The sequence below is a fragment of the Peromyscus eremicus genome, unplaced genomic scaffold (assembly GCF_949786415.1).
Source record: "Peromyscus eremicus unplaced genomic scaffold, PerEre_H2_v1 PerEre#2#unplaced_112, whole genome shotgun sequence".
In the NCBI taxonomy this organism is placed as follows: domain Eukaryota; kingdom Metazoa; phylum Chordata; class Mammalia; order Rodentia; family Cricetidae; genus Peromyscus; species Peromyscus eremicus.
In genome coordinates, this window is record NW_026734351.1 from 246,234 (window position 1) to 318,322 (window position 72,089).

The window sequence follows — 72,089 nt, forward strand, 5'->3', positions numbered from 1 at the left end:
ATATGAATACATAACAATAATCCCAGCACTTGGAAGGTGGGGGCAGAAGAATCAGAAGCTCAAGGCTACCTTGGACACAAAATGAGATTGGAATTAACTTGTGTCTAGAATTTTGTCTCCAGAACGTAAGAATCAGCAATTAGAAGTGTAGGAAGACCTCACAGATGGTAGCAGTCAGTCAGGCATTGGTCATGCCAGTGAGCTCAGCAAGTGTGGAGCTGAGACTGGAGAATTACCATGAGTGAGGCCATTCTCCATCTTCATGAATCCTGTTGGGTGGGCCTGCAAGAAGGGATAGATCAGGGTGGAGTTGGAGGATGGGAAGAATACAGTCAAAGCATAATGAACAAAATGCTAAAAAAAAAACAGGTATTTTTTATAAAAAGAAAAAAAATACCACTTTCTCACACACAAAATGAAGATCCATTGGCCAGAAGAAGAGTGACATTTGTACACAGACTTTAAAACAATTCTCTGTCCTCTGTAAAGCATGCAACCATCAAAAAAAAAAAAAAAAGAGGCAGGTTTCAGGTGGAAATTCAAGCCATTGCCAGCACAGAGAAAAGCCTTGCTGTGATTTCCCACAGGGGACTGAACAAGGGAGAACTGAACAGAAGAACCTTGCCGAGATGTCCCTCAGGGAACAGAGTAAGAGGGAGCTGAAAAAGTAACACTTATTGCTGGAGCCTGAGAAGATTGCTAAATTTCTTTTTTTTTTTACTTTATAATTTAATTTAATTTTACATATCAGCCACGGATTCCCCTGTCCTTCCCCCTCCCACCCCCACCCTGCCTTCCCCCCAGCTCACCCAGCATTCCCATCTCCTCCAGGGCAAAGGCTCCCCGGGGAATTCAGCTCAACCTGGTAGATTCAGTCCAAGGAGGTCCAGCCCCCTCTTCCCAGGCTGAACAAAGTATCCCTGCATAAGCCCCAGGTTCCAAACAGCCACCTCATGCACTAAGGATAGGTCCTGGTCCCACTGCATTGATGCCTCCCAAACAGTTCAAGCTAATCAACTGTCTAACTTATCCAGAGGGCCTGATCCAGTTGGAGGTGGGGTATCCCAGATACCTCAAGCTGTTTAGGACAGCTCTAATGACTGGGGCTGTGATGAGACAATTCAGTCCTCGAGGGTGAGGTATCCCAGATATCTTGAGCTGATTAGGGCAGCTCTGACACCTGGGGCTACAATGAGACAGCTCAGTCCTGGAGGGTGAGGTATCCCAGATACCTCAAGCTGATTAGGACAGCTCAGCCCTGGAGGTATCCTGAATACCTTGAGCTGTTTAGGACAGCTCTGACAACTGGAACTGCTATGAGACAGCTCAGACCTGGCAGGAAAGGTATTCCAATTGCTCAGGAGAGTCAGGCCTGGAACTGCTTGGGTAACTCAGTAGGGAAGGGTATCCTGACTGTTTAGGAGTCAGGCTATAGCTTGTGTGGTGGGGAATGGTCTCCTCACAGGATATAGAAATCCTGCTTCTCTCCTGGAGAGCCACTACAGCCACACGTCAGAGCTTCAGAACACCTGGTATTGACAAAGAAGCCAAAACTCTACAATGGAAAAGAGAAAACATCTTCAACAAATGGTACTGGCATAACTTGGTGTCAACATGTAGAAGATTGCAAATAGATCCATATCTGTCACCATGCACAAAATTCATGTGCAAGTGGATCAAAGACCTCAATATAAATCCAGGTACACTGAAATTGATAGAAGAGAAATTAAGTAGTCTTGGCTGCATTGGCACAGGAGACCACTTCTTACATATAATGCCAGTAGCAGAGACACTGACAGCAACAATTAATAAATGGGACCTCCTGAAACTGAGAAGATTTTGTAAGGAAAAGACACAGTTAATAAGACCAAATGACAGCCTACTGAATTGGAAAAGATCTTCACCATCCCCACATCTGTCAGAAAGCTGACCTCCAAAATACATAATGATTTCAAGAAACTAGACATCAAAATATTGAACAATCCAATTAAAAAATGGGCCACAGAGCTAAACAAAATTCTCAATAGAAGAATCTCAAATGGTCAAAAGACACTGAAGGAATTGCTCAACATTCTTAGTTATCAGGGAAATGGAAGTCAAAACGAATCTGAGATACTGTCTTACACCTATCAGAATGGCTATGATCAAAAATACTGAGGACAGCTTATGTTGGAGAGGATGCAGAGCAAGAGGAACACTCCTCCACTGTTGGTGGGAATGCAAATTTATACAGCCACTTTGGAAAACAATATGGTGGTTTCTCAGAAAATTGGGCATCAATGTACCTCAAGACCTAGCTGTACTACTCTTGGGCATATACCAAAGGAATACTCAATCATACCACAAGGACACATATTCAGCGATGTTCATAGTAGCATTATTCATTATAGTCAGAACCTGGAGACAATTTGGATGCCCCTGAACTGAAGAATGGATTAAGAAGATATGGCACATATACATAAAGGAGTACTACTCAGCAGTAAAAAAACAATGACTTTATGAAATTTGTAGGCAAATGGACGGAACTAGAAAATATGATCCTGAGTGAGGTAACCCAGATTTAGAAGGATAAACATAGTATTTCTTCACTCATAAGTTGATACTGAATATAAAGCAAAGGATAACCAGATTACAACCCAGAGCTCCAGAGAAGCTAGCTAACCAGGAGAACCCTAAGAGGGACATATGTATTGCCCTAGGAAGGAGAAATAGATTAGATCATCATGAGTACAGTGAGGGTGAGGGGAACAATGGACTGTAGGGGATGGAATTTGACAACATAAGGAAATGGGATGATAGAACTGGAACAGGGACAGAGTGGGAGAGCAAGTAAAGAGATACTATGATTGAGGGTGACATTAATGGAACAGAGAGAAAGAGGGTGCTTGGGACATTTCCAGGAATCTACAAGAACTATCCTACCTTAGACTACTAGCAATAGTGGAGACAGTGCCTGAACTGACCTACTTTGGTAATTAGATTGTTGAATACTCTGTCATCATAGAGCCTCCATCCAGTAATTGATGGAAGCAGATGCAGAGATCCATAACCAAGCATCAGGTCAAGCTCCTGGAGTCCAGTTGAAGAGAGAATAGGGATTCTATCAGCAAGGGGCATCAAGATCATGATGGGGAAACATACAGAGACAACTAAACCAAACTAGTGGGAACCCATGAACTCTGGAGCCATAGCTGTGAAGCCTCCATAGGACTGGACTAGGACCTTGACATAGGCAATGCAGTTGTTTAGCTTGACCTGTTTTAAGGACCCCCTGGCAGTGATATTAGAATCCATCCCTGGTATATGAATGGACTTTTTGGAGTCCAGTATCTATGGTGTGACACACTACACACCCTTGGTTTAGGGGGAGGGGCTTGGACCTACCTCAACTGAGTGTACCAGCCTCTGCTGACTCTACATGGGAGTCCTTGCCTTGGAGGAGGTGAGAATAGGGAGAGGGTTGGGATGGGAAGGCTGGGGGCACAGGAGGAGGGAGGAGAGGGGCATCTGTTGTTGGTATGTTAAATGAACAGAAAATTTCTTAATAATACAAAAGAAAGAAATTTGTGTTTCATAAAGTCAATATTCATGGACTACCCTAAGAACAGTAGATCTTAAAATGGGCTGGGTATCACATTCATTTTCAGTCATACCTAACTAACCCTATCCGTTATTTGGAGGAGACTTACTTACTGAAGTTGGATCTCAGATCACATCCAACAAGAATGAAGTCTCAATTACAAATCAGGCGGAACAGCTGATCCAAATTCTCACCCTTGAGCTTGAGGATGAGCATAGTTTACACCAGGAGCTGTTACCTGTCATTCAGGACATGACCACATTGCTAGAAGTGTATCTATATACATTCAAAGAGCCTGGGAGAGTGGGTTGGCAAAACATCAATCCCCAGTGCTAACTGAGATCATGATCAGTGCCACCCCTACCCAGCTGTGACACTATCCCATGTCCCAGGAGGCAAAGGAGGGAATCACCACTCACCTCAGGCACCTCATGGAACTAGGAACTATGGTTCCTTGCTGGTCAGCCTGGAATACACCCCTGCTCTCCATTACAAAGACAAACACAAATGATTACCAGCCTCTGCAGGATCTTAGGGAGGTCAATCACAGGGTTATGGAAATTCACCATACTGTCCCAAATCCATACACTCTTTTGATGTTATCTCTTCTTACATGGGCCTGGTATATGGTATTGGATCTTAAAGATGTTTCCTTTTGCCTGCTGTTAACCCCAAAGAGCCAGTCCTTGTTTGCCTTTGAATGGCATGACCCTGAAAAGAAATACAATAGATACCTGACTTGGTCCAGGCTGCACCAAGGGTTCAAGAACTCCTCAATCATCTTTGAGAAGGCCCTACATGAGGATGTCAGTGAGTACCAGAGGGGACATTCACAGGTCACTCTCCTGAAGTATGTGGACAATCTCCTGATAGCAGCTGACACTGAAGAAGATTGTAAGGTAAGCACTAGTAATTTGCTTACTGCCTTGGGGATCCTGGGGTATCAGTGAAAAAGACCCAGATCTGCCAAGCTAAAGTGCCTTATCTGGGATATGTCCTCAAAGGGGATCAGCATTGGGTCTCTGAAGCCCACAAAGAAACTGTGCTCAAAATACCTGACCCCAATAACAGGATAGAGCTTAGAGAACTCCTTAGGTCATCTACTTTCTGCCACCTCTGGGTCCCATTTTGCTGAAATGGCTAAGTCACTATATGAGGCAACAAAAGAAAGCAGGCCCTTGTGGTGATATTTTATGTGTATGTTAATAAGTAAAGTTTTCCTGGAGATCAGAAGAAATAGCAAGCCATTTTAAGTAAGCACAAAAGTCAGGCAGTGTTGGCACATGCCCTTAATCTGATCACTTGGCAGGCAGGGTCTCTGTTTGTTCAAGGCCATACTAGGTCACAGAGCCAAGCATAGTGACACATACCTTTAATCCCAGAACCAAACATAGAGACCTGGGGGTCTGTACAGACAGGTAGTGACAAGGAAGTGAGGAAGCTAGGCTAAGAGCCAGTGAGAGAGCAGAAGAGCAAGGCACTAAAAGCCTAGGTAGACAGAAAGTCATGGCATTTTGGAAGCTGCAGAGCCCGTGAGGTAAGGTTGCATGGTGGCCCTCACTACTTCCCTGATCTCTAAGGCTTTCTCCCCTATATTTGGCTCCATGTTTTTTATTTAATAAGACTGCTTAGTAATTTGGCTATATTTGGCATCTAACTGTGGGACAGGAATTGATAAAAAAGCCACTTGGCTGTGGCTTTGTGCGCCCCAGTTCAGCTGGAGCATGCTGACAGAGCTGTACTCAGCTGGAGCTGCAAGGGGCCATATGCAACTGCAAGTGGCCAGACTGCTCCTGGCTCAGGCCCAGTATGGCTCAAGACTGAGCACATGGCCAGACTTTCCTTAGCTTTTAGCTTTTTTTTTCTTTTGGTAGGCAGTAGGCTCTCTCTCTCTCTCTCTCTCTCCCTCTTTCTCTCCCTACTTTCCCCCTCCCTGCCTCCTTCCCTTCGTTCCTCCCTCCCACTCTCTCTGGACTCCCATCTCAGACTGATACCACACTAGATAGCTGCTTTGAAATACCCTCAAATATTTACTGTTCTATGCAGACTTGCTAAGTCAATTACGATATCTTAAAAGGAGAAACTAGTTAAAAGAGATTTTTTCCCGCATTTAAAAGTGGGAAACATTTTTACAATGGAAAGAAATTGGTCTTTGTTTGATAACACCTTAGGCAGTCTAAAAATGGGACAATTAAATGAGAGGATAATTAATGTTGATGGGTTGTATGTAACATCAATTATGAATATTATTTGTTTAATTAGTATTAAAAATGTTGGTCAATCTAAGTGCCAAGGTAAAAGCATTAGAAAAACCTGATAAAAATGAATCATAGAGAACTTCAGGCCCAGACAGAAAAATTCAAAGGTGAAACTAACTAAGGATTGACATTAGAAAAACTAGTTAAAATGACTTAGAGAGAAATTCTGAGCCAGGCAGAAGAATTTAAAGGTGAAATTATTTTGGGACTGAATTATATGGTTATAGAGAGACAGCCGGTTTTCGAACAACCAAACTTAATCTATCCAGTAACCTTACAGAAACTACCTGCTCAAGGATGTGTACAAGCTAACTGGATTCCAGTGGAAATGTTAGATTTAAGGAGATTTAAGGAAAATAGAGTATCATATGGCATGCATTCTCTATTTTAAAGCAAATGTTAAATGCATGGTCAACTTGTAATAGGGTTATTCCTAAGGACTGGAAAGAATTGGTAACAGCTGTCCTGGAATCTGGAGCACAATTACAGTGGTGAACATGGCTAAAGGAGGAGGCTAAGACAATAGAAAACCAATGTAGAATGAGAGGTGTGCAAATTTCACAGGATCAGCTTCTTGGAGAAGGTGAATACTCTGATATACAAAGACAATGTTTATATGATAACAAACCATAATTTTATGCTGCATTGCAGCCATGAATGCATGGGACAGAATTGAGGAAGCAGGAAAAGAAAACCTGACTCATTCACAAAAGATATACAGGGCCCCAGAGAATCCATCATGAATTTCTTACAAAGGCTGTCTTCAGCAGTAAATAGAACGATACCAAATTAAGAAATTAGATAGATAATAATGGTATCTTGGGCTTTTGAGAAATATGAATGCAGCATGCAAAAGAATAATCAGGCTGCTAAAGGCAAGATCAGCACTCTTGGCGGATTGTGTCACAGACACAATTATTGTTGATTCTCATGACCATGATGATATGTGGATAGGAGAAGTAATTTCAAAAGCTTTGAGGAAAAATGTCAGACCATTTGGGTGTGGTAAACAGGGTCATTTGAAAATGGAGTGTAAACAGGGCATTCCTAGAAAGAATGTTTATTCAAAGAACAATGGCAACAAAATGCCCCTCCCTTCTGTATCATTCAGAGGGTGTGGTAAGGATAAACATTGGACCAACGAATATAGATCAACAAGAGACAAACAAGGCATTCCTTTGCCTCTTTCTTTGGGAACTCCCAGAGGGCCCTCATGTAGGCCCCCACAGCAAATTCAGTTCAGACATTTCCTGCCACCATAGAAGAAACTCCTTCTATGAGCAATTAAATAAACAAATGCCTATTGGAATAAACCAGCATGCTCAGCGTGATAGAACAGTTATAGCAGAGAGAACAGGAAGAAACTATAAGGTTAATTTTTTGGCAAACTTCTATGAATGAACATTGACCAAAATTAAAAATATGAATAAATGACATTTTTGGAAGGTTTAGTAGACACAGGTGTGGATGTGACAATAATTGCATCAGAATTTTGGCATTCAAATTGCCCTCTTCTGGTGGTAAATGTTAAGCTGTTAGGGATTGGAACATTATCTCAAGTGGATCAAAATGCAAGATGGCTCAAATATACAAGTCAAGAAGGACAGAGAGGAAAATTAAAGCCATTTGTGTCCAATATAGCTATGAACTTATGGGGCCATGGTCTATTACAACAATGGAATACTCAGATTCCAACCTCAGAATCAAATCATAAACTAACACATATTTCTGAGAGAAGTATTCGGAGGTATTATTCTAAAGAATGTTCACCAGCCATGCAGATTGTTCGAGAACAGGGCACAACAACTGCTGATATTTCAAATACACCAACAGCTTTTCCTTTAAAATGGTTAACAGACAAGCCTGTATGGGTTCAGCAATGGCCTTTAAAAACAGAGAAACTCCAGGCTTTTGAAGACCTGCTACAAGAGCAGTTAAATGCTCAGCATATTGAAGAATCAACCAGCCCTTGGAATTCTCCTGTATTTGTTATTAGAAAGAAATCTGGTAAATGAAAAATGGTAACAGACCTTGGAGCAATTAACAAAGTAATTCAGTCAATGGGTTCTTTTCAATCTTGAATGCCTTTGCATACTCTGCTACTTAAAGAATGGCCTCTTATAGTTATCAATTCAAATAACTGTTTCTTATCAATATCCTTACAAGAAAAAGACAGAGCAAGATTTGCCTTCACAGTGTCTATTTATAATAATTCACAACTGGTTAAGAGATATCAGTGGAGGCTTCACTCACAGGGAATGTTGAATAGCCCAACCCTGTGTCAATACTGTGTTAACAGCTATTGGAATTAATACACAAACAATTTCCTAAATCTATAATTTACCATTATATGGACAATATTTTACTAGCTGATTCAAATACAGATACTTTAGAAAGAATGTTTGAAAAAGTAAAGAAAATTTTGCCTTACAGGAGATTACAAATTGCTCCTGAAAAGATACAAAGAGGAGATTCTATTAATTATTTAGGATACAAAATAGATCTACAAAAAATTAGACCTCAAAAGGTGGAAATTAGGAGGGATCGATTATGGACTCTTAATGGCTTTCAAAGATTATTTGGAAATGTTTCCCATCTATGAACTGTGGGGGTAAAAAATGATGAAATGAGTAGTGTGTTCAAAACGTTAGAAGGTGAAAAGGTCTTAAATAGTCCAAGAGAATTATCAGCTGCTGAGAAAGAATTGGCCTTGTTGGAAAAGAAAGTACAGAAAGAAAATGTGCATCATGTGGAGCCAAAACTTGATTGCATTTTGGTTATTTTACCCTCTAAGCATTATCCTATAGAAATTTTAATGCAGACAGAAGATATTCTATGGGAATAGATATTTATACAAAATAAATGGAGGAAAAAATTAAAAAAAAAATATGTGAAAAAGTCCCGTGTAGCTAGAGTTTTCCTGCCTGGCCCACACTCAGGACAAATCTCTCTCACCTGCCAGTCCCACAGCAGCTCAGACCTGAACAAGTAAACATAGACTTATATTGGTTACAAACTGTATGGCCGTGGCAGGCTTCTTGCTAACTGTTCTTACAGCTTAAATTAATCCATTTCTATAAATCTATACCTTGTCACCTGGCTTGTGGCTTACAGGCATCTTCACATGCTGTTTGTCATTGTGGTGGCTGGCAGTGTCTCTCTGACTCAGCCTTCCACTTCCCAGCTTTATTCTCCTCCTTGTCCTGCCTATTCTTCCTGCCTGGCCACTGGCCAATCAGTGATTTATTTTTTGACCAATCAGCAACACACTTGACATACAGACCATCCCACAGCAGACCTGATTGATTTTAAAAGAAAAATTGAGACTTTGTCAATTAGCAGGAACAGACCCAGCAGAAATTTCATACTTTTAACTAAGGAAGACATTGAAAAATTATGGACAGAAAGTGAACCTTGGCAAAGAGCTTGCAGTAATTTTTTGGGCGAGATTAACAGCAAATATTCCAAAAGCAATAAAATTGAACTTTTTAGAAAGCGTGATGATTGTATTTTGCCTTACATTGTACTGGAAACAACCATATATGGAGCTCATATATTTTATACAGATGCAAGCAAACAAGGATAGGTACGTTACAAGTCAGAAAATTTAAATAAAGTGATTCAAAGTCCTTATAATTCAGTTCAAAAATCATAATTGTATGCTATTCTGTTGGTATTAATAAATTTTTCGGAACCTCACAACATAGTTACTGACTCTCAGTATGCTAAAACAGTGGCATTACATATTGAGACTGCAGAAATTATCTATGATGAGTCAGAATTAACTTCACTATTTTATTCAGCTACAAGAAATAAACAGGAGTAGGAAGCATCCCTTGTATATAACTCACATCTGATCCCATACAGGTCTGCCAGGCCCTCTAGCACAAGGTAATGACAAGATTTTTAAATTATTGATAGAAAATGTGCTGGAGGTCCCAGAATTTCATAAAAAGCATCATGTTAATAGTAAAGGTTTAAAAAAGGATTTTTCTATAACCTGGCAATAAGCCAAGGAAATTGTCCTACTTGTTCTTTATACAATCAGATTCCACTATGAGCAGGATGTAACCCAAAGGGTACTCAGAGGAATGAAATCTGGCAGATGGATGTGTTTTACTTTGCAGAATTTGGAAAATTGAAATATTTATGCCACACTATTGATACTTATTCAGGATTTTAATACGCAACTGTTTTGGGTTCTTAAAAATCTAATTCTGTAATCATGCATTTGCTAGACGTTATGGCCATCCTGGGTACACCTGCACAAATTAAAACTGACAATACTTCAGCATATGTCTCTGGTAATATGAAACAGTTTTTTGCTTATTATAATATAAAGCATATTACAGCTCTACCACATATTCCTACAGGCCAAGAAGTTATAGAAAGATCAAATTGAACTCTAAAGGATATGCTAAATAAACAGAAAGGGGTAACATCACTCCCCAAATAGATTAAATAATGCTCTATTGTGGTGGTATTTTACTTGTACTGAAATGTGATTTTAATTGTATGTTAATAAATAAAGTTGCCTGGGGGTCAGAGTTTTAGAGCCATAGCAAATGCGTGGCGGTGGTGGCGCACACCTTTAAGGACCTGGAGGGCGGTACATACAGGCAATGACAAGGCAGTCACGTGTTTAGGTTTACAACCAATGAGAAGGCAGAACAGCTAGACTATAAAAAGGCATACACACAGGAAGTAGGCCCCTTTTTTCGGAGAGCTCTCTTGGCTGAAGCAGGATAGCTGAAGCAGGAAGGGTAAGGCTCTTAGTTCTGACCTCTTGGCTTTCTTCTCTGAATCGGCTCTGTGTTTCTTATTTAATAAGACGGTTGGTTACATCTACACTCTATTAACTTTGAATTTTCTCAGTGCTAATGAGAAAGGAACAACAGCTGAAGAGATATATTGGATAATAGAAAAACTACAGAATTAAATTAACCTATATACTTTAAATATGTGCTGACATCAGAATGGAAACCAGGACATACATTACATTGGGGATGAGGTTTTGCTTTTGTTTCTACAGTGGAAGATAAGCTGTGGATACCATCAAAATTGACAAAGGTAGGACTTGAACAAGAGAAACCTCTTAATTAAAAGAGATGATAGTTCATCAACAAGCATGACCATTCATTCAATTTTACACCAACTTATACCACTAACAAATGCTTTTCTTTCAATCAGATATAACTTGCCAAAATGGAACCTTTCCAAAGATAACCTTAGGGAAGGGTTTTTGTCATTGTCTTTCAGGAAAATGAAGATAAAGAATCTGAAGAACACTGGACAAATGAGGCATCTGAAGAAAAGGGGCAAATCATCTAAAAAAAATGTCCCAAGAAAAAGAATAAATTTGCCTATTGGTATATCACATATAAAATTTCATAAGTCTTCCTAAATGTTTGCTCTTCTCTACAGACACTTAACACAAATAGTCTTTTTGTACTCCCAGTTCAATTAAAAATTAAGCTGGCTTTAGTGTTGGAAAGTGGCTCTCTCCTGCTGTAAACCCAAGAATGTTCTTAAAAGGAAAATCCAGAAATCTCTGTATCATATCAGAAGAAAGAACCATATTCTGATATGGGACAGAAGAAAATGAAAAAGTTAAGGGACGATTCTATTGCCATTAATCCCAATTTTTTGGTTCTATTTTGATTCTTTAAACTTCTCTTAAGGTATGAATTTTATATCAAATTTTATAAGATTAAAATATATATTTTAAACTTTTGTTATGATATTAATGGTCATATAGAGTGCTAACTAATTCTAGAAAAAAGGCTTCATTTACTTCCCTATACATGTTTTTGTGTTCAAGTCTCTATCAGTTTTCTGCAGGCAATCATGACAAGGCCTAACAGTGAATTTGAAGTCTCCAGAAAGATAATGTGGCCCCACAACAATGATTTCACATGGACAATCATAATACCATTAAGCTGACAAACATCACCCAAAAATCACCTTAAGAATACAAAACTGCTAAGAACAATTTCAAGATGGCTAGCTGAGATGATCCATCCTCACAGACTACTCAAACAAGGATGTGAGATAAGCCCTGAACTTTGGCATTATGCAGAGAGTGAACAATAAATTATATAGCTACCTCTCCCGGAACTTGACAATTTACCCCAAAATTTTCTTTTCAGAGTCACCTAAAGATGCCTTCACCCACAAACAGCATGAAGTAATTTTAAGTACACAATGCCCACATTCCCAAGAGGTGGGGTAGGGTCGGTGTTTTGTTTTTTTTTTTCAATAGGTTTCATGTTTGGGATATTTGTCATTGTTTAGGATGGTTGGTTACAAGTTGTTGTTGTTAATAGTCAGGAAAAGGGATAAACAAAGGATATTTGATTTAATTTCTTGTTTGAAAACAAAAGGTAAAAGAGGTTATAGGGAGACAGAGCCTGCCAGCACTCAACTGGACTAAGAGGTGAGTCTTTGTCCTCATACCCGGACACCTCATCCCCTAGCCTTTGGGCCCAGGGGCACAACCCTGTGCCCCTACACCACCACCCATTGCAGTCCCAGTTTCAGGCCAGTTGGTAGGCATACCTCCTGCAGATAGATCAGACTACCACCATCCTCCATCAGACCCTGTAACCCAAGCCCCACCTACCCCAAACCCCACCCACCCTCAGAGACTGCAACTGTTCCCTGAAACAGAGTCTGCCAGCACCTAACTGGACTAAGAGATAAGTCTTTATCCTCATACTTGAACAATCCAGCCCCTAGGCTTTGGGCCCAGGGGCATAACCCCTGGATATGAAAAAAAGATCCATTCATTTGCTGCATACACATACAAGAAACATACCTCAACTTCAAAGACAGACACTACCTCAGAATAAAAGGCTGAGAAAAGACTTTCCAATCAAGTAGTTTATAGAAGCAAGCTGGTTTAGCTATCCTAATATCTAATAAAATAGACTTCAAACTAAATTCAATCCAAAGAGATCAGGAAGGACATTACATATTTATCACAGGGAAAATCTGACAAGATGAAGTCTCAATTCTGAATATTTATGCACCAAATACAAGGGCACCTGTATTCTTAAAAGAAACATTACTAAAGCTTAAATCACACATCAATTCCCATACACTAGTAGTGGGAGACTTCAACACCCTACTCTTACCAACGGACAGGTCTGCCAGCCAGAAACTTAACAGATAAACTAGGGAACTAATGGACATTATGATGATATCTACAGAATATCCCACCCTAACACAAAAGAATATATGTTCTTTCCAGCACCCCTTAGAACCTTCTCCAAAATCAACCACATGCTTTGTCACAAAGCAAATCTGAACAGATACAAAAAAAAAAAACTGAAATAACCTCCTGTATCTTATCAGACCACCACTAATTAAAGTTAGATTTCAACAACAACAAAAATTACAGAAAGCCTACAATCTCATGGAAACTGAATAATGTTCAAAGGAATCATCAATGGGTCAAGGAAGAAATAAAGTAAGAAATTAAAGATTTCCTAGAATTCAATGAAAACAAATGTACAATATACCCAAATTTATGGTACATCGTGAAAGCAGTGCTAAGGGGAAAATTCATAGCTCTAAATGCCCACATAAAGAAGTGGGAGAAATCTCACACTAGTGACTTAGTAGCACAACTGAAAGCTCTAGAACAAGAAGAAGCAAACTCACCCAGGAGAAACAGATACCAGGATATAATCAAACAGAGGGCTGAAATCAATAAAATAGAAACAAATAGAACAATACAAAGAATCAATGAAACAAAGAGTTGTATTTTGAGAAAATCAACAAGATAGACAAATAAACCAAATTTATCCAAATAAACCCAAAACCACAGAGAGTATATCCAAATTAACAAAATCAGAAATGAAAATGGAGACATAACAACAGACAGTGAGGAAATCCAGAGAATCAATCAGCAGGTCATACTTTGAAAACCTGTACTCCACAAAATTGGAAAATCTGAAAGAAATGGATGATTTTCTGGATAGGTACCCCATACCAAAGTTAAATCAAGAGCAGATAAACTGTTTAAATAGACCAATAAACCCTAAGAAATAGAAACAGTCATTATAAGTCTCCCAACCAAAAAAAAAGGCCAGGAACAGATGGTTTCAGCACATAATTCTACTGGATTTTCAAATAAGAGCTAATACCAATACTCTTCAAATTGTTCCACACAATAGAAGCAGAAGGAACATTACCAAATTCTTTTTTTGAGGCTACAGTTACTCTGGTATCCAAACCACACAAAGATGCAACAAAGAAAGAGAATTAGAGACTAATCCCCCTCATGAACATTGATACAAAAATTCTCAATAAAATACTGGCTAACCGAATCTAGGAACACCTCCAAAATATCCTCTGTGACCAATTAAGCTTCATCCCAGGTATGTAAGGATGGTTCAGCATAGGAAAGTCTGTCAATTCAATACACCATATAAACAAACTTAAAAGAAAAAAAAAACTCATGATCATCTCATTGGATGCTGAAAAATCCTTTGTCAAAATCCAATATAACTTCATGATAAAGGTTCTAGAGAGATCAGGAATACAAGGAATATGCCTAAACATAATAAAGCAAGTGAACATCCAACATCACATTAAATGGAGAGAAACTCAAAGCTATTCCACTAAAATCAGGAACTAGTCAAGGCTGTCCACTCTCCCTATACTTATTCAACATAGTACTTGAAGTTCTATCTAGTGCAATAAGACAACCAAAGGAGATCAAGGGGATACAAATTGGAAAGCAAGAAGTCAAACTTTCACTATTTGCAGATGATATGAGAGTGTACATAAGTGACCCCAAAAATTCAACCAGGAAACTCCTACAACTGATAAACTCCTTCAGTAAGGTGGCAGGATACAAGATTAACTCAAATAAATCAGTAGCCCTCCAATATACAAATGATAAATGGGATGAGAAAGAAATCAGAGATACATCACCCTTTACAACAGCCACAAATAACATAAATTACCTTGGGGTAACTCTAACTAAGCAAGTGAAAGACCTGTATGATAAGAACTTTAAGTCTCTGAAGAATGAAATAACAGAAGATATCAGAAAATGGAAAGATCTCCCATGCTCATGGATAGTAGGATTAACATAGTAAAAATGGCAATCTTACCAAAAGCAATCTAGAGATTCAATGCAATCCCCATCAAAATCCCAACACAATTCTTCACAGACTTGGAAAGAACAATACTTAACTTTATATGGAAAAACAAAAAACCTAGATAGCCAAAAGAATCCTGTATAATAAAGCAACCTCTGGAGGCATCATGATCCCTGACCTCAAGCTCTACTATAGAGCTATAGGAATAAAAACAGCTTGGTACTGGCACAGAAACTGACACGTGCACCAAAGGAATTGAATTAAAGACCCTGACATTAATCCACACACCTATGATCATTTGATTTTTGACAAAGAAGCCAAAAGTGTACCATGGAAAAAAAGGAAGCATCTTCCATAAATGGTGCTAGCATAACTGGATGTCAACATGGAGAAGATTGCAAATAGATCCATATTTGTTGCCATGCACAAAACTCAGTCTGGTGGATCAAAGACCTCAACATAAATTCAGTTACACTTAACTTGATAGAAGAGAATGCAGGAAGTAGTCTGGAGCCATTGGCACAGAAGATTACTTCCTAAATATAACACCAGGAGCACAGACACTGAAAGCAACAATTAATAAATGGGACCTCTTGAAACTGAGAAGCTCTTGTAGAGCAAAGGACTTGGTCAATAAGACAAAACAACAGCCTACAGAATTTGAAAAAAACTTCACCAACCCCATATCTGACAGAGGGCTGATCTCCAAAATATACAAAGAATTCAAAAAGCTAGACTTCAAAATACTGAACAATCCAATTAAAAAATGGTCTACAGAGCTTAACAGAGAATTCTCAACAGAAGAATCTCAAATGGCTGAAAGACATTTAAGGAAGTGCTCAACATACTTCATCATCAGGGAAATGCAAATCAAAATGACTCTGAGATACTATCTTACACCTGTCAGAATGCCTAAGATCAAAAACAGTGAAGACAGCTTATGTTGGAGAGGATGTTCAGCAAGGAGAACACTCCTCTATTGTTGGAGGGAATGCAAACTTGTACAGCCGCTCTGGAAATCAGTACGGCGATTTCTCAGAAAATTGGGAATAAGTATTCCTCAAGACCCAGCTATACCACTCTTGGGCATATACCCAGGGAATGCTCAATCTCACCTCAAGGGCACATGCTCAACTATGTTCATATCAGCATTATTCATAGTAGCCAGAACCTGGAAACAACCTATATGTCCCTCAACTGAAGGATAGATAAAGAAAATGTGGCACATGTACACAATGGAGTGCTACTCCTCAGTAAAAAACAATAATATCATGAAATTTGCAGGGAAATGGATATAACTACAAAATATCATCCTGAGTGTGGTAACCCAGACTCAGAAGTACGAACATAGTATGTACTCATTCATAAGTAGATACTAGATGTGAGGGAAGGAATGGCCAGACTGCAACTCAAGGCTCTGGAGAGGCTAGCTGACAGGGAGGGACCCTGAGAGGGACACGGGGATTGCCCAGAGAAGTAGCAGTGGATGGGATCTGTGTGAGTGGGCTGGGGGTAAAAAATAGGGGGTGAGAACATAGGGAAATGAGAGGGTCGGACTGGAGTGGAGATAGAGTGGAAGATCAGGGAATGAGATACCAGGATAGATGAAGACATCATGGGAATGGGAATAGGCAGGGTGCTGGGGAAGCTCTCAGAAATCCACAGGGATGACCCCACCTTGCACTCCTGACAGTGATCGAGGGGGTGCCTGGACTGGTCTACTTTGGTGACTGGTCTAGCGAATAACCTAACTGTCATCATAGAGCCTTTATCCAGTGACTGATGGAGGCACATGCAGTGATCCACAGCCAGTTGCCAGGCTAAGCTCTGGGAATCCAGTCAATGGGAGAGAGGAGGGATTCTGCAGTTGGGGAACATCAAGATCATGATGGGAAGATGTGACTGGCCACATTGTTGGAGACCCATGATCTGTGGACTACTGGCTATGGAGTCCCCATGAGACTGGACTAGGCCTTCTGGATATGAGAGACAGTTGTTTAGCCCTAACTGTTTGGGGGACACCCAGTCAGTGGATCAGGATCCATCCCTGGTGCATGGGCAAGCTTTTGGGAACCCGGTGCCTGTGATGTGGCACGTTGCTCAGCCTTGGTGTGGCAGTGAGGGGCTTTGACCTGCCTCAGCTGGGCTCTGCTGACTCCCCATGGGAGACCTTGATTTGGAGGATGTGGCGATGGGGGTTGGCTTGGGAGGGAGGGATGAGGGATCGGGGAGGGAGGAGGGAGGAGGTGGGATCTGTGGGTGGTATGTAGGGTGAGTAGAAAATTTCTTAATAAAAAAAAGGAATTCAGCTACAGGCCATTTCAATGGACTGAGGCTGAGGAAAATGGTTTCAATAAGATAAATAAAGGCTCTCTTCTTGGCACATGCACTGAGATTGCCAGATATCACCAAAAGCCTTGGCTAATCAGGACCTTACTCAAATTCTAGGACCTTGGAGCATGCCAGTAGTGGCTTACCTGTCCAAGAGACTCAACCCATAGTAGCAGGGTGGCCTCCATGCCTAAGGATCATTGCAGCCACTGCACTGTTGGTGAATTATGCCAACAAGTTAACCATTGAGGGGGTGCTCATTTTAAATCTTTGGCCATAGCACAAGTTCAAACAAATAGCTGAAAAATGCCTGGCCTGCCAACTCACCAAAGCAGAAAATCAACCCCAAAATCCTGGAACCAGACTCAGAGACACTAAACCTGGTTCCCACCGGCAGATTGACTTCACTGATGTAAAACCTGGAAAATATGGCAACAATTATATTTTGGTATTTATAGATACATTCTCTGATGTGTAAGGCCTTTCCCACAAGACATGAGACTGCTCTGATGATTGCCAAAAAGCTACTTGAGGACATCAATCTGAAGTATGGTATCCCTACCCTCTTAAGTTAGACAACGGACCAGTTTTCATCTGCAGTTCAGGTCAGGTTGAGTACAAAAACAGGACCCTAAAACATACCCTTACCAAATTAACCATGGAAATTGGCAATGACTGGGTGGCTCTCCTCCCGTTTGTCTTCTACAGGGTTCTTAACTCACCTTATAGTTTGTGGCTAACTCTCTTTGAAATCCTGTTTGGGAGGCCCCAAATGCAGGAAAAAGCTCAGATTTTAAAAAGCTCAGATTTAGGCAAAATAGGAGGGGGCCTCCCAAACAGGATTTCAAAGTGAGTTAGCACAAGGCACCACACCACAGGCACTGGATTCCCAAAAGCCTGCCAATGCACCAGGGATGGATCCCGATACCCTTGCCTGGGTGCTCCCCAAACAGTTCGAGCCAAACAACCATCTTCCATACCAGAGGGCCTTGTCCAGTCCCATGGGGGCTTCATAGCTACTAGTCTACAGTTCATGGGCCTCCAATAGTGTGGCCTGTCATCTCTGTAATTCTTCCCATCATGATCTTGACGTCCCCCGCCTCCAGAATCCTTCCTCTCTCTCATCAATTGGATTCCCAGAGCTCAGCCTGGCACCTGGTCTACCACCCTGATCTCGTCTAATCTTGGAAGCTAAGGAGGGTCAGGCCTGGTTAGTACTTGGATGGCAGACCCTATGTCTTTATTTATGAGAGCCACAGCCTTGGTACAATGGGAAGGGGCTTGGACCTGCCTAGGCTCAGTGTGATGGGCTCTGCTGCCTCCACATGGGAGACCTTGATTTGGGGAATGTGAGTATGTGGAACGGCTTGGGAGGGAGTGCTGGGAGATGGGAGGAGAGTGGAGGTGGCACCTGTGGGTGGTATGTAGAGTGAGTAGAAAATTTCTTAATAAAGAAAAATGGAAAAAAATACAATATTATTTAAATAAAAAGACATAGGGTCCCACCTGAGGGCCATTTATGAGACAGCTCTGTCACCCATGCCATATGGGTTTTGGCCAGGAGACTGGGTCTTCCTGCAGAGACATTATAGGGAGACCCTTGAGCTGTGATGGAAGGGGCCACACACTGTGATCCTGACAACTCCAACAGCCCTAAAGTTAGACAGCATTGCCACCTGAATTCATCACACCCATGTGAGGCCAGCCAATCCAGAGACAGCGGGAGCCACAGAACCATCACAGGAAAGAGACTCCTCAGGCTGGAGATTCTAGCATCAAGATAATCCACTGAAGCTGCCAACTTCCATCATGAAGATCCTGGGTTTTGCTGGCACTGATATCCTTTGCCACTCTGTTTCCCGTTAATCCACAACAACCTGGAGAATTCACTTGGACTGTCACTGACACACCCTATGGAGAAATTCTCAAACAAGAATCAGCTATGGCTCCACCTGGGACCTGGTTCCCACCTCTAGAATTTGAGGTGCAGGATTTATTTCTGTCCCACCAAGACTGGGGCCAACTGAGAGAGTAGATTTTATGTCTGCCTGGACACAAGACTGAAAAGTCCTGGCTTCAACAATGTGGGGAACCAAGTCTTACTTCTATTCCCCTTGAAAATGTGTGAGTATGGAATCTATCTGAAGGAAACAGCCATCATGAGATGATTTGATCACAGTCCAATGGAGTCTATATGACAGTGGTTGCAGATTCAATGCAATATAAGGTGAATATAAGGATAGAATTTAATGAGAGGGGAAAACAAAATCAGACAGAGGAATGGACCACTGGTAAGATCTGGGGTATCCACATCTATGATGGCCCTGGACCTTATCTGGGACTGATCACAGGGCCCCTCTTCACCATTAGATTAGAGTTTCAGACAACCCTTCTCCCTGTGGCAATAGGATACAGTCCAGTCCTGGTACCACAGGAGGGTCCTGCCACTAGACTCCTTGGAGGGGTCCAGACACCAGTAATCCACTTTGGAACCACCTCTCAGGGTCAAGATTCTTCATACAGTCAACATCATTTATGGAACTTGGTTTATAAAAACCTTCCAGGTGATAAATGCCTCTAAATCTGACTTGAGTAAGAATGCTGACTTTGTCTAAATACACATCCCCTTATTATACCGGTGTTGCAATAACTGGTGATTACATCTCAGTCTCCCCAGCATCCTGCCCTTGGGGAAAACAGGGTAAGATTTTATTACAGCAGGTGAAGCTTATGAGAATATGTGTGGTGTCCATTGGAAAGCAAGCCTCAGCAGATTTATGTTACCAGACCATCACCATATAAAACAACACTCTCTATTTAGCCTCTGTTGGATGGTGGGCTTGCACTTCCAGGATCACACCCTGAATCCATGGGGCAGTCCTTAACACAGGACGATGTTTTTGTGTGATGGTCCAATTATTCCCCAACATGAAATACTATAAAGTGGTCCAAATGGAACTGGCCATATCTAATATTCCTGCCAGGGAAAAGCAGGTCATTGGAGAAACAGCTGTTTTACTCTCTTTCCTGGTAGGACTGGGCATAGCCAGGGCAATGGGAGTGGGTTTTTTTTTTTAAGATCTTAAAAACATAGAATAAGCTAGGCGGTAGTGGTGCATGCCTTTAATCCCAGCACTTGGGAGGGAGAGCCAGGTGAATCTCTGTAAGTTTGAGGCCAGAACGGTCTACAGAGCAAGATCCAGGATAGGCTCCAAACCTACACAGAGAAACCCTGTCTCGAAAAAAAACAAAATCAACAAAAACAAAATAACATAGAATAGTGTGTACTCAAATTAGAAACTTTCTTATATTCTCTGGCTGAAGTTGCTTTGCAAAAGTGAAGAGGTCTGGACGTCCTCTTCATGCAACAAGAAGGCCTGTGTGTTGCTCTGGGGGAAGAATGATGTTTCTATGTCAATCATTCTGGGGTAATTAGAGAGTCAATGGTCTTTTTGAGAAAACAAATTAATGATAGAGATCAGAACATCTGTGTGGAAGCTGGATGGTATGAGTATTTGTTCATTTGGTCCCCCTGGTTAACCACCCTGGTGTCTGCCTTATCAAGACCTTTAGTGATCTTGCTCCTTTTGCTTACACTTGGCCCTTGCCTTATTAATAGAGTAATTGCCTTCATTCAAGAACAGATTAATTGCATTCAGTTAATGATCTTAGGTCCCAATACCATCCCCTTGAACTGCTGAACAAGCAGGACCTATGATACTTGTGAAGAGAAAATGTTAATGCTGCCTATCCATGAGCATGGGAGATCTTTCTATATTCTGACATCATCTTCAATTTCTTTTTTCAGGGACTTAAATTCCTTGTCATATAGGTCCTTCACTTGCTTAGTTAGAGTTACCCCAAGGTATTTTATATCATTTGTGGCTATTGTAAAGGGTGATGTATCTCTGAGAAGAGTTAATACCAATACTCTTTAAATTGTTCCACACAACAGAAACAGAAGGAACATTACCAACCTCCTTCTATGAGGCTACAATTACCCTGTTGCAACAAAAGATGCAACAAAGAAATAAATCTACAGACCGATCTCCCTCATGAACATTGATGCAAAAATACTCAATAAAATACTGGCAAACAGACTCCAAGAACACATCAAAACAATTATCCACTATGATCAAGTAGGCTTCATCCCAGGGATGGTGGTTCAACATACAAAAGTCCGTCAATGTAATACACCATATAAACAAACTGAAAGAAGAAAAAAACCACATGAACATCTCATTGGATGCTGAAAAGGCATTTGACAAAATCCAACACCCCTTCATTATAAAGGATCTGGAGAGATCAGGAATACATGGAACATACCTAAACATAATAAAGGCAATTTACAGCAAACCAATAGCCAATATCACATTAAATGAAGAGCAACCCAAAGCGATTCCACTAAAATCAGGAACAAGGCAAGGCTGTCCACTCTCCCCATACTTTTTCAATATAGTACTTGAAGTTCTAGCCAGAGCAATAAGACAACATAGGGAGATTAAGGGGATACAAATTGGAAAGGAAGTCAAGCTTTCGCTATTTGCAGATGACATGGTAGTATACATGAGTGACCCCAAAAATTCAACCAAGGAACTAATACAGCTTATAAACACCTTCAGCAACATATCAGGATACAAGGTCAACTCAAAAAAATCAGTAGCCTTCCTATATACAATTGACAAACAGGTTGAGAAGGAAATTAGAATGAGCACTTTAAAAACGCCATTAACTCAGACATCTAGAGAAAGAAAGAATAATCCCTGTAATGATAAAGAGAGAAACAGACATCAGAAATATGCTGACAGACCACTGACAACTTGATCTGTGGAATGGCCATTATCCTCCACTCATCGGGAAGGTTAGCTGGCTGATGATATGATTAACAGCAGGCATTAAGCTGTTAACCTGCTGTCTTTTCAGATTGGTGGCTCCCTCAACAGTGCAAAATGAAAGATTCTTTTTCAGTGCCTGCTCGTAGTCATTCATGTTCAGAGGCCACATATGTTACATGTATTGTCAACATAGATGGGATGGCTTTAAGACTCTATACTAGCATATTAACAAAGAACTCTGACTGTCACCACGGCTGGTGATTCTTGGGTGGGGGCTTTGTGCTCTGGGATGGGAAGGTCCTGAAAAGATGCCTAGTGATTTCACTCAGAGACATTCCTTATACTGAGGTTTTTCATAGATCTTTCATGGAAGAAATTGCTGCATTTTATTGTTCTGCTCCATGATTACAGCTTGATTGGCCAATGTTTTAACAATATTTGATTTATATTTTAATGCATGGATGTATAACAATACATGTGTGAATGCCTGTTTATGTGTGTATATTTTTAAATATTTATATATATATAATTGATTATATTTTATACACTACTCAAGATTTTGACAAAAAGAACAGAAATATATAAAAGAATATGAGTAGAAAAATAATCAGATGATTCCCCTTCAAAATTTCAGTTTGAGGAAATAATGGAAAGTAACACTACAGAATACATCTTATAACAACAGAGTATCATTTTGAATTCCTTTCTAACAAATTGTTATCATCTGACACCAAGTTGTGGTGGTTTGAAAGAAAATGGTCCCGCATATCACAGATTCTATGGACTCCTCCAGAAAACACTTAGACCGTATCACTACTTTCCACAAGACAGCATGGCACAAGATCCATGACCTTTTAAAATAACAATGAACATTTTGAAATAAATAAGAAAATAATACTCTTAACAATAGATTAAACTATACTGGGACCAGTCCTGAAAAAGGAAGTGAAATTAATTACAGTAAATATTTAAGACTTAAAGGAAGCACCTAAAATGAACAACATGAACTGGGATGACACTCTCCAGCAATACACTCTTCCCTGATTGACAAATATAATATTATGAATATGATTAAATAAGCACAGAAAATCCATAGTAAAATTTTGTCAAAATTCTAATTTCATTTCTTATTTTAAAAAGATGTTTCAAGTTTATTTTACTTTTATTTTTGAGTGTTTTACTTGCATGGTTATCTGTGTACCTCATGTATTTTGAGTGCCTGTTGAAGCCAGGAGAGATTATTGGATTCCCTGGAACTGCAGTTACAGATGGTTGAGAGTGACATATGGGTGACAAGAATGGAATCTGTGTTCTCTGGAAGAATGACAAGTACTCTTAACAACTGATCTACATTGTGCTTCTCCCATATTATGGTCTTCTTATAAGTGAGAAGATTTTCCACAAAATCAATGGAATATTTACTTCTCACAGGCCTAATATCTTGTTTCTTCACCCATCACAATTAAGACTTGTTTCTTAGATAGGTTTCTATTGCTATGAAGATACAATATGACTTCAGCAACTCCTATAAAGGAATATATTTAATGGGTGGTTAGTTTACACTTCAGAGGGTTATCCCATTATCCTTGGGTGGCATGAAATGCAGCAAGAAGACAGATACAATACTGAATCGTGAATCCTCACATCTTATACAATGGCAACAGAATGTGCTCTGAATCACTGGAAGTAGCTTGAGCATTTGCCAAACCACAAAGCCCACCCCAACAATGTCACACTTCCTCCAACAAAGGCAATCCTACTTCAACAAAGTCATATCTCTTAATATTACCACTCCATTTGTTGGTCATTTTCTTTCAAACCACCACAATTTCATATCAGATAATTATAATTAGTTAGAAAGTATTCAAAATGACACTTTTTGTCATGGCATATACTCTATAATGTTAGTTTCAATATTTCTCCAAACTAAAATCCTGTGCGATATCAAAATAATAGGCAAGATCAAATTTTAATCAACTTGTGGGGGCTAGTGTTTCCTAAAATTGATACTAAATATATATTTTGAAAAGCCATATGAAAACCCACTAATTCAGATGCTTTCTAAAGTAAATAAAATGATTCAAATTTTATTATGACATATAGGAATGATCATGTCCCAACTAGAATTTATATGCTGTCAAGTAAAACCTATAGTATCAGGAATTGGTTTTCATCTTTTGAATGGTTGGCAAAAAAGCGTCCCATAGACACCCCCAAATATTATAGGCTGTTGTCAATGTTATTGGTTAACTTCCACAACCTGATGATAAGGTCCTATTCCTGAAGACAGAACATAACTTATATTATTCACCATGGAGAAACTGAGTTGATATCTAACAAGAAGCTTCATCTCTACTGATTATCATTAACAGTACTAGAAGGTACTGTGCACACTACAGGAGGAGAAAAACAATCATAAATATCATATATCTACAAATCCTGTGACCTATACAAGTGACATACTGTTGCTAGAGTTTTCCTGCCTGGTCCATGGTCAGGGCAAATCTCTCTCACCTGCCAGTCCCACAGCCACTCAGACCCAACCAAGTAAACACAGAGACTTATATTGGTTACAAACTGTATGGCCGTGGCAGGCTTCTTGCTAACTTTTCTTACAGCTTAAATTAATCCATTTCTATAAACCTATACCTTGCCACATGGCTCGTGGCTTACCGGCATCTTCACATGCTGTTTGTCATCATGGCGGCTGGCAGTGTCTCTCTGACTCAGCCTTCCACTTCCCGGCTTTATTCTCCTCCTTGTCCCGCCTACACTTCCTGCCTAGCCAAGGGCCAATTAGTGTTTTATTTATTGACTAATTAGCAACACATTTGCCATACAGAACATCCCACAACCTAACTTCCAGATTTATTGGTAGTTTAATGGAAAAAAATATTATGGGAATAGTAAACACCATTTTTACTGGATTTAAATCCAATTCCATCAGATGGAATCCACATCTGACAGTGATAATGAGGCCCAAACCTGATCCTAGATTGTTCCTGGACTTATGGAAAAATCTATAACTATTATTATGCTAAGTGAAACAGCAATAAAATTAGTCCTGATGATATATTGCTATACCCATAGATCAGGGCATCACACCACTGTCATCAGAGAAGCTACATTTTGCTGTAGATTTTAATTAACACAGAGATCACAACTGGACAAAGTGCAGAAAGTGAGAAACTTGAATCAACCATTCCAAACCAGATATCTACATAAAGCTCATCTATTCATGGCACTGGGTTCCATGAAGAACAGGAGATGGATAGATTGTAAGAGCCAGAATTATTGGATAAATTCAAGTTTACAGAACATTCCAGACACAAGAAGGCTAGTGCATACAGAATCTCATACAGACTAACAGCATGCACAAGTTACACATGTTATATGAGACAAAAATTTCAGCACAGAAAAAGACATTTGGACAGAAATTCTCACTCCTAACCAAGAACCAATATGCAATTGATACGTTCTAGAAAGGGAAATTAAGTTATCTCCAATGGAGTGTCATTGGGTGTGTCAGCCATATTCTATGTCAGCCCTCACTCAGGTGAATAGGGCCAACACAAAACAGACTCCATCTGGTGTGTCTAGGCAAGTATATCATTTTAATTTTGTTTGGTTTCATTTTTTGTTTGTCTGTACTTTTATTTGTTTTTGATTTACTGAGAGAGGAATAAAATCAATTGTGTATAATCTGAAAGGCTTTGCAGTATGGTGTAAACTATGATCAAAATATATTACATGCAAAAATTTTAAATAAAATTATAAGAAAAAATTAAGGAATACAGAAGTGTCACATGAAAGAGATGATCTATTTAAATCTTGGAGACATCTCTGACCAGAAAGTTCTCAAGAGAAGAAATTAATATGTCTATGGCTAAGAAATATCTTTTAAATTGGTCAACATATTTAAACATTAGAAAATGATAATTGAAACTACTTTGAGATTTCATCTTACTCAGCAAGAATGACTATCATTCCAAAACCCATAAACAACAAATGCTTATGAGAATAAATGCTGGAGAAGGTGTAGGCAAAGGGGAACCCTCATGCACTTTTAGTGGGATAGGAAACACTAGAGATTAGTTGAGCCACTCTGGAAATCAGTGTGGAAAATTTATCACAAGGCCCAAATCTCCTTGGAATTGTTTAAAGAACTTGATATTCTATTTCACAAATACTTTCTTGGCCATGTTCACAATAGATAAGAAAGTAAAACAACTTAAATGTCTTTCAACCAATGAACTACTAATGAAAACATGATACATGTATACAATGGTATACCTATTCAGGAATGGAGAAAAATGAATTAATGAAATTTTCATGTAAATGTGTTTAAGTAGAAAATATTATACTGAATGTGATAATACAGACACAGACACAGATATTAAATGTTCTCTCTTATTTGTGCTTTCTGACTTTGAACCTGTAGATGCAAGTTTATTACCTCAAGCAACTGCAGAACCAAGAAAGCAAAATGGGATCAATTGGTAAAGCATCTCTCAATACTAGAACAGCATGCAGGTACTACAAAGGGAGATATGGAATAAATAGATGGGAGCTTTAACTGATGAAGGGTCACAGAGTACAATACAGATTGACAGAGTGGAAGGAGGGATACATACTACTAAGCATGTTTAAAAAGACAGAGATGATCTTATTATTCCATATTTACCTAAAATCACATATAATATGCATGTATTACCATGTATTTTTAAAAAATTTATGCCATTAATAGTGATCATATTACCCCAAGTGCCATGGAATATATATATATATATATATATATATATATATATATATATATATATATATATATATATATATATATCCAAGTACCATGCATGAGAAACCTCCCTTTAAGTTGTTGGTCAGGGTAATCCATGAGACTTCTAAAACACTATCAGCTAATGTTGCCCTTGATTGTCTCAGAATTTGAAAACTTAATTCTTTTGCTAAAGTCTCGATGCACTTCAGACACAGATGTTTGGGGAATTGAACTGAACCTGACCTGGAACCTCTTTCCTGAAAAGTGGCTTTCAAAAGTGAAAAGCTGCAAAGGGAAAGGATCAATCACTAGACCTATCCAGAGGTTTCAAGGGCTGTCTAATTGGACTTAAAGCACACTCAACAAGAGGTGAGCCCTGTCTGGTACTGTAAACATAGACAACCAGTTAGGCATGGAGAGGGCATAGATCCAAGAGGTGAACCTGCTGCTGCCAGTTTAACTAACCAGCATACTTTCCAGCTGTTTTCTAAATACCTATCTTTATACACACAGATAAATATAGTTCTCACGCCTCATCAAAGAAACTACTTTTTGCAACATATGGAGACTATCACAAAGTTCCACAAATAATCCACTGTAAGGTACCCAACTCCAGTTGACACATCTGCAGTGAATATGGGAAAAGGGGCTGGTTAAAGTAACCCAACCTGATCCTGGAGCCCAGAACCAGGGAAAGAAACACAGCCTGGGTCTGGGAACTGAGCCAGAGAAAGAAAAACTCTCCCCAAACCCAGAACCTAAGAAACATGCCCTGAGTCTGAAACCATTACCAAAGAAACACTCTTGGTCCCTAGAATCAGAGTCAGTGAAAGAAATATGCCCTAGCCTTAGAATTAGTGTCAAAAAGCTAAGAAAGGCCAGTAAAATAAAAACACAGTTTGGCTCTGAGATCAAGGCTAACTCTGCCCCTAACCCATAAAACTAACCAATCCCTGAGCAGAAAAATCTAACCAATCTTTGGTTGACTCCACCCCCAAGATATTCTATATAGAGCACCCTGCATGTTCAGTTGTGGGCTATTCTCTCAACCCTGTTAGAGGCAGCCACTCTACTGGACTCCTCTTTCTCAAATAAACTCCTTTCTCAAAAGCGTTTTAGGTGTGAAGATCTTAATTCACCCTTTCATGCTGAGCTGTCCTAGAAGCTCCAGGCCTGGCTCTCCTGAGAAGTCAGAATACCTTCCCTTCCAGGGCTGAGCTGTCTCATTCAGATCCAGCCCTCAGAGCTGTCCTAGCAGCTCAAGGTATCTGGGAGACCTTCCCCTCCAGGGCTGATCTGTCCTAAGCAAGTCAAGGTATCTGGGATGCCTCCAGGGCTGAGCTGTCCTAGCAGCTTGAGGTATCCCAGATACCTCACCCTCTAGGGCTGAGCTTTCTCATTGCAGCTCCTGCTGTCAGGGCTGTCCTAGCAGCTCAAGGTGTCACCTGACTCTCTAAATAGTAAAGATACCTTTCCCCCAGACCTGCAAAATTCATGTTTTGGTGCCAAGACCTGGAACCAAACCCACAGAGTTGCAAAACTTACTTATATTTTGGTGCCAAAAACCAGGACCAAACCCACAAAGTTTCAAAACTTTTTTTTTACAATGAATCCCATCTACCTAAGGCTTGCGAAAAACACAGAGCTTAAGGATATCTGTTGATAGGATTTATCCTACAGCCATTACAGAGCAATACATCTTTGATCTCTCACCAGTATACTTACCCAAATGAACCACCACAATGGCACCAGTTATGCAAATAATGATAGAGGAAATTTTACATTGTCTTATCCCTAGATAAAAAACAACAACAAAAAACAGGTCAATAAAGGTAGATTCAACTGCCTCAGGAGGGGAAATCCCATATTGGTTGTTCAATCCCAAGTGCTCATCTAAGGACACATTCACATACAAACAGAACTAAATGGACTCTATATGTTATGTAAATGTGTGATCATATAAACATAGCATTGAAAATTAAGGAAAGGATCATGAATATGGGAAAGGGAGGAAGGCAATGGAGGGGAAAAATCGAGGCTGAGGTGCAGTGAAGGCACTATATTTATCAAAAACAATCCCTACTTTAAAAAATGATTGTACATGACAACTTTTTTTCAGGGCAAAATTTTTATGGTCTCTGTAAATTTTTTGCACATTTGAAACCATTGTGAATACTTAATTGTATTAGAAAGTATTTTAAACTAAGCCTTATTTTAATGTCTAAGTACTTGTTATTGAGTTTCTGGTTTGGGGTCATAACCTCAGGTTCACAATTCTCTAGATCATCTCTGAATAAGTTCACAGTTGCTTAATACAGCAACCTTTGACTGATAAATACAATCTGTGTTTATTCCTATCAGCAGCTCATTTCAGTACAAACTTTGGGATGTTAATGATTTTTTTGCCTGCACTATAAATTTTACCTCTCAGCATTTGCTTTAAGCTGAACAAGTGGTCAATGCTGGAATTCTCACAGCATCAAGACAGAGGTTTTGGGATGTCAGCCTACTTTTGGTTTGAAGGAATACCTTTCGCTGCTATAGCGCATAAAAGAGAAATTATTGAAGGAAGCCGTGATAAGTTTGTGATCAGAGATGAAGACACGGTCATAGTGAGTTATCCTAAATCAGGTAAGGAACATCACTGAGAATGATCCTGAACTGTCTGTGGAAGTTTTGGGCTTTAATCATCCTTTATTTAGGTGGTGAATGGAATGCTTTATATATCTCATGTGTTCCATGGTTTGTGGGCTTGGAGAGCTGTATCTGAGAGCATTTCCACTCAGAGGAAAAAGTCTAACCTAATCAATGTAGTCAGAGGAGCAATGACAGTGTTTCCTAAAGCAGATTCTGGTATTGGTTTTTCTCTGTGTGGAAGAGAGATAATGATGAGAATAAACAGATAAAATAGCATCAAGAAAAAAGGCATGAATGTAAGAATATGTGGAGGAGAGGACAAGGTCAGGTAGAAGAATTACCATGGACCTTCTTCACGTAGACGAGAGTCTCAAAACTCAAGGAAAAAAAATAGGCATCATGGTCATTGGGGGAGGAGTGTGGTGGATGGCAGAAGCCGGTTAAGTATTAGGTTGCGCCAGGTGGTGGTGGCGCACACCTTTAATCCCAGCACTCGGGAGGCAGAGGCTGGCGGATCTCTGTGAGTTCAAGGCCAGCCTGGGCTACCAAGTGAGTTCCAGGAAAGGCACAAAGCTACACAGAGAAACGTTGTCTCAAAAAACAAAAAAAAAAAAATTTAGGAATAAAAGACCATGATAAATGAAGACCACATGAGAATAGGAAGAAGCAAAGTGCTAGAGAGGCCCACAGAAATCCACAAAGATACCCCCACAATAGACTACTGGCAATGGTCGAGAGACAGCCTGAACTGACCTACTCTGGTGATAGGATGGCCAAACACCCTAATTGTCGTGCTAGAAACCCCATCCAATGACTTACAGAACCGGATGCCGAGATCCACGACCAGGCCCCAGGTGGAGCTCCAGGAGTCCAATTGTTGTTAAGACCAAGGTTGGATAAAGCACAGGGACAAATAGCCAAACGAATGGAAACACATGAACTATGAACCAATAGCTGAGGAGCCCCCAACTGGATCAGCCCCTCTGGATAAGTGAGACAGTTGATTAGCTTGAACTGTTTGGAAGGCCCCCAGGCAGTGGGACCTGGACCTGTCCTTAGTGCATGAGCTGGCTGCTTGGAACCTCGAGCTTATACAGGGACACTTGGCTCAGCCTGGGAGGAGGGGACTGGACCTGCCTGGACTGAATCTACAAGGTTGATCTCAGTCCTCAGGGAAGTCTTTGCCCTGGAGGAGATGGGAATGGGGGGGGGTGTGCTGGGGGAAAGGTGCCGCGGGGGGATGGGAGGGGGGAAAAGAAGGGAATCCATGGCTGATATGTAAAATTAAATTAAATTATAAAATTAAAAAAAAGTATTAGGTTGCCAACATCAAAGGGCAATAACATGGAGAATCTAAGGGCAGTGGACTGCAGGAAAAGGATTCAGATAATAGCCCAGAGAATAATGCTAGAGAAACACTCATTGACAAATGAGCATATAATCACAAATACATGTGTGTATGGTAAATAGACACAGGAAATTTATTTAAGCTAAGGAGAAGCACTACCAATACATACAGTGCAGGATGGATGCATCTTAATGACATTGTATTAAATAAAATGTTTCAGTCTCAAGGACAGATACCATGACTGCATACCTGACAAATATCTGGAATAGGTGAATTCACCGAAACAGAACGGTTCTTGACTGGAGGGAATGTTCAATAGGCAGGTGGGGTTTGCTGAGATTCTCAGTTTTGTTTGGTGACGTATTTTGAATCTTCTGGAAGAATATATTTTGTACTTACACGATGTGGATATTGCAAATACCACATGCTTTTGTGCTTGGAAACAGCTACATTGTAAACTGTATGGTTGTATATTGTTTAAGGCTTTTCAGAAGTGCTCTTGAAATGAGTGACAATAACTTTTCCTTCTTGTTCAGGAACTAACTGGCTGACTGAGACTGTCTGCTTGATTCAGACCAAGGGAAATCCCAAATGGATCCAATCTGTGCCTTTCTGGGAACGCTCGCCCTGGATAGAGTTTCAAGACGGATATCTAACATTAATCAATAAGGAAGGACCACGCCTCATGACTTCCCACCTCCCTTTCCATCTTTTCCCCAAGTCTTTCTTCAGATCCAAGGCCAAGGTAAGTGTCCAGTGGTTGAGAAATCTTTGGCCAAATGCTCATTGAAATTATTCTTCTGCATTGGGCCGTGGACCTCTGCCTGAAATTCATTCTGTGTAGATTTGGAGAGGGAAGTTGGGATTCTCACATACTAGGTGATGCTAATCTGTCCCCTCCTCAGACTATATCAGAGTACCATGATATCAACCACCTCTCAGTGATGCTGGGCAGATACAATGTGAAAAAGTGTATTATCACATTAGGGCATTCAGGGACTATACATACATGTCAAGTAGAGTTCAAACTCTAGTGTACAGTGGATATTACTGTTTTGTTGTCATCAAAGTCATTCAGCTAAAATTGATTCTACATACAGCCCATACCTAATGGGTGAATCACCCAAGCAGAGTTGCTCATAGGGAAAGCAGCCGGAATAGGCACTAATGCTGTAATTTGAGAGATTGTTCAACAATCATGGTTTACCTGTATCCATTGTGTCTTGCTGTGTCTAGCTGTCTATTAAAATCAGTAGCCACAAAAATCACTGACATCACTGATAGGGGATCTCCTAAAGGAATCAGAAATATCCAGGTTCTGACACATCATTGCTCACTGTTAATAAGAAAGTTTTGTGGACGTCCCCACACCTTAGAAACTATAAGTATTTATGCTTAAACACAAAGACAAATGTAGAAAACAATCTCTCTTGAAAGTATCACAATGAAGTTGTGATCGTAAAGCTATATATGTGTGTCTTATCAGGATTTGGAAAAATTTTGTCTGGAGAAATTAAGGCCTAAAAGATGAATTATATAATAATGTCACAATGAGCATTGGGACAAAATATTAATTTCATTAATTAATTAATACTATATTTTTTGAAATTTTTTCTTCTGTTTTTGAGATTGTACTATAATTAAATACATTATTCCCCCTTTCTCTTCCTCTCTCCAGGCTTACCATCATAACTCTCTTTTCTCTCTTTCAAATTTGTGTTTTTTTCATGATTTTTGTTACATCTATATATGTATCTACATATTCCTAAGTACCTTGGTACAATCTGCTCAGTATGTACAATGTTACTTGTATGTATGTTTTCAAGGCTAAGAAACTGGTATGGCATAACCAATTGCTATGCTTTTCCCTGGGGAAGTCTATTTCTTTCTGTATCAGCATTTTTTAGTGCTCATGGGTCTTTGTGTTCACCATTTTGCAATGAAATGTTAGCATTAAACTCTGCATCATGATTCTTTTGAGAGTTTTCTTTTATAGTTACACTTACAGAAATCAATTAGTTTGTCATTTTTCAGATATATTTAACATAGTATGCATTATTCCATGTGTATAAGACATTCTTTCACAGTGGATGGATAATCTTTTACACTGTAAGATAATTGATCTTTACAAGTATTGAATCAATCTTGTTTTTTTCTAGTTGCTGTTGGTTTTTTTTACAGAATTAGTGAACACAGTCATTTTGCTATTTCATTTTTGTAAATCAAAATTATAAAAGAAGATTCTGATAAATATAGATATTTTGCACTTCTGTTCATATTTTGTTCAAATAAAAATGATAAAAATTTTTAGAAACCTCACTGATATTTGATTGACTTTTCATATAAACTATGCCAGATAAAATCGGTTTATGACTATATTGACCTTCATTTACATGTTTTTCCATTTAAGGTGATCTATATCATCAGAAATCCCAGAGATGCTCTTGTGTCTGCTTATTTTTTCTTTCATAACACAAAACTTATCGATAATCCAGAGTCACTAGGAACTTACTTTGAATGGTTTCTCAAAGGAAATGGTGAGTGTCCTGTTAAATATAGGGGTTGAGGGAGGCTCAGTTACATTTATGAAGACAAGGTTTGATATAGCTTAGGATGGCCTTGAATTCTCAATAGAGATAGGGATTACCTTGAAGATCTGCTCCTCCTCCCTCTACCTCATGAGTTCTAGAACTACAAGCACTCACTTCTATATTCTGTTTATTTAATTCTGGGCTTCAATCCCCAAGTCATTTATGTTATCTAACTTGGTTACAACTCTAGCCTTTAGTATATTCTGTAATTTTCTCTTAGCTCCGTCTTATTCCTCTACACTCTACCACCTGTTGATCCAAGGATCATTACCATTACAAACCTAATTGTGAAGTCTTCCTGTTCTCATAAGCCACTGCCTAATGGCACAGCTACAGCTTGACCTATGACTAACCATCCTGGCAATATTTGGAGTAGCTAGTCTTTGTAGTACTAATGAAGATGTTGTACCTTGTGGTTAACAGAACAACAGTGATAGCAACAACACTAGGACCTATTCCCTCCCCATCATGGATACTTGACCATGCTTACTGTATCAGATGTGAAGTCTTCTTAATCAGAAAATGATTGGTTACTCTGATACCACAATTGCAGTTATTGCACCAGTGGGTGTATGTTGTATGGATGTTTAAAATATAGATATCAGTGTCCATAGATGAGTGTAATATTATTGACAAGACACTCCCACTAGAATCGTACATAAACCTTTTGTTACAATGAAGGCTATTCAGCAGAAAGGCATATTTCAGCTCATTACCAGTTTTCTTTCCTTATGTTGTGTGACAAGACTGGTTTTAGGAATAGGGTCTTAGCTGGGCAGTAGTGGTGCACATCTTTAATCCCAGCACCAGGGAAGCAGAGCCAGGTGGATCTCTGTGAGTTCAAGGCCAGCCTGGTCTACAGAGCAAGATCCAGAACAGGCACCAAAATTAGACAGAGAAACCCTGTCTCGAAAGCAAAAATAAATAAATAAATAAATAAATAAATAAATAAATAAATAAATAAATAGGGTCTTACCAACCAGTTTTTGTGGGCAACTGACAATAATGACAATTGTCTATATTATTTGGATCCTCAGGCCCATTTTAGGCAACAACTCCTAGGGAGGCATCCCAATAATAGCAATGCAGTTTTTATTTTATAACCAATAACTTCTGGGAGCAGTAGTATCTGCTCATGAAAGCTGCCTTGATTTAAACTCTGTAATATATTTTTAAATGAGCTTACAAACTAATGAGTTTGTATATGGCATTTTCATATATTCTTGGTTTTGGTTAATTCTATCCCTTATTTACCCACCCCATTTTTGCATCCACACAATCACTCTCATATTCCCTCATTCATATTGATACCATATGTGTCCTGGTACTTCTCTCTCCTTAAGGTCTCTTTTTTTCTTGCTTCTCTTCTAATGGTTCTTTTCTACCTTCCTCTCCTTTATTTACACATCAAGGTAAACATGCTAATAATGTGTCTAGGATCCAAGTATGAGAGAAAAGATGCAGTGTTTGTCTATCTGTGCTTGTGTTACCTCATTAAGTATATTTTCCAGTTGCAACTATTTTACTGAGAATTTCCTAATTTCATCTTTAAAGTGGAATGAAATTTTATTGTGTGTACATATCACAATCTCATCTATTTTCTTTCTTTTTTTTCCCAAGACAGGGTTTCTCTGTGTAGCTTTGCGCCTTTCCTGGATCTCGCTCAGTAGACCAGGCTGGCCTCGAACTCACAGAGATCCTCCTGCCTCTACCTCCAGAGTGCTGGGATTAAAGGCATGTGCCACCACCGCCCGGCCCTCATCTATTTTCAATTGATGAGCATCTAGGCTAAACCTGTTCTGTAGCTATTGTGAATAGAGCTGCAATTAGCACAACTGTTCAAGTGCCTATGCAGTTGTATATATCTAAGTCTATAGTAGTATATACCTACCTAGTTTGAGTAAATACCTAAGATTTGATAGCTGGGTCATATGAATTTTTGTTTTCATCTTTGTTAATGATTCCCACAGTGATTTAAATAATGGCTATGCAGTTTTCAGTCCCAACAGTGTTTTTCTTTCCCCACAATTTTTCTGAAAATTAAAAAAATTAAAAACTAAATTTTATTATAAAGCAACTTGTACATAAATAAAAACCAGATTCACCAAAATTATTGAAACTCAAAGTCTATACAATACTGAATTTATGTACAGTTAGAATTGGTATCCAAAAGAGAAGCTGGGAAACATCATATTAAATGTTATAATTTCAGTATTGCTTATATTTCACCCAATTTTGGACCACAAAACCCCCAAATCCATGAGAAATTTAGAACAAGAATAACATTTGACTATATACTCTTTCAACACTCCTGTCCATTACTTGCATCTACTTCTTTCTCATTCCTTTGTATTTAAATTATCTTTTCTTTTCAAACATTTTCAACATACACTTCAAACATTTATTTGTTTTTTTTTTCCTTTTTTTGTCTTTTTTGTTGTCATTTCTGAGATGCATTTTCTCTATGTTACAGCTCTGGCATAATTTTTTTAAATAATCGTGGCCATTCTGACATAGATAAGATAGACTCCTAAGTTGTTTTTAGTTTTTATTTGTATTTTCTTGATAGCTAATCAAGGAATTTTTGATTTTGATCCATTTCTTTCTTTATATTGAATATTTTATTATCTTTAATTCTTTTTAGATACTAGATACACATTTTCTGGAAGCATATAACTTGCAAAGATTTCTTCCATTGTATTACCTGAATCTTCACATGATTAATTATTTCTTTTAGTGGATAGAAATCTTTTGATTTCAAGGGATCCCACTTGTTGAGTACTTGCCTTATTTTCTGAGTGAGATGAGTAGCATTTAGAAAGTCCTTACCTGTGATTACCTCTCAAAGTGCACTTCCTGTATTTTCCTCAACTGTGTCATAGTTTTGTATCTTCTGTTGAGGGTCTTGATACATTTACAACTGGTGTACGTGTGTGTGTGTGTGTGTGTGTGTGTGTGTGTGTGTCTGTGTGTGTGTGTGATGAAAGATTAAGATTGAAATTCATTCTTCTACACATAGCAATCTAGTTTCTAAAAAGCCATGTACTAAAGATACCAAGATCTTACTTCCAATGCATGTTTTTGATATTTTGTCAAAAATACAGTGCCTGCAGTTGTGTGAACTTATGTCTTGGTTTTCATTTCAATTAATCCACATGTTTGTTTGGTGTCAGTGCTTTGCTGTTTTCATTTCTCTATCTCTGTAGCATAACTTGAAATAAGGTCCTATCTTTTTCCAAAGTTGCTTTGATTATGTGCAATTGTTTGTGCTTTTGTATGAATTTATTATTGAATTTGTTCTTAAGAAATTACAAAGATGTATAAATTATGTTCTGCTTATTGAAACCCTTTGCCCTCTGTTATCTCCCTCTCACCTTTAGTAACCCCCATTCCCTACAGTTCTCCTTTATAACTTTCACATCTCTTTATTGGTGACCCATTCAATTTAACCATGATTATTATCTTCTGTGGGAATGTGGGTTTTGACTACCAATAGAAACCTAGTTGGCACCTCACTGGGGACACAACTGAAGACAGCTTGAGTCGGCTGTTTGAAACCTGGGGCCTATGCAGGGTCCCTTGGCTCGGCCTGGGAGGAGGGGACTGGACCCACCTGGACTGAGTCCACCAGGTTGATCTCAGTCTGTGGGGAAGGCTTTGCCCTGGAGGAGATTGGAATGGGGGGGCGGGCTGGGGGGAAGGTGAGGGGGGGGAGGGGGGAGAACAAGGGAATCTGTGGCTGATATGTAGAACTGAATTGTATTGCAAAATAAAAATTAAAAAAAAAGTTATCAGTAGATAATTTTAATGTAACACCTCTTAGATTTTTTCCCATAGAGTGATAGATATCTTGGAATTCCCACTCATACCTTCTTCCTATATTATCTTTGTTCTTATTGGATTGTCCCACATCTTTCACCTTGCCTTCACACCATGATATATTTTTCTTTTAAAATTTTCTTATTTATTGTGATCTAGTGTACATGTGTGCATAAGTGTCTGTGTGGTACCCACATCTCACAGAACATTTGGAAGAACCTGAGAAAAACCTTGTGGAGTCAGTTGTCCATTTCTAATTTATATGGTTTATAGAGACTGAGGTCTGGTCATCAGGTTTACATGATAAGCATTTTACCCATTGTCATATCATTACCACACCATTCCTTTTTGTATCACTATTTAATTCATTTACAATGTATTTGTTGTGGAGATCATTTTGTGCTACTTTATACTTTTCATTTTACAGTATAGCTTATTCTTTAAAATTATATTATCATAGGAGTTTGACAGAAGGCTCTGGCCAAAAGAACTTAATGCTTTTTAGAAGAAGGTGCTTTGTTTCCCAGAGCCCTCACAGAGTGGCTCACTACTTCCTGTAACTCTAGCTTCAGAGGAAACCAACACTCTCAGCTCTGTAGACACACACACACACAGACTTGTACTCACATAAGAACATATAAACATACAAAAATAAAAATACAATAAACCATTGAAAATTTATTTCTTTATCCACAAGTTTCTAGAGATTTGTATTTTCTCCAAATATACATGTTTAAAATCCCCAGTCTCTTTCTACTTTTCCTGCTCTCTCTCTCTCCTCTTCCCCCACACCTCTTTCTCTACCAGTTTACTTATGTACCTCACTCTGGTCATTCATGTAATTATTAATGTGGTCATATAACCTTGATACATACCTTCTTTTGATTTCACTCAACAGGTTGCTTTATTGATGGTAATCTTCCTTTCTGTCATATTATGAGATGCCATGCTTTACATATTTGTAACTGGAGCTTTCAGACTTCCTCAGGAAGTTGTCCAGGTGGCAAGAATGTACTTGACTTGTTATTGAATATTACTTACCACTAACACTAAAATTTTGTGGTTGTTTGTTGTTGGATACAGCCACTAGGTCTCATAATTTGATACTTATCAATTAAAGTGTAACATATAATAAATTTAAAGATACATAGATTAATATTTATTGGCTAATTTAAGATATAAAAGCTACAATGAAAAAAGCTTGCAGTTATAATTAATATAAGCCTCTGTGTGTTTAAATTGGTTCTGGGTGGCTGTGGGCCAGGCAGGACACAGGAAAGCTCAAGCTACATTTAGTGCCCAACATGGGGCAAGAATTTCCACCCAAAACTTGAGAAAGTTTAAAAAAAAGGATTCTAAAAGGGAGCTAAAAACAGCTTCCTAGTGTGTCTGTCAGGCCAGCTGCAGCCTGAGGGCTTGAGTATGGCAGGTTTGTGGCATGTGGGCTTGAGCATGGCAGATTCCCTCCAGAGTATAGAGAAGCATCCCCATGCTGCATTTTGGATTTAGCTTTTGATGGTATGGACAAAAGAAAAAAAGGAAGAGGCTTTGGGCTACACATTTCTGGGTGGAAGCACAGACCCACAGCCTCCTGGAGTCAGTGGACATCATGGCTGCTAGAGACAATGGTGAATTATCTCCACCATGTTGAAAAGCTGAGGTGGGCAGAGTCAGCACCCAAGACTGTCACTTCAGTACTAGCCACTGCAGTTTAAAGCAATAGACTCACAATGAGACAGATTCAAATGGGATAAACCCTAAAGAGTTTATAGTGTGTGTAAAAATATATATAGGCTTAGAAGAGAGAGGAAAAGGAATATAGAGAGTTATATAAAATAGGTTTTAAAGAGTAAAGTCTTTAAAGAGACAGTAAAAGTAATATAAAAATGAGCCACATAAAGATGGAAATCATACACAGAGTCTGGATTATGTTGTCATTGAGATTTTTAACTGTAGAAAGACATTTGATTATAAGGGCTGCTTTGTTAAACCAATATATGTATTTTAAAGGTATTTTGACTTAAAAATTTGGATCTAAGGATATGTTGCTTTGGAAAGGAGGCTCTGCGTTTTTTTCCACAGAAAGCCAGAGGCTATGGATTTGTTCCAGATTAAGAAGGTTCAGATTTGATCAAGCCAGACATCCTGAACCTTAACAGGTGGTACCTGTCAAGAATGGTTATAACCAGGCTTCCCAGGACTTGAACATTATCTCACATTTTCTCAGGATTCCCCTAAGATTACCAGCACCCTCAATCAGCAGGGGTAGTATGAGAAGCTACTCCTAAATTCCCAAAATATTGTTTATAAATGTTTATTTTTGTTTAAAGCAGGTGGATTATAAATACAATTTCTTTCTCAAGAGGAAAAGAGAATGTTATAGATATGACAAGATGAAAGGGTAGATTATTATTTAAAAATGTTTTACATTGCTATGGATTTTAGTTTATTGATACAAATTTAAAGTTAATTTTTTTGTGCTGTATGTATATTTATACTCTTTTTGGAATTATTTTTTTTGTGCAACTCATTTAAAGTTGTAATGTATCATTAAGAAATACATATTCATAGTTAATCATCTAAGATAATCAAACTTGTAGTCATGTTAGTTAAGTTGTCTAGATATACATAGATATATTTCAATTATGTACGTAATCTTCAAACAGTTCAAAGACCTAAAGAATATGGAATTTAAAATATTTTAAGAACTTTGACTTTCTGGACATTGAGACATGTCTGCTCCTGGCAGCACCAGTCTACTTCAGAGAAGATAATGGGCCTTGAAGAAACTCATTATGAAGTTTGCTTTCTTTGTTGCAAAAGTTAGCCAACGGACAAAAAATTGCCCTTGCCTTGATTGCTTGACAATAAATATGTTGAATTAAGTGGACATGCAGGACCCATAAAAGGTGACCACTGAATTTTGCAAGATAAGATGGTTCTTCAGGTACCTACTTAACAGATGAGACTGCCAGACATTCCACAGGACACAGAGAGAAGCAACTGAGAGACACTAGGCCTATAGACTAATTAAGGATGCAACAATGTTGCATGTAACTGTTCAGGTAGCCAGCTCTCTCTGTCATTCTAGATTTTTGGAAGTTGCGTACAATGTATTTCTTGCTTACTTAAGTAATATATCCTTCTGGGGTCTTTGATGTAGTTGAAGACTAGATAGTTCTAATTATAATTTCCCTTGGTTATGATAAAAGTTAAATTACATATGAAACCTTAGACTCACACATATAGGACAGATAGAATATTTTCTTTAATTTTACAAAATACAAATAGATTAGATATTGTAACTGTAATTATTGCTTGATAACTATTTTGTTATTTGTAATTTTAATATGTTAAGTTAAAACCTTCCTTTTGTTTAGACAGAAAAGGGGAAATGGTGAGGAAGTGTCATTCTGTATTTTGTGAATATGTGTTGCTTGATTAGTTGATAAATAAAGCCATTTGACCTATAACAAGGCAGTTTAGAGGCAGGGTAGAAATTAAAAGAGAGAGACAGGAAGAATGAGAGAAGAGATGCCAGTGAGCCACAGTTATGCAGTTAAAGCCACAGAACATGTGGAGATACACAAATTAATAGTTATGGGATAATTTAAGATATAAAAAATAGCTAGCAAAAAGTTTGAGCCATGACCTTGCAGTTATAATTAATATAAGCTTCTGTGTATTTACTTGGGGGGGATGCAAGTGGGAGAGATGTGTCCCTATCACCAGCAGGTCAGGACACACGAAATCTTCCAACTACAGCCTTGTTGGGAATACACTTTGTAATTCATGTCCCCAAATTACCTTTTAAGACAATTTTCCAAAGCAGAACTGCTATTAATTATTATCAATATTTCTTATTAGCTTATTTTTGGTGCACTCACTAACATGCTTTTGGTTTTTTTGGTTTTGAGACAGGATCTGTTGTATCCCAAGTTGACACGAAATTCATTATGTAATTGAAAATTACGTTGAATCCCTGGTCTTTGGGCTCTCCCTTCTGGTTTTTTGTTTTGTTTTGTTTTGTTTTGTTTTTCAAGACAGGGTTTCTCTGTGTAGCTTTGCGCCTTTCCTGGAACTCACTTGGTAGCCCAGGCTCGCCTGCCTTCTTAATTTTTGCATTACATATGTGTGACACATCATTTCACTTGGCTTCTAGCTTTTCTTTTTATGCATGTATGTATTAGTGTTTATGATGAAGTGCATGCAAATGTGAAAATGTAGGTGTTCTTATGCTAAAGACAGATGATAATATCAGGTGTTGAACCTTGATTTCTACCTTGTTTGAGACAATCTCCTTCTTGTACATCCCTGTGTATGGCACATTGGCAGGTCCTAAGCTTGTAGGCAATCTCCTGTCACCACCTCTCATGTCATAGTAGGGGTACTAGGTTTAAAAAAAACAGGCTTCATCACCATGTTTGAATGGATTTTGAGGATCCAAACTCAGGTCTTGTGACATACAAGGCAATTGATTATCTTTGAGCTATCACATGTGCCCAGCTTTCAATCTCTTTAAGTAACTTAATTCTCTCATATATTATGCAATTCACTTTATCTCTACACATTCTCTGTAGATCATTTATCACCGCCAGGTTTCAATCAAATCTTAGATTCATTGAATTCATGTGTCCTACTTCTCTGGCAATGACTTAAGTCTTACTTTCTCTCCTGACTAGATTCAGTTGGTTCTTCAGATAATGGGGAACAATACAAGCCTGCAATGGAGGGTGAGGCATGAAGAGACAGCACAACTAGACAGGAACAGTTAGGACACTCTGACTAGTGAAAACACATCAAAATAGTACTAGAAATGTAAATGATACATTGGGTTGAATGTGGAAGGCTATGCCTTGAACATCTCTAGCTGTCTATGATTTGCTGTCTTTGGTCTTAAGGACTCATTATTCACAAGTTGTGGAACCTTAGAGGTGGTTGTTAGTGGGAATAGATCTCCCTCAGAAGGGGTTAATAGAGTTCTCCAGACATTATGGTAATAAAAAGTCCCAAGCTGGAAATGCTCAGAATCCTCTGGCTTCTTGTACTCTTGTGATCACATTTTACCAACTCATGCCTTTGTCACTGCTACTTGCCAATAGGATGTCTCCTCATGGCACCAGTAGTAAATCTGTGAGGTGATGAGTTCACTAATGAACTGGATTTTATCTGCTTACTAACTTTGTGTGTGTGGTAAATGGTATCATTGAAATGATGACCAGCCTTCAGGAGCTCAAGGATTGAAGAGGAAGCCATAGAGTCAGCAAACTAATCACTTAACTTGACTTTACTATCTGAGGGTGTAAAACTTAATTCGCTGGGGCCAGAGAGAGGACAAAATTTAACTCTCTGGGGCCAACAAAAAAGGAGGAAACATGCACAAACATTTGTATTTCTCCATCATTTTCTCTCTGTTCTTCCTCTATGTTTCTCTTACAGCTTGTACATCTGAACAAAATCTCTCAGGCAATATAAAACTTACAATGTGGTTACATTCTATTTGTCACGTGCATGAGTACAATGAATAGAGTTAGAAAACATAATTTCCAATTTCCCTCAAGTGATTAAACATCCTACATATTATGGATGTAAAACAAATTATCCCACGAACCCACATACATTCATATCCAAGCAACTTGGTATAGATTAAAAGAATATATATAGATTAACAGAATATAAGCCAGTAAGATATATTTCTCAACGATTGTTTTACTGCCAGGCTGAATTTTGTGGTTACAAAGGAAGGATCAATAATTTTATTACTTATCTCAAATGGTAATCCTATGAACAATCTTAAAAGAATCACAAACCCAAATTATTATGTATAAAAAACACTCATTCTTCTGTCTTTTAAATACTCAGATTGTGTATTCATTCATCAATAGCTTTTTTGTATCAGGAAGCAGAGGGCATAAATGGGCATTTATTAATCACTGTCTTTGAATTAATTATCAGGATTTAAGGCATTAAGGAATTAATCATCATCTTGGATTGCCAAACTATCCTAACAAGAAAGATCCATCTGCAAATAATAACTAGGCTGCTTTGTTCTTGTTTCTTGACCTCGATGAGTCCCTCACTCAACTATGTGCCTTTCTAAACTTTAGATGGTTTCCCCAAGTTTTTCATCTCAAAGTTATTAACAAAATTATCTTATCCTATCTATAAGTCATATTGAAAGCTTTTTTTTTTAGCTATGATGCACACTGAAGCCCATGTCACATCTCTCAACATTAAGATTAAAAGAACTTGAGCTAGCTTAACTTCTGGGACACAATTGTGTTCTTGTTCATTTTTTACTCTTTTGGGTGGTCTACCACCCGGCTCCCAAATGTATCACACAAGGAGGCTTATTCTTACTTGTAAACACCTGGGCTTAGTTTGACTTGTTTCTTGCCCGCTTTCCTTAACTTCAATTAACTCATCTCTCTTTTGCCTCTGGGATTTTTCCCATTCTCTTACATCTGTAAATCTTACTCTTACTCTTACTCCTACTGGCACTGGCTGTGTATCTGGTTGGCTGACTCTGATGTCCTCCTTCTTCTCTCTCATTCATTGATCATTTTTACTCCCAGAATTCTTCTACATATTCTCTGCCTGCCAGCCCCTTCTGTCCTTTCTCATGCCTCACTATTGGCTTCAGTTCTTTATTAGACCATCGGGTGTTTAGACAAGTACCATAACACAACTTCACAGCGTTAAACAAATGCAACATAAAAAGTAACATACTTTAAAATAATATTCTACAGCACAATTGTTTTTCTTAATCATTAACCTAAACCACAATCCATATGGATCCTCAAAAGAAACTAGGTATGTGACATTTCCTTGTTCTTGTTTTCTATTCTCTGCAGCCCATGCTTTATCATGGGCAGGGGAAACACCATATCTTGCTTTTGACTTTATTAGTTTCCCTACGAAACTAAACTCTATCATAATCAATTACTATATTTATTAAAGAACCTAAATTACCAAAATCCCATTTAAACTATCACTATTATTTTGTATAAAACCATTGCTTTAAACAGAATAGCTTAGGAGGAAATAATTTTTACAATAATTCACAAATAAAAATGCCCGGTAGAATAGGATATTTCCCGGAGATAGTCATAATAAATTAAGGGAAGTGGGGATTTTCCCACATACATTCACACCATTCTAGATACCATAGGAAAATAGCAGCGGCAAAAATGTAAAGGTGCAACATTAGCAAAAGACATTCTAGAGCCAAAGCCTTTGAGGCCTTACCTATCTGAGATTCACCCATTAGAACTTTCCTTCCTGGTGGATCAACCTACTGATCTTCAGTTGCCACCTAATGCTCCTCTGACATGGCTACATAAAATATCACATTAAATGCTGTAAATACTGGTTTTGTTTTTCTTAGTAAATTTCTCTGCCATTTGTGGAAAGTGAATAATAATAGGCAGACCTCAATTTTATTCTTTGTAATCAATAATTTCCTTCCCCTTTCACACAGTGCTATATGGATCATGGTTTGAGCACACCCGTGACTGGCTGTCTATGAGAGGAAATGACAACTTCCTGTTACTGAGCTATGAAGACATGAAAAAGGTAACTGTCATTCTTACAGCAATCACAAAATCCTTTAGCAATTCACCCCATGCAGCACCCTACATTATTCAATATCCCTATTCCACCTACTCTATCACTGGTAGGATCATGAAGAGTCACTAAATGTGATATTATACCCTATTTCCTTTATTAAGATGCATCTGTCACTTACTCTCCAGCCTCCTAGTCACCCTACTTGACCCTGAAGTAGGTTGGAGAAGCTCAAACTTGTTCTAGTGGTTTTTCAATTCTGTCTATGCAACAATTTTGATACAGTTGATAATCCAGTGGTAGTGGGGAAGGGGTAAATAGTGTCATTCCACTGGTGTGCCGAAATGTATGCCATCTCTCTTTGATGAAAAGAAGAGGGACAAAGGCATTCAACCTTTCAGGGAATAAGGTGTCTTGTGCTCTGAAGTACTGAGGGTTTCTGCATGGTGAGCTAGATGACACTGGAAATTTCAATAGTCTTAGAAGAGAATATCTAAAATGTTTCAACACTAAGTAATGAAATATATCTAAATACTCTGATAGGCCATACCCTTATGTTATTTTGCAGGTTTCATTTCATTGAAATGTCCCACTGCAAGTCATAAATATGTTTAAGTAATATGTGTGTGTCACAAATATCTCTTACTTTAAAAATAAACAAAATCATATTTTGTCAGGGTGTCACATGATTGTAAACCTTGCACTGAGAGATAGAGACTGACTCAGAACTACAGGCCATCTTTGGTTGTCTGATATGTTTGAGGCCAGCCTTGGGTACAAGAGACCTTGTTTCAAAAGACTACTAAGGAAAATAATTTTGAAGTTCATTCGTCTATTTTATTTTCATGTAATTAAAAAAAAAATCTTCCCTCCAATGATGGGCACATAATAATGAAACCAAGCATATAAGCAAAAAAGTATTCTCATTTGATCAGCAATTCAAAAATTTAAGTAGTTTGAAAGTTATATGTGAAATATAACCATCATTTACACATTTATATATCAACGATAAAGATATCAATTGTACTTTATACTGAGCAAAACAAAATTGTGCTGAGCAAACAATCTGTCAGAAAAAATACTTGTCCACCTTCAGAATTCTTCAAAAATTTAGTTAAGGAGAAGCAATTTTACAGCCACTGCTAACCTTATAGAAGTAGATTCTAGTGATGACAAAGGCTGCTGATAGTTCTATCTTCTTTTTTGTTGCTTTGATTTCTCATATTATATTTTTTATTGTTTAAAACAATTATATATATATGTATGCATGGTTTTTGGAGACAGAGATTCTCTGTGTAGATTTTGGAGTCTGTCCTTCAACTCAATTTGTAGAACACGCAGAAATCTGCCTGCCTCTGCCTAATGAGTGCTGGGATTAAAGACGAGCACCACCACACATGGCAGTTTAAATATATTTTGATCATATTCTGTCCCTCACACAATTCCTTCCAAATTGTCTCCCCTTCCTTACACACCGAACTTTAAATTCTTTTTTTAAAAAAATCCCCAAATGAAAACGATAGCAAAAGAGAAAAACACTATGAGACTGGACTAGGCCCTCTGCATAGGCAAGACTGTTGTGTAGTTTGCTCTGCTTAATGGGCCCCCTGACAGTGGGATCAGGAACCATCCTTGGTGCACAGCAGGTTTTTGAGAGTCCACACATCCTAGGGTGGGACAACTTACACAACCTTGGTGCAGGAGTAGGGAATTGGACCTGCCTCAACTGAGAGTATCAGGCTCTGCTCACTCCCCATCGTAGGTCTCACATTGGAGGAGATGGGAATGGGGGTGTGGGCTGAGGGGGAAGCCTATGGGGGTCAGAGGAAGGTGGAGAAGGGGATGGTGGTCAGTATGTAAAATGAATAGAAAATTTCTAATACTAATAAAAAAAGGAACAAAAGAAAAACACCAAAGTGTAACAAAGTGTGAGCGCTCCCACCACCCCAAAAACTATGGAGTCTATTATATGTCAGTCATTTACTCCTGCACATGAAGACTGCCCTGAAGTGGTTGATATATACAGGGTCACTGCACTGGAGAGGCCTAATTTTCCCTCTCCAGGCAGGTGTAAATGACAGTTCAGGTGTTAACCTTTACCCTAGTGGCTAGATTTTCATTCATTCATTCATTATTTTTTAAATGTTTAACAAAATAAAACACAATATGATGAAACAATACTATCATCTTAGAGTTGGACAAGACAAATCAACAGAACAAAAGCATCACTATGGCACAAAAATCAGAGATCCATGTGATTGAACACTTGGGAAGCCCATAAAATCATGAAAGTAGAAACTCTAATTTATAAGTAGAGAACTGGTGCAGACATGGAGCACAGTGCAGCATGCTTCAGAATGTGGCTTCTTTGTGTTTTTCTCATGCTGATGTGGAGGGCCTTGTTTTCTTCATGTCTTCCCTCCTCTCTGGCTCTTACGCTTTCTTCTTCTGAGGAGGAGTTTTGGAGGGATTTTTGGAGGGATTTAGTGGAAACATACCATTAAGAACTGATTTGTTCAGAAGTATCCACTCTGTGTAATGTCTGTCTGAGGGTCTCTTATTTGTTCTTGCCAGCTTCATGAGAAAGCTTCTCTGATGATGGCTGAACAAGGCACAAATCTGAGCATAGCAGTATATCGTTAGGAGTCATTTTGTCACTAAATTGTTAGATCAGTATTAGTTTCCTTTACACTAGGTCCCCAGGCTATTTAACCTCTGGTCAGCAAAGCAGTGTCAGGTAAAGATTCCATCTCATGAAGTGGGCCTTAAGTAAAATAAATTATTGGTTATTTCCTCCCATGAGCTTTGTGCAAACATTACTCCAGCATATCTCTCAGGACAAAATTGTAGATCAAAGTATTTGTGGCTAGATTAATGTTTACATTTCTCTTTTGATAGTATGCATAGTACCATCTTTTAATAACGATGATGGAATGTGGAGCTGACAGCAGTATGTAATCACCAGCATCTCCATGGTTGATGAGTGATAAAGGTGTTGTCTTCAGCAATGAGTCCTTGCTGTCAGTTTGTGGAGAGCAAACTATAGTCTTGGCAAAGGCTTGTGTTAGGGGTCCTGTGGAATCCCTTTGGCCAAGAACTCACTAGGTGTAACCCAATACCAGACAAGAGATGGTCATTTGGAACATGATCTCCCCCATTATTTGGTAATATTATTTAGATTGTCATCATATGTGTATATATTTTAAGAAGTTTTTATTGTACTAGCTTTCCATACATTCACTGATGTGTTCCTTAATTGTAGCTGTCACTCCTCATATTCCCTCCCTCCCTCAAGTCCCTCTTCTTTCCCCATCCTCATTTGATTATCCCATTCCAGGCCTTGCCTATCCATCTGTAACTTGTCTCCATGTTTAGTTCTTTCATTATGATTATGGGCTGAACCAACTTTTTTTCCTGATGTTGTCTGTTGTCTATTTTGGGTTCTGCATGTTTTCTTTTTACTTTGATATGCCTCTCCTTCTTTAGGTTGTGGAGTTATTGTCATGATTTATTTTTGGTTTATTTATTTTTGTTTTTTCATCCAAACCAAAATTTCCCTCACTCCCCTCTTCCTACTTCTTCCAACACTACTGCCACCCACACAATTCCCCTCCACTGTTACTCTTCAGATACTGGTGGGCCTCCCAATGATATCAGCTAGCCATGGTATATCAAATAGTGGGGTGACTAGTCTCTTCCTCTTCTATTAAGGCTGGATGAGGTAATCTGGTATTGGAAATGGGTGTCGAAAGGAAGCAAAAGAGTCAGGGACTTCCCCTGCTCTCATTATTAGGAGTCTCACAGGAACACTAAGTTACAAAACTGTAATATATATGCACAGCACCTATAACAATCTCATGGAGGTCCGTTGTTGTTTGTTCAGTCTCTGTGAGCCCCTGTGAGCCCAGGTAAGTGTAGTCTTTGGGGTTTTTTTTTTTTGGTGTCTTTGATGTCACTGGGCCCTACACTCCAGCCATGCCCTGTTCTGAAAGATATTTGTGAGCTCCACCTAATGTTTGGCTGTAGGTCTCTGCATATTTTTCCATCAGTTGCTTTGTGGTGAAGCCTATGTGATGACAGTTGTACTAGACATCAATCTATGAGAAAAGCAGTACATCATTTCATTGACTTCCTTTGCCATTCATATTTTTGCTGTCCTAAATCTCTGGAGTATACTGCCTCTGGGTGCTAGCCCACAGAGGGGAGCACCTCTCAGGACATGGGTCTGTAGCTCTGTCAGTCATTTCTTGTTCACTCCCCCAATTTCTGCCACATCTTTACCCAAGCAAATTTTGTCAGCAGGAAAGATTGTAGGTTGAAGGCTTTGTGGCTGGACTGGTGTCCCAGTCCACAGGAAATCTTGCCTGGTTACAGGAGATGGCTAGTTCAGTTGCCATATTCCATGTTACTAGGTCGTTCTCATAGATTCCTGAGTGTTTCCATTGCTCTAGGTTTCCATCTCATCCCAGTGATGCTCCATATTCCATTGTCTCTCCTAATTCTCTCTCAACCCATCCTCCACCCACATGATCTCTCCTGTTCCCATCCTCATTCTCCCTTCTAAGTCCCTCCTCCATCCACTAGCAATGTTCATTTTACTTTCTCACAGTGAGTCTCATGCATACCCCCTTGGGCATACCTAGTTATTTAGTTTCTCTTGGTCTGTCAGTTTTATCTTGGTTCTCCTTTACTTTCTATGTAATAATCACTTATGATTGAGTACATACCATTCTTGTATTTCTGTGTCAGAATTGCCTTAATCATGACTATCTTTTCTACATCCATCAGTTTGTCTTCATATTTAATGATGTCATTGTTTTTAACAGCTGAGTAATACTCCATTATATAAATATACCAGATTTTCTGTATCCATTTTTCTATTGAGGTTATTTACAGTTTCTGACTATTACAAATAAAGCTTCTATAAACATAGTAGAAAAAGTGTCCTGTGGTATCGGGTGTTCTTTGGGCATATGCCCAGGAGTGGTATGGTATAACTGAGTCTTGAGGTAGATCGATTCCCAAATTTCTTAGAAACTGCCATATTTATTTCCAAAGTGGCTGTATAAGTTTGCACTCCCCCCAGCAGTTGAGGAGCATTCCCCTTGTTCCACGTGCTCTTCATCATAACTCTGTCAATGGTAATTTTGGTCTTAACTATTCTGACAGGTGTAAGATAAAACTCAGTGTTGTTTTTAATTGCATTTCCCTGATGGCTAAGGATTTTAGTATTTCTTTGACTCTTTCTCAGCTATTTATACTCCCCTGTTGAGAATCCTCCGTGCAGATATGTACTTCAATTTTAAATCAGGGACAGTGATATCTGTGGACATTATTTTCTTGTCCAAGATTGTTTTAGCTATCCTGCTTTTTTTATTTTTCCATACAAAGTTGAGTATTGTTATTTTAAGGTCTGTAAAGAATTGTGTTAGAATTTTGATGGGTATTCCATTGAATCTGTAGATTTCTTTTGATAAGCTGACCAGTTTTACTATATTAAACCTGATGATCAATGAATATGGAAGACATTTCCATGTTTTGAAATCTTCTCCAATTTCTTCCTTCAGAGTCTTTAGGTTCCTGTCATACAGGTTTTTCACTTGCTTTCTTACAGTTACACCAAGATATTTTATCTTACTTGTGGCTATTGTGAAGGGTGTTGTTTTCCTGATTTCTTTCTCACCCCATTTATCATTTGTATATAAGAGGGCTACTGGGATTCTTTTTTTTAATTTTTTATGTATCCAGTTACTACACTCAAGATGTTTATCAGTTTTGGATCTCCTTGGTAGAATTTTTTGTTAGATTATGTATACTATTGTATCACCTGCAAATAGTAATTTTTTTACTTCCTTTACAATTTGTTTCCCATTATTCTCCTTAAGTTGTCATATTCTGCTAGACAACACTTCAAGTACTGTGTTTAATAGATGTAGAAAGTGTGGAAAGCCTTGTCATGTTCCTGTTTTTTGTGAATTTGCTTTGACTTTCTACCCATTTAATTTGATGTTGGCTATTGGTCGCAATATATTGTCATTAGTATGTATAGCTATGTCCCCATATCCCTGATCTCTCCAAGCTATTTATCATGAAGGGGTGCTCCTGTTTGTTAAAGGATTTTTTCATCTAATAGGATAATCCTCTGGTGTTTTTCTTCCAATTTGTATATATGATGGATTAAATTAACAGATTTTCATATGTTGAATCATCCTTGCATCTCTGGGATGAAGCCCACCTAACTAGGTTAGATTATCTTTTTGTTTTCTTGGATTCAGTTTGTGAGTACTTTATTGAGTATTTTACATCTATGTGCATGAGTGAAATTGGTCTGTAATTCTATTTTTGTTTCTTCTTTGTGTGGTTCAGATATCAGTGTAAGCCGGGCGGTGGTGGCGCACTCCTTTAATCCCAGCACTCGGGAGGCAGAGTCAGGCGGATCTCTGTGAGTTCGAGGCCAGCCTGGGCTACCAAGTGAGTTCCAGGAAAAGGCGCAAAGCTACACAGAGAAACCCTGTCTCGAAAAACTAAAAAAAAAAAAAAAAAAAAACAGATATCAGCATAACTGTGGCCTCATTTGGCAATATTCCATCTATTTCTATCTTGTGAATTTGAGGAGTATAGGTATTAGCACTTCTTTGAATGCCTGGTAGAATTATGTACTAAAACAAACTAGTCCTGGCTACTATTTTTTGGGAGGCTTTTAATGGCTGCTTCTATTTCCGTGGGCATTATGCATCTATATAAATTGTTTTGAACTTCATATAACTTCAGTAAGTGGTATCTAACACAAATGTTGTTCCCTTCTTTTAGATTTTCCAAGTTTGCGGTGTACACATTTTTGACTTATGGCCCAATGATTTCTTTAATATCCTAGGTGTCTCTTGTTATGTCTCTCTTATCATTTCTGATTATGTTAATTTGGATATTCTCTCTCTTCCATTTAGTAAGTTTGGATAAATGTTTGTCTACCTTGTTGTTTTTCCTCAAAGAACCAACTCAATGTTTCATTGATGGTTTGCATTGTTCTCTTTGCTTCTATTATATTGATTTTAGTCCTCTATTTGACTATTTCCTAAATTCTTTCTAGTATTTGTGTCTGCTTCTTATTGTTCTAGAGCTTTTAATTGTGCTGTTAATTCTCTGGTATGAGAATTCTCTAATTTCTGCTATCAGGTTCTTAGTGCTATGAGTCTTCTCTTAACAGAGCTTTAATTGTGTCCCATTAGTTTTGGTAGGTCATGGATTTATTTTAATTGAATTCTAAGAAGTGTTTAATATCTTTATTTCTTTCTTGACCCATTGTTAATTCAGCTGGGAGTTTTTTCAGTTTTCATGATTTTATAGGCTTTCTACAGTTTCTGTTGTTTTCAAAATGCAAATTTTACTCACAGTGGTCTCATAGTATATAGTGGGTTATTTCAATTTTTTTGATGTATGGATACTTGATTTGTAACTGAGTATATGATCAATTTTGGAGAAGGTTCCATGAGAGAATGAGAAACAACTATAACCTTTTGTGTTTGGGTGAAATATACTATAGATATATGTCCTGGTCATTTGTGCCACAATGTCTGATAATTCTATTATTTATCAGTTTAATTTCCTTCTATATGGCATGTCCATTTGTAAGAATGTGCTGCTGCAGTGTCCCACTATTAATGTTTGGGATTTGATGTTTGATTTAAGTGTTAGTCGTGTTTGTCTTACAAATATGGGTACCGTTGCATTTGGAGAATAAATGTTAAGAACTGAAATGTCATCGTGGTGGATTTTTACCTTAATAAGTATAAAATATCCTCCACCTTCCTTTTTGAATAATTTTGGTTTGAATTCTCACTTTTGCATTAAAATTAACCCATTTTTATTAATCTTTGTATTGTCACAGGTCCTGTGGTTTCACCTGCCTATAACATCTTGTTTCTTCAGTGGCTCACTCCACTCTGCTCTTCATTTCCTCCTCCATACTTTGATTTTATTGCCTAACTGTATCTTGCTTGGCTATTGGTCAGCTTTTTCATTAAACCCATCTGGGCATAATTTATACAGAGTACAGGAACATTCCACAGCACTTAGAAAATGGAGTGGACTATGAGTGGGGATAGAAAGGACACCAGGATGGAAGAAAGCAGTTTTCCACAGGAACTACATAGATAATCACCTGGAAATGAGGGCACGGAGTGAGGACAGGCCACAGCAAAATTTTGATATAAAGCTGTGAATGAAACTGAATGATTGACCTTGGGATAACAGAGGTAGAGGTGAGGATCTATAGTTAGCCTACTTGCTTTCCTGGTCAGAGTGACCTGTGGGATCTTATGGAGTGTCTTCTTTATCTGGAGGTGAGGGGAAAACAATGAGTAGGTAGAAGGAACTTTGGAGACTAAGACTTATGTTATACACATTATATTGGGGAATTTTGGGGAGAGACTATAGCAGGTGTTCTGCACAGAGATGAGGGTGAAACTAGGAGAATGGACTTGAGGAGGAAATGGAGAGATAAACCTCTGCATTGAGTCTATTACTTCCATGTCCAGTTTTGCCTGTGGGTTTTTGGGAAATGGTTGATTGACTTGAGGTGTGGGACCAATCAACAATTTATGGTAGGGGTATTTAGGAGGGTCTCTGAGATCCACTAGAGATGGAGGTGTCTGATGTAGGTGTTTTGATGCAGAACTGGGGATAACACTGGGGGATGGGACTCAAAGGAATGGAGAGTGAGCCAAAAATCTATAGGTGGCTTACTTTTCCCTGGCCAGAGTAATCTGTGGGTTCCCAAGGAGGGCCAGTTGAAGTAGGGGCTTGGGATAATCCTATGAGTTGGAAAAGTCAGGATAGGAGGAGAAGCTCTTTGGGATCCACTCTAGATGGGGCGAGATGCCACAGATATTCTGTGGCAGAACTTGGTATGAGACTTGGGAATTGGGATGTGAGGAACAGAGGAAAAGGAGAAAATATGTGGTCAGCCTACCTACTTCCCTGGCATGAGTCAGAAAAATAATCTTTGATGAAATTTATTAAGGATAATCAAAAAGAGAAAAACTGGATTTTTCCAAAATAATTTGATCTGTTGATTTTATCTTTTCCAGGGGTACAAATTTTCCATGTAAAAAGCAAAGCCATCCATCAGATACTTTGCTTTTGAGGAATATTTGAATTTTTCATTGTAAAATTCAATTTTTTCCCAGGAAACTTCATTACCCACCTCTGCTGCATGCTTATTCATTTTCCCATAATTCTCCTTTGCAACCATTCAATGCACTGTTTTCAATTATTGCCATGGTTGTTTACCTTTACATTAAATATTAACTGAATCTGTGATAAAATATGTAATAAAAGTTTAGAGCCAAAAATTCCTGTATGAACATATTTGTAGGGCTTGGATTCTAAGCAAAATCTTCCTTATTCCAAAATTTTGCATTCTTATGAGTAACTCCTAGAAGTGAGCCAGTTGTGGTAGTGCACAGTTATAATCCCAGTGGGGGGTCTGAGGTAAAAAGGTTGTGAATTTGATGCCCATCTAAGTAACAGCATGAAATCATAATTCAAAACAAAATAACATATTGGCAGTAGCCCCAAGTAAAAATTATTGAGAACATTTTTATAAAAGTGTTTTAAATCTGTGTTATGCTCAGTTACCCATAGGAAAAAGTATCATTTGGCATAAACATGAACCCAGATCAAATTATTTGTGTATATTGCCTTCACTCACATTGACGCTTTCTATAAGTATGTCTACAAGTATCTTTAAACTTCTGAGGGCAGGTTGGGTATGGTGGTGCACAATTTTAATGCTAGCACTTAAGGGGAAAAGCCTCTTTGTGTTTGAGATCAGTCTGGTCTCCACAGCAATTTGCATCAGACCAGATAGGACTCCCTCCATAGCATACTGTCTCAAGACAAAAATCCCATTGTATTTAGTAGGTAGGTTGGCATATACCTGTGAATATAGCAATAGATAATTGACGTTAAGATGATCAAAAGTTTAAGGTCTTCATTCAATACAAAGTAAATTTGAGGACACTCTAAGTTATATGAGACCCATCTAATATTAACTCCCCCATAAAAAACCATAGCCTCTGTATTTTAGGGGCCAGAAATCAGTCACATTGCAAGCCGACTAAATATACGAATGTTGTGTGTGACTCTTGCCCTCTTTACAAGGCATGTTTCTTTCCTAAACCCCATTCAATATTTTCTCATTTCGTGGTACCATTTCATTCTTCATTTTTCTTTTTCCATCTTCCATCTGTAGTTACCTTCTCTGCATCTGTTTTCTCAGAGCTCTATAATTATTAACCTCATTTTTGTTTTGATTCTTCATTTAGAATACAAGGGGAACCATAGAGAAGATCTGTGACTTCCTAGGAAAGAAACTGGAGCCAGATGAGCTAGATCTGGTCCTCAAGTACAGCTCCTTCGAAGCTATGAAAGAAAACAGAATGTCTAATTTAAACCTCCACCCAGAAGCTGTGAATATTAATTGTTTGGTCCTCATGAGAAAAGGTGAAGAGACTCTTTAGTCCCAAAATATGTCAGAATATGTGGAGGGTTTTTTCTTCCAATGAGGCTCTAAGAAATTGTTGTGAATGTGTCAGCAGTCATTGCTCATCACTCATAGTTTCTCAGAGATCTTCCAGGGGAATCTTTCTGTGGTGATGACATGGATTTCAGAAACTCTGAAAAGATTGATTTTTTTTTTCTGGGAGATGATCTTGGGTTTGTAGAGGGTTGTGTCCAATATCCTCAATGGAAAATGAGAGACATGTTTTTGTGAGTCTTTGTTAGGCTCTCTGTATCATAGCCATAAACTCTAAAGAAAATGTTTAATGCAAAGAACCAAAGATATATATTGGGGGACAACCACAAAATACACATCCATTCACTGCTGGAAAAAGATGTCCAACAGGTCAAGATTGCTGACCCACTAGTGAATTATCCTCCAGTGTTAAAATATGATGGCATTTGCCAAGCTAAATTTGGATTGCTTCACGATCATAGTTACTGTCTTTTTTTCTGAATTGTCTCCATCGGAATGGGAATATCCATCTTCTCTATGTCTGTGCCACCTCTCTATGCTATGAGCAAATTGTGGGTATAGTTTCATAGCTGTGCAGTTGAGAAGTGACTGCCAGAATACACCACATCAAATTAGTGAATAATTGGTGAGATGGGACTCAGGGTTGAAGAAGGAATGAGTTAGTTGTGAGGTATTTGGGGATGACTAAAAAACTTGTGTATAAATGCAGAAAGTGGAGAGTTATGCATTTAATTTTCCTCCTCTAGTTATTTTTTTTTTGGTTTTTCAAGACAGGGTTTCTCTGTATAGCTTTGCACCTTTCCTGGGTTTCGGTCTGTAGACCAGGCTGGCCTCGAACTCACAAAGATCCGGCTGCCTCTGGCAAGTGCTGGGATTAAAGGCGTGCACCACTACCGCCTGGCTTCTTCCAATTATTTACATGCTTCAGCCTTAATCTTCAGTCAACCTCCAACCTACAGTGTTTGTGAGAATTAGGTCATGAGACTCTAAGAACATCAGGAATATACATAGAGATAAGTAAGTTAAAGTCATTAGTGTATTGCATCTAATTCAGTACTCCTGGTGTCCTCACAAGAGCAAATTATACTCAGATTTGGGCACACAAAAACGTCAACTTAAGGAAATGATCATCTATGCACTAAGGACCGAGGCCTATGGGAGGATCCACTGCCATTGACCTACAACCTCAGACTCCTGTGCTCCAGACTGTATGGAGATAGAGTTCTCTGTACAAGAACTGAAGACCTCAAATAAGAAAAGAAATAGCCTATTATTGGATTTCCTGTAATGAATAACAATTTAGCAGAGATAAAAGAGTATGTGTTCATAAATGGCTTCAATAAAATGCCAAAACCAAAAAGTGGCTTGTTTAATAGAGACAGGCTACTGAAACTAACAAAAGTTTTATCTGAGACACACTGGAGCAGATGAAATAGAATTTGGAACAAAATTGCATGAGGAAAACTGTTTTTCCAGCTATGTTTTTCCAGAATGAGACCACATTGGGATTTTAGTTTACTCTCTTCTAAAACATAATATTTCCATGTATTATATTTTTAGGAGAAAAATATATAGTAGTTATTTCTCAAAAAATGAATATGGCCCTAAAGTCATATGTAGTTTAATTATCATAGTGATCATATAAAACACCCATTTCTTTTGTATTTGAAGATAACTTTTATTCTGAGAAATTGTTTTCCTTGTATTAAACTCACTATAAGCCATGCATCCCACAGGAAACCAGGTCAATGAAGGGGGAGACAAACTTCATTATGCCCTTCACCCTGATTCATGACTCCAGTGCAGAAGTTGCTGAGATGCATATGGTGGGAAACAATTTGAAAAGAATAAGAAGAATGAGGAGAATGTTGATCTTCTTAATTCCTACATTAGATTGATTCCTTTTTTAATATGGAAAGTATTAACAGATCAAAGATTAATTATAAAATTTATTTCATCACTTACCATTAGATACCTAATCCTTAAATCATAATGCATGAAAAGTTATGTTAAATGTTATACTAGCTTTGAAAAAGAGGAACTCTCTCGACTTACTTTTGTTGTCCTTTAATTGCTTTTCTCAGGACACCCGAGAGATACATTTCCTTGCCTCTAGAGAGATACTCTGAAGAGCTACTATTTACCTAGGAGTCTCACTTATCTGGCTAGATGGTATTAATTTAGTTTAAAGCTCCAATGAAAAATTTTCCACAAACAATTTTGGTCATTATGATTCAATATTTAGATATTTCAGGAAATACAGACTAGAGAGATGTTCTGCGTAGTTGAGGTAACTTCAATAAAGACATTGTCACAATCAAGACCCATGGGAGGAAATGTCTTCTGACATCTTCAAAGGTTTTGACCCTCAGTAGTTCACAGTAGATATTTACTAGACAGAGTACTTGAGCCAGTAATCATTTTCTCTGGTGTAACAAAGAAGATATTAAGAGACACAGAGGGAAGAAGACCTATGGAGAAGCCCACTATCTACAGGCCAAAAAAGCCAGGAAGGCTTTTTATGAGAATTGCAGCCTCTGAAACTAGGAAGAACTTCCTTTCCAACAAGAGTTAAGCCACTATGCGTTAGGGTTATACTGACCCTGAACACATCAGAGTTGGAGGAGGTTTTTAGAAAGAAGCACTAAAGAAAAATACTTGCATGAAAGGTACACAAGATTATGAGAATGTTGGACTGAGAACTTCATGTGTACACTCCACAAACATGATTCTCTCATCTGGACTGATTCATTCCATTTGGCAGACACATTGAATTTGCTGAGATTCTGGTAGCTCAGCATCCAGTCTGGCTTATGAGGATCAAGATTGCTGTGGGATACAATAACACAACTTGTTTCAATAATGGGTATAATAATGAAGCTGAAAGTAGCAATGGGCATTGACAGATTCCAGTATTAATAGATGACACTCTTACAGTCATCGCAAGTAATGATATATTATTTGAATATTGTGCATCAATAATTATTTTTCCTTTAATGTGTACAACTGGGCATTTAAAATTAAGTTATGTGATACAAAAGATTGTATTTTAGTAAGGAAAAAACATGACTTCTATTGTCAGTCTTTTGGCTTCAAATCTACATGCATCACTATAATACTGGTAAGATCTCAAGGACTAATTTATCTTCATCAGTAAAATGGCAACAAGGCCACTATCTTCCTTACTCATTTACTAATACTTTCAATAATTCCATACTGAGAATGTTTTGTATGTCTGACACACTTTGAAAATGAAGCCTTTGATAATTTAAGAAATATTTTACTTTTCAAACATATTACATGCATATTTCAAACATGTTTAAAAAAAGGAAATTCATCAAAGTGTCACAGCTATGAAATAAAATACAGCAAGGATGGGGCCTGTAGAATTCTACATGGAGAGAAGATAGGAAGAAATGGTCACCATTACACAAATAAGGAAACAAAAGAACAAGAAGTGACTATGTGGAACACATCAGCACTTCATGGTGAAGGAACACATAATACAATGTGAGAAGTTGGACTATTTGAGATCTCTAAGTCGAAACCTAAAGACCTCCTAGAATGTGGTTATGAGAACCAAGGTATGGTAAAAAAAAAAAATACTGGGGATAAAATCATCTTCACGCATCAGCAAACTCCATACTGACTGAAAACAGACATCCTGGGATGCTCTCAGCAGACAGTATCTGTGTCTCTTGTATCTGATGGAAATACCAAGATGACTGACATGTAGCTCACCATTGTGTGTATATCCAGCTCTACGGTATCTGAAACCTTCAACCTCTGCAGGCATGTGCATTCATATGCAGCTACAGACACATATTTAGAATTAATTTTAAAAGGTATTTTAAAAGTTGCTGGCATAGTTTGCAGAACATTTATAAGTAAACCATAAAAGAAAGAAAGAACAATTGAAGTGTGTTTGGATAATTGACATATAAACTCTGTTGGGCTCGATAGCATGGTGGAAGCATATCTAGTGAGAAGGAGAAATAATATGGACATTAAATATATAGATCCAGTGTCCATGTTGTTAGATTGTGGAGTTGATATATTGGTATAAGAGATGGTTGACATTACTTATTGAGAGGTACAAGTCTGTTTGCATATTTTTCAAAGCATAAGAATCATTCTCCACAGAGTAACTGTTAGTTCTACTTTACTTACTGTGTGGTCCTACATAAGCAGATGATAATATCATGTGAATAAAGGAATGAGAGCAGATTTACAATCACCATTAACCCATCTCTGTGTCTGCTTCACATTTTCCAGGTGTGGCTGGGGACTGGAAGAATCACTTTACAGTAGCTCAAGCTGAAACCTTTGATAAAGTATTCCAGGAGAAAATGGCTGGTTTTCCTCCAGGGCTGTTTCCATGGAAATAAATTCTTAAAACTTTAAAATCTTACATGGACATTGGTGTTTATTTCCCTGTCCTTGTACAGGGACTGAGTGGATATGGTCATAGAATACATCCTATTATTGAATTGTGTAGGCTTTTTTCTAAAATGTATTAGTAGTAATTATAGCAGTACTATTAGTGGTCATAGTAGTGGTGTAGTGGTGGTTGTTTTATGTGAGTCTGTGTGTGTGTGTGCGTTTGTGTGTGTGCATCACGCACATGGGTGTGCACATACATTTCTGTGTGTAGTAACTTTAGGGATAAGAAGAATGCATTGTTTCCCATGGAGCTGCCATTATGTATGCTGTAACCTCCTTTCTTTGTGTCCTAGGAACTAGATTCATTTCTTCTATGAGGGTAGTACAGTGCTCTTAACCTCTGAATCATCTTTCCAGCCCTGATTCTTGTAGTCTTGAGTCATCAAATATTTGTTCCTATTATGACTGTTTTACTCTACATTGCCAGTTAAGTCCAATTTGCTTCACAGAATTCCAGCTTAAAATAACCCTTGTAATATCTGAAATATAAAACACACTACAGAAATTTGTAGATAATTTTTAGTCTGTGACATTTGGGCAATATAAATAAATCGTATTTATAGAGACATTCAAACCTAATTTAAGTAGTCTATGGTAGATCTTTATAAACTTTCATTTCTGCTCACAATTGTGTATTTGCATTTCAGCTTTTTTCTTCTTTTTTGGTAATTTTTACTGGGTGTATACAATAATGGGTTTCATTAGGAAACTTTGGTTCATACATGCACATCATTGTCATTTTCTCAGTATTGCTCCTCTACTGACAAGTTCCATACATTCACTCATGTTAGTACTTTCTCCTCCCACACAGCACTTCTCTGCTTGTGTGTCATATAGACACACTTATATTTAAATATGGATGTTCAGAATAAAGAAATAATGCAATATTGTCTTTCCTTTTTATGACTACAGGGGAGGTATTTCTGGTAGGTAAGGTGGAGAATATACCCAGAGGCATCTAGAAGAGTCCAGAGCAAGGAGAAAAAGTAGTAGACAGAACATGGCCAGCAGAATAGGCCAGGCTACTAAATGGGGAGCAAGAAAGCAGGACCAAAACTGAAGGAGCTGAGAGAAAGTGGCCAAGAAAACCAAAAGAGCCAAGGGGGTTGTGGTCAATTTGGAAGGATTATATACAAATCAGAAGCTGGGGAATAAAAGTCTGTGATCTGGAAAAGTTTAGGATAGGGACTGGGGTGAGACGAGCAGAGAGGAGACAGGATACTGGATACTAGTGTGAACTCTGTAACAGGTATTTTCTGTGAGAGAATGGAGGCAAACATGTTCTTTGGTATGCTAATAGGCAACAATTTAGCCATTTGTCCTGAGTTTCTCTTGGCCCTGACACACCAGACTTTTTGTTGATGATAAAGGACTATGTAATCTGTTCGGTAATGATAGTGTCATGACCTGGGAAGTTTGCAGTTCTAATCAAGGTTGGGAGGAAGGAGAGAAGTTAATGCTTGGAGACATATGTTTTGATTGCTTCCCACGTTCTGAGGGAAACCCTCGGGCAAGCAAAGTGCTGCGAGCTTTAGAGTGTCTGAAAATTCTGGTTAAAGTCAGAGGCTCAGGCTAGTCTGGAATTCCTTCAGAAACATCAAGTTTACATGGTTTATAGCAAGTGTAGAGGTAGCTAATTTTAAAATGGAGCAATTTATGGTTTTTTAAATAATTAGAAATCTGATGGGACAGCTACAGACTAGAGAAAGAAGATAAAGTTAAAGAGCATAGTGGAAAAACTTTTTCTTGGGTTTACACTTGAAACTTCCAGAACTATAGGTAGTTGGGGTGTGGAAGTAGTCTGAAGACTAAGGGTAGCAGAGAAAGTTAGCTAGATGGAGAGATAGATAGTTAGATAGATAGATCCCAAATTTAGGAATTGACAGTGGGTAAGTAGGGAAGCTTCAGCTGGTGAGATTGACAGGAGTACTTATCTAAAACAGGAGTTGTGACAGATGGATCCAAGACATAAATCCTTGAAACTTCATTAATCAATTAAGAAACTTAATATCTTAAATTTACACATGGAGATGAAAATTTTGGATATATTAGCATTGCTACTGCTTATAATCTGTACTGAAATTTTCACTGTTGAAAAAAAAATTAACAGATGTGTAACACAAATTGCTAAATGGTCTTATTAATAAAAAAAATCCCAGTGCCAAATATTGATGTAAAAGTTGAAAGATCAGAGAAACAGAACAAGCCAGACAAGTTCTTACCTCTGCAAAATCCTCAGCCTCAAGACAGAGACTTCTTGTTTACTTGGGATTGTATACCCTTTTCTGCCCTGACATCTTACTTCCTGGGAATAAAGGCTTGTAGGCTTCCCAAGCGAAGACATGAGATCTCAAGAGTTGGGATTAAAGTTGTGTTCCACCACATCTGACTCTGTTCCCAGTGTGACTTTGAACTCACAGAGACTCAGAGAGATCTCTGTCTCCTGAGTGATAGGTTTAAATTAAATAGCACTTCACAGGTGTCTTTAAAACATTTATAGTACACTCATCCCTTGGAGTCATATCAAAACCCATGGTTGTGGGTTAAAACCATGAACATTTTTCCTCTGTCCAGAGGATAGATATATAAAGTTTAGAACAAGATGTTTTCAGCACAATGTGAAGCATTTTTTAAGTCTATCCCTAGGGAAAAAAACAAAGGAATTTCAAATTTCTGGGCTTGTGATTATGATAATAGTAGTATTTTACCATGGCTAGATTAATAGCTTATCAGAACTCCATTGATTAATGTTAAAACTCTGAACCTTCAAATTTTTAGTATAACAATAACATGGAAAAAAGAAAAGAAATATGAAACATTTTCCATTTTTCCACGCCCTTTGCACTTCTTAAATCATTTCATTAGACCTCAAAACTTAAGCATTCACATCCTCTGACCTTTACAACTTACTTTTACATACTTGAAATTACTTCCTTAGACCCTATGTCTTAGTTACAGTTTTTATAGCTGTTAAGAGACGACATGGCCACAGTAACTCTTTTAAAAGAACACATTTGCACTTTCAGAGGTTTAGTCCATTATCTTCATGGCAGGAAACATACAAGTGTGCAGGCAGATATGGCGCTGGAAATGGAGCTGAGAGTTCTTCTTCTTGATCTGCAGGCAACAGGAAATGAGCATAATCCCACACTGGGCATAGTTTAAGCATATAAGACCTCAAAGCCTACACCCACAATGAAACATCTCATCCTACAAGACTACACCTACTCCAATAAGGCCACAATTCCTAATAGTGCCACTCTATATAGGACAGGCATTCGGTCACAAGAGTCTATGGGTGCTGTACCTATTCAAACCACCATATTCCACTCCCTTGCACCTATATGCTTGTAGCTATAACATAATACAAAATACAGTTAGTCTAATTACAAAAGTTCCCAGTCTATGACAGCTTCCACAATGTTTAAAGTTCCAAAGTTCAAAGTCTCTTTTGAGATTTTTGCAAACTCTTGGTTGTAATCTCATTTAAATTATAATCAGAGAAAAGGTTCCAATATCATTAGGCCCATGAAAGAGTAAGAAAGAGACAGAGAAGGTAAGTCTGGTGCTGTGGCAAGGAAACTCAAGGAAGGTTTCAAGTACATATGAGAACTGAGAAATCAAGGGACAGAGAAAGTTAAGTGACCTGTTGACAAGAACTTCAATCCAGGGCATCCTCAGTTTGGTTGAGAAACTTGTCAGAGAAAAATGTCCCAAATTACATAGGATGTATCCCTTTGCATGTGATAGGATCACTATATAGTGAAATAAACTTTCTGGTATACCAGTGTGGCTTTTGTAGTGGTCCAAGAGAGACAATTCAGGCATCTCTAGGCTGACACTGACCAAGTAGATGAAAGATAAGGGATGAAAAAATGAAGAGGAAAAAACATCTACAGAGGTAGACTGGGAGGTACTTCTAGGGAAAGGGAAGTTTCAAATAGAGAAAGAAGGCTGTGTCTTAGTAGAGAGATTACCAAATGGTGGGTGACCACGGAGGTTACCAGGCTTCAGGAGCCAGAAATACCCAGCGATGGTTGATGGGTGCACAGAAAGGCACAGAAAGGTGCAGGAGTTAGAGAAACAGAGAGGACCCATACTGATTAGGCAAGGAAAAACACTTACCATAGATAGAAGGAAGAAGCAGCTGAAGAGGCAGACTCTAGGATTTGGAATTGAATACTGTGTGTAGGGAAAGCCTTCAGAAACAAATGATCCATACTTGCCTTAAGAGAGTCAAATCAACAGTTTTATTCAGTAATGGGAGAATGAGCCCCTTGTATGTGGCTCTTAATTGTTTCTACTGGATTTCAGGCACAAGACACATAAAATGAGAATATGACCTTACTAAGGTATAGTAGAGGGGAAGGGTTTTATTGTAGAGATGAGGGAGAATAAAGCCAGGCTCGATAATCTGGAAGAGTCTACAACACATAGAGAAAATGGTAGACTGAATATAGACTGAAATATAGGCTGGATCATGAAAGGAGAGGGAGCAGGGATAGTAACCTCCCCCAAAATAAAAAATGAAAATATTTTTTAAAAAGAGAGGAAAGTTGAATATTGTTCTTTACTGAAAAAGAGATCAGAAAAGGGAAAGTTCTCCCATGTTCATGGATCTGTATGATAAACATAGTAAAAATGATCATCTTACCAAATGCAAGCTACAGATTCAACATTATTCCCATCAAAGTTCCAACACAATTGTTAACAGAACTTGAAAGACAATACTCAATTTCATATGGAAAAACAAAGATGCGTAATAGCTAAAACAATCCTGTACAATAACAGGACATCCAGAGGTATCACCAACTCTGATTTCAAGCTCTACTACAGAGATGTAGTAGTAAAAACTATATGGTAATTTGAAAAAAAAACAGAAAGGTGGATCAGTGTAACTGAACCAAAGATGAAGGCATAAATCCATAAAACTATGAACACCTGATCTTCAACAAAGAAACAAAAATTATACAATGGAAAAAGAAAGCAAATGATAGTGGTCTAGCCAGATATCAGCTTTTAAAAGAATGCAAATCAATCCATATTTATCACTTTGCACAGAACTCAAGTCTTAGTACATATAAGACTACAACATGAGTCCAGATACACTGAATCTGATAGAAGAAAATGGGGAATAGCCTTGAATGACACAGGAGACAACTTCTTAAACAGAACACTGATAGCACAGTCACTGAGACCAACAATTAATAAATGGGACCTCATGAAACTGAAAATCTTTTATAAAGCAAAGGACACCATCAATAGGGACAACATTGCAGCCCAAAGACTGGAAAAATATTTTTAACAACTCTGCATCTGACATAGGGTTAATATTCAAAACACATGAACTCAAAAACCTAGACACCAACAAACTAAATAATCCAATTTAAAAATGGAGTACAGTTTAAATAGAGAATTCTCAACAGAGGAAACCAAAATTGCTAAGAAACACTTAAAGAAATGTTCAACATCCTTAGCCAACAGGGGAATGCAAATGAAAATGACTCTGCAATTCTTTCTTAACCTGTCAGCACAAAAGCTCAAGTAACAGCTGTAACTGGAGTATTTTTGTGTTTACTTGTCTCTTGTAGTTGTTTAGGCCCAATTAAACACATCCAGACTTACATTATTTATAAAATGTATGGCCTAATGGCTCAGGCTTTTAGTTAGTTGTTTTTATATCTTAAATTAACCCATTTTTTATTAATTTATAAGTTATGTGGCTGGTGGCTTACTGGTATCTTAACATTTTTTATGGTGGCTGGCAGCATTTTTTTTTGTTTTAGTCTTTTACTGTTAGAATTTTTTTTTGTCTCGCCAAAATTTTTTGTTTGGGAACTGGCTAATTAGTATTTTATTTATTAAACAATCAGAGCAACACATTTATAGCATAGAGAATATTTTACAGCATTTTTTAAAAAGGGAGGTTTTAACTTTTACATAGTAAAACTATATATAATAAAATAGTTATCAAGTAAGAATTATAGTTATAATATCTAGTCTATTTGTATTTGGCAAAATTAAAGAAAATATTTTATCTAAGGCTTAATATCTAGCTTATCTTTTATCATAACTAAGGAAAATTTTAAGTTTCTGGTCTTTAACTATATCAAAGACCTTAGAAGGATATAATATTACCTGAGAAACAGGTGAAGGACATAAGTAACTTTGGGAGTCTTGTGAGAGTAGACAAAAGCAATTGGCAGCCTGGACAGTCATCCAAAGTTCCTTTGTAAAGTTGGTGCATCTGTCTTTATTCCACAGGCCTAGAGTCTCTCAGTGTTTTTCTTTTTTTCTTTTTTTTTGTGAAGGAGGAACCTGAAGGACCATTTTGTCAAGCAAAGCTTAGTGGTCATATTTTTATGGGTCTTGCATGTCCAGTCGATCAAGCAGTCCAGGCAAGAACAGTTTTCTTGCCCAAGTGGCTATTTTTGTCAAGAAGAAGATAAACTTTACATAGAGTGTCTTTGATGTCCATCTTCCCTTCTGAAGTAAATCGGTATTGTCAGGATGAGACATGTTTCAATGCCCAGAAATTTTGTACATCTTTGAAGTGTTTGATGATTGTCTACCTCACTGAATTATATCTATGTATATCTATGAAAACTTAACAGGACTATAAGTTTGACTATCATAGAAGACTAATTGTTTTATTACAATTTAAATGAGTTGTATCAACATAATACCTTAAATAAGGGTTAAAATACATATAGAGTATAACAAAATTACGTTTAATTTTGTATCAATAAACTAAATCCATAGCAATGTAAAACATTTTTAAAAAAGTTGTTGCTTTTTAAAAGTAGGTTAAACAATCTACTATTTTATCTTATCATATCTATATCTATATATCTATATCAAAGAGCTTATGCTGGAGAGGAGGTAGAGTGAGGGGAACTCTCTTCCATTGCTGATGGGAGTGCAAAATTGTACATTCTCTTTGAAAGTCAGTGTGGAGGTTTCTCAGAAAACTGGGAATCAACCTACAAAAAGACCCAATTATATGTGAGGCATTTACACTCAACTCAGCTGTTAAAAACAAAGCCAACAGAAATTTGGAAGCAAATGGATAGAAATAGAAAAAAAATCACCCTGAATGAGGTAACACAGACAGAGAAAGACAGATATGGTATGTACTCACTCATAAGTGGATATTAGCTGCAAAATAAAGGATAATAATGCTATGATGCACAGACTCAGAGAGACTAGGTAACAAGAGGATTTATGGGGGCTACACCAAGATATCCATGTAGAAGGAAAATAGAAGAGAATTTGTGAGTCATCTGAGGGCAGGTTGGGTTGGAAACATAAGTAATCAGTTTGAGGGAGGGGGTAAAGATATAGAGTAATGAAAGAGACTACTGGAAAGGGGGGCATTTCAGGGTTAAGTAACAACATGACATAAGGGAATCCCCAAAGAATCTATCAGGAAGATTCTTTAGACTCGTAGAAATAGCAGATATGTAGTCTGAACTGGCTTTCTCCTGTGACCAGATTGGTCCCTAACACAATTGTCATGAGAGAAGCTTTATCCAGCAACTGATGGAAATATATGCAGACTCCACAGGTGGAGTTCAGAATATGCTGCAGAAGAGGGGAAGAAAGGGTTGCATTAGCCACAGGGATCAAGGATACCACAAGAAAATTCACAGAATCAACCTGGGCTTATAGGGGCTCATAGAGTCTTAACTGCCAATCAACCAGTTTGCCTACTATATGTGTTATAGTTTTGTAGCTTGGTGCTTTTGTAGGACTCCTAAGAGTGGGAAAAGTGGCTGTCTCCAATTATTTTATTGGCTTTTAGGACCCTACCCCTCATACTGGGTCAGCTTGTCCAGGTTTAATACATGGGAAATTGCTTATTCTTACTGGAACTTCATAGGCAATGTTTTGTTGATACTCATGGGAGACCTGCCCTTTCCCAAACAGAAATGGAGAAGGAGTGGTTTGAGGGGTGGGAACAGAGGGAGGTTAGGGGGAGTTCCTGGGAGGAGAGGAGGGATGGGAAACTATGGTTGGAATGTAAAAGTATACATAAATTTATTTTAAAATGAAAAGAAAAACAAACCAAAAATCAAACTGCCAAGGACAATTTTAAGAGCCATGCCATATTGCCTGCCCATGTTAAGTTTCTGTTGTCCAGTATTGAGCCACTAACCAGAAACTTTTAACATGCCTGGACAAATCCTGAGTTATTAGAAAATAACTTATCATTTCCTTATCTTTCTGCTACACTGACCATTAGTAACAATGTTTTGTGGTTGGGTTGCTTAGTTGCGGTGCTTAGCAACTCAACAGTCCCCTGATTTTTTCCCAAAGAATGTTTCTTGGTCTGCTTACTATAAAACCCACCTGAGAAAAATAAAAATTTGCAGCTTGATCAGAATACTGTCTTGCTGTCAATTATTTGTGTCTCTTGTCCCTTTCATTCGCCATTCCTCCTTCTAGCGTCTCTGCTGAAGATCCCACTGGCCGGGACAACTGGCACCCAACATGGAGCTCAAGGATGTGGAGGAGTGGTGAACATAGTCACAGCCCAGGGAAGGCCTGCCTAAGAGCTGGACCACCATGGAAGTCGGCTCCATGAGCAAAGGTCCGGTCAGTAATCACCTGGGAAACACCCAGCCGTGAGACAGATCCAGAGGACTTGTGATGTGACAATGTAAGTTAAGTTTACCATGGGACAAGCATTTAGTAAACAGGATTTGTTTATTTCGGGACTGAAACAGTCTCTCAAGACACGAGGAACTAGGGTTAAAAAGAAAGACTTAAAAAAAATTCTTGACTATATTGGAGATGTCTGTCCTTGGTTTCCCCAAGAAGGGACCATAGATGAAAAGTGCTGGAGACAGGTTGGTGACTGTTTAAATGATTTTTACCAGACCTTTGGTCCTGAAAAGGTCCCCGTTCAAAACTTTTCCTACTGGAATTTAATTAATGATGTCTTAAAAACTTATAATCATTCCCCTGATGTTCAAAAATTAATTAAGGATGGAGAAAAAGCCCTAAAAGGTCCTCCCATCCACCCTCTGTCTGTCATTCTGTCAGTATTAATATTCCTGAACCCCCCACATCTAGTCTTCTGGCAACAAATAACCATCAGAGAAGAGAAAAGAGGGACTCCCCTACTCTGGGTCCACCTACCCACATCTTCCTCAAAGGTCCTGGACACTTATCCATCTTTAATGTCCAAGCTAATTATTAAGGGCAGAGAAACAAGTCGCCAATACTTTGGAAAAGATCCTGACTCCATAGCCATCCCCTATATGTGAAAACAATTAGATTGGCTGCTTCAAACAAATGATGAATGGCCCATTGCCTGCTCCTCCTTCCTTGGTACTATCGATAACCATTATCCTAGTGATCCCTTGTTACAGTTTGCCAGAATTCATCCTTTTGTTTTCCCCAAATTAACTGCCTCACAACCTATAAGGGAGGCTCCTCAATTATTTACAGATGGCTCAGCCAATGGAGTTGCCCCCTATGTTGTGGATGGAAAGGCTACCTCCTGCCTCTCCCCATGTTTCTCAGCTTGTTGAACTTTATGCAGCCATTCAAGTTTTTCAACTATTTCATTCTCATCCCTTTAATTTGTATGTTGATAGTGCTTATGCTGCCCATTCTGTTCCCTTATTGGAAACTGTTCCCTTTATTAAACCCTCTACCAATGCAGCTCCACTTTTTCTTCAGCTGTGCTCTTTGATTATGGCTAGACAGTGCCCCCTTTTTATTGGCCATCTACAGGCCCGTTTAAAATTGCCTGGTCCTCTATCTGAAGAAAATGCCTTGGCTGATGCAGCCACACAATTAGTTTTTCCTGTTCTTGCAGGATCCCTTTCTCAGGCTGTCCAAGCACACTCTCCTCACCATTTAAATGCTCATTCCCTTCGTTTGTTGTTTAAGCTTACCTGAGAACAGGCCCGAGAAATTGTTAAAAATTGCACTGACTGTGCTGTCTCCCTCCCGGTTCAACATCTGGGAGTTAACCCCCGGGGCTTGGTTCCCAATGAAATTTGGCAAATGGATGCTACTCATTTAATTGAATTTGGCAAACTTAAATACATATATGTTACAGTTGATACTTTTAGTGGTTTTATATTTGCCTATCTCCAGGCTGGAGAGGCCTCCAAAAATGTTATTTCCCATATTTTACAAGTGCTTTTCTGTACTAGGAAAGCCTAAAGTTATAAAAACTGATAATGGCCCAGGATATACTGGAAAAAATTTTCAATCTTTTTGCCAACAACTTCAGATTAAGCATGTCACTGGCATTCCTTACAACCCCCAGGGCCAGGGCATCATTGAACATGCTCCTCAGACTCTAAAATCCATGCTTCATTAATTAAAGAAGGGAAGCCTATATGATACATGAGGCAACCCCTGAAGTATTTTACATCATGCCCTTTTTGTCCTTAATTTCCTTACCTTGGACAAGAATGAAAGATTTGCAGCCGATCACTTTTTGGCATCCACAAACTCAAAGCCACCAAGCATTGGTCATGTGGTGAGACCCTTTAAAAGCCCAGTGGTAAGGGCCCGACACAGTCCTGATCTGGGGTCAAGGGTTAGCATGCATTTATGACTAAACAGAGGGAGGCCCTTGTTGGCTTCCCGAGAGATTAGGAAAACAAGTCAACACTAACCAATCACCCAGGGAAAAGGATAGCCCCTGAGGTCGTTTCCCTTTCCTTCTCCTTCATTACAGATGCTGATGAAGAAAAAAACTGGGAGAAATTCCCTGGATATTTTGGATCCTGCTGCTGCCTGTACCTTCTTATCAGGACCAGAGACCTTTTGGCACATCCCCATTTGCATGGTGCATTTATTTGACTGAAAATTATACTAATTATGCTAAAACACAGACCTTTGGCCACCTGTTGGCTACTGCTGATTGCACCTTGCAAGGATGCCAGAATCCCATTTTACTCAATGTTACTGATTTCCATAACTCTCCCTGCAAGGTGGCTCCAGCTGACTGTTTTTTGTATGATCAGACTGTTCACAAATGCAAAACTTATTTGAAGGAGAAAAGCATAGGATGTCCCTATTTTTACTGTAAAATTCATGATGCCATTCCTCCTGCTGAGGGACAGGTAATTGAGAGATAATGGAACGACCCTAAATTTTGTAAGACATCTACAGGATATTCCCTAGTGGTTTGGGAATCCGTGGGACTCATGATGGACTAGTCCAGTAGAAGGAGCCATGTACATGGCCCGAACAGCCACATGTCCTAGCTCCAGACTCTACATTTAGCACTCTTATGTACAAGTACATTCTACAGTCCATCATAATATCCTTATACAAGAAAAAAAATTAATGACACCATTATCATCCCTCTCCTCTCCATTTTCTTGGCTTTCCCTCCTCCAAGAAGGCCTTAGGTTTGTCAGTGTTACTGGCATTGGAAATCTCTCATCGTGCTTCCTATGTGCAGCCTTGGGACATCCTCCCCTAATAGCAATACCCCTGCCACAGGTTGTTAATTGCACCACCACTGATAATTCCCATGGCTTCCACCCCATCCCTGAAGTACCCTTGTTTCTTGACTCAGGCCACTCCAAGTTTGATTTTTGCTTTTCTAGTGTTTCCCTTCCCTTTTGCAACCAGACCATATTACTCAATAATCCTTTTACCCCCCACCCCGTATTTTTCATTTGGTTCAATGGCACTCTATCAAAAAATTTGACCATCCCTATCCCATAGGACATGCTCTGCCTACCTGTCACTCTGGTCCCACAACTTATGCTCAGAACCCCTGTGGAGTTCTTGGGATGGGATGCCTCCCAGCCCAAGCAAAAAAGAGCCATCTTCAATTTCCCTAGCCACATCTCTGGTCTCTGCAGGCCTGGCAGGAGGAGTTCTGGGTCATTCCCTCATAACAAAGGCTCACCTATCCAAGCAACTTCAGGTAGCAACTGAGGCTTCTGCAGCATCCTTATCTTCCCTCCAGAGGCAGTTAACCTCCCTTGCACAGGTTGCCCTACAAAACCGACGGGCCTTGGACCTGCTGACAGCAGAAAAGGGTGGGACATGCCTTTTTCTGAGGGAAGAATGTTATTATATTAATGAGTCTGAATGGTAGAAACCCAGATAAATAAGCTACATAAACTTAGCCTAGAGCTACATAAGCAGCAATTTTCTGCAGCAGCAGATGACTGGTGGAGATCAGCCATGTTCTCCCTTTTAATGCCTCTTGCAGGACCATTAGTCAGCCTTTTGTTATTTGTAGCTTTGGGTCCCTTTATAATTGG

At 38.4% G+C, this 72,089-nt stretch overlaps 1 protein-coding gene across 2 annotated transcripts; it reads left to right on the plus strand.

The window, feature by feature from the left end:
- The first annotated feature begins 29,272 nt into the window (after positions 1-29,272).
- LOC131901569 (sulfotransferase 2A1-like) lies at positions 29,273-59,780 on the plus strand. Of its 2 annotated transcripts, XM_059252683.1 has the most exons (6): positions 29,273-29,525; positions 31,416-31,624; positions 33,290-33,416; positions 44,770-44,864; positions 55,181-55,358; positions 59,668-59,780. In XM_059252683.1, the coding sequence occupies exons 1-6, from the start codon at positions 29,354-29,356 to the stop codon at positions 59,778-59,780; spliced, it is 894 nt and encodes a 297-aa protein (XP_059108666.1). In that variant the 5' UTR covers positions 29,273-29,353. The 2 variants fall into 2 exon arrangements, with proteins under 2 accessions (XP_059108666.1, XP_059108667.1); XM_059252684.1 differs by lacking the exons at positions 44,770-44,864; positions 55,181-55,358.
- The last annotated feature ends 12,309 nt before the right edge of the window (positions 59,781-72,089 follow it).

Bases quoted from the DNA above. Each gene is read 5' to 3' on its own strand.
- LOC131901569 (XM_059252683.1), top strand. From the start codon at position 29,354: ATGCTGGAATTCTCACAGCATCAAGACAGAGGTTTTGGGATGTCAGCC. The intron at 33,417-44,769 runs GTGAGTGTCCTG...CCTTTCACACAG, and splicing joins ATGGTTTCTCAAAGGAAATG to TGCTATATGGATCATGGTTT. The intron at 44,865-55,180 runs GTAACTGTCATT...TTCTTCATTTAG, and splicing joins GCTATGAAGACATGAAAAAG to AATACAAGGGGAACCATAGA.